General features: G+C 34.9%; 6 protein-coding genes across 6 annotated transcripts; 4 read left to right on the top strand and 2 right to left on the bottom strand.

Moving 5' to 3' along the window:
• Positions 1 to 9,534: 9,534 nt before the first annotated feature.
• LOC131652471 (transcription factor MYB26-like) lies at positions 9,535 to 11,521 on the top strand. Its single transcript, XM_058922326.1, has 3 exons — positions 9,535 to 9,780; positions 9,880 to 10,009; positions 10,556 to 11,521. The coding sequence occupies exons 1-3, from the start codon at positions 9,648 to 9,650 to the stop codon at positions 11,289 to 11,291; spliced, it is 999 nt and encodes a 332-aa protein (XP_058778309.1). The 5' UTR covers positions 9,535 to 9,647; the 3' UTR covers positions 11,292 to 11,521.
• Positions 11,522 to 38,708: 27,187 nt separating this feature from the next.
• LOC131652472 (small ribosomal subunit protein eS10z-like) lies at positions 38,709 to 40,576 on the top strand. The gene is made up of 5 exons (XM_058922327.1): positions 38,709 to 38,817; positions 38,931 to 38,979; positions 39,070 to 39,349; positions 39,430 to 39,559; positions 40,355 to 40,576. The coding sequence occupies exons 1-5, from the start codon at positions 38,815 to 38,817 to the stop codon at positions 40,427 to 40,429; spliced, it is 537 nt and encodes a 178-aa protein (XP_058778310.1). The 5' UTR covers positions 38,709 to 38,814; the 3' UTR covers positions 40,430 to 40,576.
• Positions 40,577 to 41,613: 1,037 nt separating this feature from the next.
• LOC131652470 (mitogen-activated protein kinase 4-like) lies at positions 41,614 to 43,581 on the top strand. Its single transcript, XM_058922325.1, has 6 exons — positions 41,614 to 42,010; positions 42,108 to 42,237; positions 42,319 to 42,456; positions 42,531 to 42,863; positions 42,971 to 43,154; positions 43,236 to 43,581. Exons 1-6 carry the CDS (start codon positions 41,844 to 41,846, stop codon positions 43,409 to 43,411), a joined length of 1,128 nt encoding a protein of 375 aa, XP_058778308.1. The 5' UTR covers positions 41,614 to 41,843; the 3' UTR covers positions 43,412 to 43,581.
• A 7,918-nt stretch (positions 43,582 to 51,499) lies between these two features.
• On the top strand, positions 51,500 to 53,953 carry LOC131650336 (uncharacterized). The gene is made up of 2 exons (XM_058920049.1): positions 51,500 to 52,404; positions 52,489 to 53,953. The coding sequence occupies exons 1-2, from the start codon at positions 51,500 to 51,502 to the stop codon at positions 53,951 to 53,953; spliced, it is 2,370 nt and encodes a 789-aa protein (XP_058776032.1).
• A 1,198-nt stretch (positions 53,954 to 55,151) lies between these two features.
• Positions 55,152 to 57,022, bottom strand: LOC131652469 (uncharacterized). The gene is made up of 6 exons (XM_058922324.1): positions 56,499 to 57,022; positions 56,281 to 56,395; positions 56,094 to 56,175; positions 55,955 to 56,006; positions 55,783 to 55,837; positions 55,152 to 55,704 (listed from the first exon to the last, which is right to left on the bottom strand). Exons 1-6 carry the CDS (start codon positions 56,874 to 56,876, stop codon positions 55,526 to 55,528), a joined length of 861 nt encoding a protein of 286 aa, XP_058778307.1. The 5' UTR covers positions 56,877 to 57,022; the 3' UTR covers positions 55,152 to 55,525.
• A 9,715-nt stretch (positions 57,023 to 66,737) lies between these two features.
• On the bottom strand, positions 66,738 to 68,712 carry LOC131647064 (2-hydroxyisoflavanone synthase-like). The gene is made up of 2 exons (XM_058916980.1): positions 67,721 to 68,712; positions 66,738 to 67,641 (listed from the first exon to the last, which is right to left on the bottom strand). The coding sequence occupies exons 1-2, from the start codon at positions 68,609 to 68,611 to the stop codon at positions 66,958 to 66,960; spliced, it is 1,575 nt and encodes a 524-aa protein (XP_058772963.1). The 5' UTR covers positions 68,612 to 68,712; the 3' UTR covers positions 66,738 to 66,957.
• Between the last annotated feature and the right edge of the window lie 3,061 nt (positions 68,713 to 71,773).

Below are 71,773 nucleotides of genomic sequence, written 5' to 3'. Positions count from 1 at the left end.
TCTTCAAACATCTTGGATGTGTATTCGCCACCTCCACCTGTTCGCAGAACTTTGATCTTCTTCTCACTTTGGTTTTCGACAAGTATCTTGAATCTCTTAAAGATATCAAATAATTCGTCCTTTATCTTGATCACATAGATCCACAACTTTTGACTATACTCATCGAGAAACAAAACAAAATATTTGTTTCCACCAATGGTATATTCTTCAAATGTACCACATACATTTGAGTGTACCACTTCGAGTATACCGGAGGATCTCATTGGCATAGTCGAAGCGAAAGAATTTTTGGATTGCTTTCCAACTAAACAACCTTCACAGAATTTGTCAGGCATCTCAAGACTTGGAATACCAGAAACCATATCTTCAGTAACCAGTTGATTGAGTGATCAAAAATTCAAATGTCCAAACCTCAAATGTCACAACCAACTATCCTTATGGTCGACAATAGTTTTTAGACATTGTACTTCATTCGAAATAATCATGGTCTTAAATGTCCTATTCTTTGACTGAGGAGATTTCAATACCAAATTGTTCTGGGTGTGGAACAATTTCAAAGCTCCATCTTTCATGACAGCTAAGAAACCTTTCTCGACTAGTTGTCCAACACTTAACAGGTTGTACTTTATTCCAGGTACATAGAGCACATCTTTAATCATAGCTCTCCATCCATTACTCATTTGAAAAACTATGCTGCTAGTGCCTTCTTATTGCAACGAACTATTATATGCAATTTTTACCTTGCTCTTCTTCGACTCGTCAAAACCTGCCAACCACACCTTTTAACCAGTCATGTGATTCTTGTAGCCTGAGTTGAGAATCTAGATCTTGGATTCGATGTGGTTATCTGCCACTGCATCCATAACCACCATACCTTCAGAATCATCTGAACCTTGGCGTGCAAGGTTCGCTCCTTCGTCCTTACCTTTTGTCAATCCATTGTCTTTCCTGTACCAACAATGTTTAGACAAGTGACCCCACTTCTCACAGTTATAGCACTGCACACCTTTCTTATCATCTTTGTCCTTTCGATAGTTTCCTCCTCATTTTTTCGAGGATTCAGAAGTTCTATCTTCGACATGCTGCTTGTGAGAGTTCGACCAAGGCTTTTTGCCCTGAGTCTTGTCGAATTTGCCTTTGAATTAGTTTGAAACACCATTCTTTTTCCATGAGTGAGCCTGCAAATCTTGTATCAAATCTTGAACTCCTTTCCTTTCGAGAATCCTAATCTCATGTGCCTCCAACGAACCAACCAAATCTTCCAATTTTAAGGTTTCAAGTTGATTGGATTCTTGAATAGCTACGATAACATGATCAAAGTGAGAGGTAAACATGCGCATTACCTTCTTAACTATCATCTTATCAGTTAGGGTTTCACCATTACCCTTCATGCGATGGACGAGTTTCTACACCTTCGACACATACTTTGCAACCTTTTCGTCTTCTCCCATCGACAACAATTCATATTGTCGATGCAAGGTCTACAACTTGACAACCTTGACTTTCTCACCTCTTTCAGAATACTTGACAAGAATATCTCATGCCTCTTTTGTTGATTAGTACCATTCATCTTTACAACGATTGATTTATGTTCCCTGAAAACAGGACCACTAGCGTGAAGTTCTTGAAAACACGATCAAGAATAGTAACCGGAAGCTCTGGATACCAATTAATATGAGATTCTTAGAATTCGTTATTCTAAGTGCTGAAAGGTCTTTGGAGTATTTAAGGGGGTTGAAAAATACTTCTAAACACATAGTGTTTAGAATTTATATGATTCATATAAAGATTGAGAAATATTTGGACAAGAGAAATTCTTTTAAACTTGAAAGACTATTTTCTTATAATTTATTTTATAATATATTATAATAACTTTTAAAGTATATTGGATCAGATAACATCTCTCTTCGTCAAAATAAATCGGTTTAATTAAATTAAGCAAATAAATAAACTATGTATGTATTGTACTTATCATTTATTTTTCCTCTTATTATGCTTGACAAATTAATTTTATTTAAGGTTGCTTAGTTAGTTTTTTTTTGTGTAAGCAAGAATTTCATATAAGGGAGAACTAAGGGTTCTCCAACCTTGATACACAAGAGCGGAACTAGTTCGACAAAAAACGATATTACAAACTAATTCCTATTACGACATAAAAGACAAAGGGTCTTTGCAAAAATCGTAAAAGTTGCAATTGGAATAAGCAATGTTGCCAAAAGAAGACCACCTTCACACCAAAATCTTGATGTTCCAAACAATATTGTTAATGTTCCAAATGTCATTCCTAAAACAAAAGTCGTTTCTTGTCAACCAAATAATCCAACAAGTAGCAAGCCAAAACACCCCCAATTTACCAACTTTAATTCCTTTGCTCCGACCGTTAAAATACCATTCCATAAAAGGTGGCATACACTCCTCCTCTTTTCGGTTCGGATAATCCACCCACACACCAATTTCCCTCCAAACAACCTTAATCACATCGCATTTCAAGAAAGTATGGTCTTTTTCTTCCAAATGCATGTTACAAAAAATACAATTAATACTAGAATTAGTAGAAGGAAAAGAAATACCTCTATACACTAAAAGATCTTTAGTGGGGAGCCTATTCACAAAAAGCCTCCAAGCAAAAGCTTTGATCTTAAAAGGAATCTCCATTTTCCAAACTATTTCCAAAGCCTCCTCATTCCTTTTAATAGGGCCGAAAGGTGTTCGAAGCGAAGCATACCATTTATAACACGAAGCTACCGTAAAAACTTTTTCCGGACCAAGTAACCAACTCACGGAATCTTTATCTTCCTTCAATCCCCCAAAATTCTCTAAAAGGGACCTTAACACCATTAACTTTGAATCCAAACCCGTTTGCTCGGCCTCCACCTCCGAAATTCCTAAATCTCCTCAAATCCATTCCTCTTCTCTCCATCCTCCCATAGCCGCTACGGACATTTTTTTAAGAGAAGAAATCTCAAAAAGTTCCGGAAAATCCTCCCTCAAAATATTATTATTTAACCACGCCACTTCCCAAAAGGGTGTAGTAAACCCATTACCCACCACAAAACAACAATTCGAAGAGAAAGGTTCGTTATTGATCGGAGGAGAAAAACCAACCTTTAATAAGTCACGCCACCAAAATGAAGAAGAAGAAAGCTTAAAAGAATCACCACCGGTAAAAGCAAGCATACACACATCTCCATAACGCGCCTTCAAGACCTCGTGCCACAAAGATCTTCCTCCTTGAGCTATCCTCCATTTCCACTTGTTCAAAAGAGCAAAATTGAAATCTTTTATGTCTTTGATGTCTAATCCTCCTTTGGAGTAAGGTAAAGTCACATCACTCCAACTAACCCAATGAATGCTTCTTTTTTCCTCCACACCCCCCATAAGAAATTTGCTTGTAACTTTGTGAATTCTTTAACCACTTTTGCCGGCATCTTATAAAAAGACATGGTAAAAATAGTTAGAGAACTCAAAATAGATTTCAAGAGGGTAATCCTTCCACCAAGATTAAGAAAACGATGACTCCACCCTTTTAAACGCTTTCTCATCTTTTCCATAAGAGGTAGCCAATTAGCCTCCTTCCTTGGATTAAAACCAATTGGTATCCCAAGAAAAATAAAGTTTCTATCTTCAATCTTGCAAGAAAGATACAAAGAAGCGGCCTCCAAGAATTGAGTCGAAATATTAATCCCTATCAACTTGCTTTTGTGGAAATTAATGCCTAGCCCCGAAACAAGCTCAAAAGCTCTCAACACAATTTTTAAAGCCTTTATATGTTTCCAAGACCCTTGACCTAGCAATAAAGTATCATCCGCAAATTGTAGAATGTCCACGGCACACCTTCTTTTTAATAATAAACCCTCATATTCTCCAATTTCTATAGATTTCCTAACCAATCTAGAAAGGGCCTCCGCCACAAGAACAAAAAGAAAAGGAGATAATGGGTCGCCTTGTCTTAAACCTCTTTTAACCTCAAACTCGACAGTAGGACTCCCGTTAACCACTACCGACATATCGCTTTTAAAAACCAACAATTCCATCCATTTTCTCCATTTATCTCAAAATCCCATCTTTACCAACATACCACGCAAAAACTCCCAAGAGACTTTGTCGTAAGCCTTTTCAAAATCAACCTTAAAAAGAAAACAAGACATACCTTCCTTTCTAGCAAAATCCACCACTTCATTAGCCACCAAAACACCATCTAGCAATTGCCTACCCGGAACGAAAGCACTTTGACAATGCGAAACTATATAGTTCAACACTTGTTTCAATATTCCCGCCAAAATCTTAGCCATAATTTTATACATACAACCTACCATACAAATCGTTCTATAATTATCCAAGGATATATGATTAGAAGATTTCGGGACCAAAGCCAAAAAAGAAGAGGTCACCGCCTTAGATACTTCCCCTCCCACAAAAAAATGATCAAAATACCTCAAAAAGTCTTCTTTTAAAAAAGGCCAACATCTTCTAATGAACATGAAAGAAAACCCATCCGGCCCCGGACTTTTAGCTCCACCACAACCCTTTAACGCCTCATTTATTTCTTCCTCTTGAAAAGGTCTTTCAAGCCAAATCCTATCCACCTCGCTAATTTTGTCGAAACAAATACCATCTAACGTTGGAACCACTCTATCCTCCTCTTAAAACTTCTTAGAAAAATGGTGAGCAACAAAGTCTTTAATATCCTTAACCGATTCAACCAAACCTTCCGGAGTACTAAAAGGCCCGATGTGATTAAATCTTCTCTTCTCCTTCATCACTTTGTGAAAGAAACCACTATTAGGATCACCTTCCTTCAACCACTTTAAGTTAGCTTTTTGCACTAACATGTTTTCTTTAATTCTCAACTTCATCCAAGACCGACTTGTAGCTTCCTTCCTATTGAATAAAATATCCGGGTTTATATCCTCCTCTTCCACTTCTAATAAAGCATCCCCGACATTAATAACTCGAACTTCGTCTTGAATATCTAAATCCAACCTACCGAAAACCTCTTTATTCCACCTTTTAAGGCTACCTTTAAGTAAAAAAAGCTTTTGTTTCAATACAAAATCCCCTCTTCCAACAACTCTAAAGCTCCTCCATTCCTTTTCCACAAACACGTAGAAAGAGTCGCAAGAAAACCATTCGTTGTTGAATTTAAACGGTTTAGGACCCCAATTGTTCTTGTCCACTTCCAACCAAATTGGACAATGATCTGAAATATATATATTAAAAAGTTGAATTATTTCCAGCGACAATAATAATTGTTGCGATAAGTCACTTTTCTCAGCGATAATATGATTGTTGAGAAAAAGAGTAACTTATTATTACGACTCAAATTTGTTGTTGCTATATGCATGATATTGTCAGCAAATTGAAAGTCGTTGCAAAAAAGTCGCTGCCAAATATCTAATTTCTTGTAGTGCGAGAAACCTATCGATTCTACTCATCGATCTACCATCACCGTTATACCAAGTAAACTTTTTGCCTTTACAAGGTACATCTATCAATCTAGACTCTTCTATGAAATCCGCAAAACCATTGATATCTTGACTATTGGAAGCAACCCCTCTTCCCTTCCTCTCTTTCCTCTCCTTAATGGCATTGAAATCTCCTCCAATAATCCATTCTCCATCGTTCTAAACTTCTTTCAAATCCAAAATCTTCCGCCATAGCATTCTTTTTTTCGTAGCATCACATGACGAATACACATTAAGCAAGTAAAAAAGTTGTTATCCTTGCAAAATTTAATGCCAAGATATCCCTCCCCTTTGAAACTAAAAATAACCTCGAGAGCTTGCTCCTTCCATAACGTCAAAATTCCCCCCGACCTTCCCAAGGAATTAGAAAAAGAAAACCCTAAATTGTCACTACACCAAAAACTTTTCGCCATAAAGCCTTGTAACTCACTAATCTTTGTCTCTTGAATCGGAAAAACATCCGCCTTGCTCTTTAAGATCAAAGAATTAATTCTCCTCTTTTTCAGAGCATTGCCACCCCCTCTAATATTCAAGGTTCCGATTATCATGGAGCAATAGATTTATGTCCCATCAAAACACCCTTTCTTAACGCCGCTTTATTATCCAATGTCTCAATTCTTTTTACCATCTTGGAATCCCCCCCTTATATTTCACCCCCAAAAATTCCATCGCCTTCCACGCCTTAGAACTCTCTTTTCCCATTAATTCATTCCATTGTCTACGGTTATTTCTCTCCATGTCACTACACCCACTAAAGTTGCCATGAAAACAGCCCCTGTCCAAACGATTAAAATCCTGTTCAGTACACAAATAAGGAAGACTTACAGTTCCACCTCCTAAAGCGTGTCCTTCACTGCCATTTAAAGAAGACACGGTCCGCTGCCCAGCCAGCTTCTTCACACCTGGAAGCAGCTATTTTCCTTTGCTTATGTTAACCTTCCTTAAAGATCTGTGATGGAGAGAACCCGTTAACTCCGCCAAATTCTTGTAAGCCAATTTCTTGAACCTACGCTTCTTTCTTTCATTAATCTCCGTAACGGCCTTATCAAACGATCCAAGCTTGGTATCACTAACCAAAACAGCGTCGCGTACCGATAGTACCCGTCTCACAGCAATTTGTTCTTCTTCTATCAGATTCGCAACCATGGAGCAAACTGGGCTAGCAGCGCTGTCCGGTACCCAAGTGCTGGACATAACAGTCCCAGTCAAATCAATATTATCCCCGACTACATCTACAGGGCCCTCCTCCTCCACCGGTGAACGACGTGAAACCTGTCCCACCCGAGCAACAGATTGCTCTGGAACCAAAAGAACATCTACAGGGCCCTCCTCCTCCACCGATGAGCGACGCAAAACCTGTCCCACCCGAGCAACAGATTGCTCCCAAAAGATCCAAGAAGGCAGCCTCCTCTGATTTCGACGCAGTCGCTACACTCGCACCACTAGCCACCGAAGCTACATTCCCCCCCCCCCCCCCCCCGGAAACCTCGTCCTTCCAGTTGCTAGAAAATTCTTGTATCTCGTCTTCTACTTCAACCAGATATTCTGCCAAAGCTTCCTCCGAAGAAGAAGATGAAACAGATACTAAATTCGATGGATTTACGTTAACAGGACTAGAGAAAACACTACCCGTCTCCTCTCTTAAGGCCAACGAGAACACCTTATTATCAACCTTGATAGTCAAACACTCTTGCAGCATAAAACCCAAAGGCACCGACATACGAATCCTCGCTACATCACAACAATCACCTGAAGCTGTTTTGTCATCCATAGCCAAGAAAGTTCCTAACGAATTCGCCAAACCAATGAAGAAGTCAGCCTTCCAAGCTTGAATAGGCACCCCATAAATCCTAACCCACACCGTCCTAACAACTTCAACCGCCTCCTCCATCCAAGCGAAAACTTTTTCGAAACAATTCCTCCACCAAGACTCCCCCTCCTTAATAAAATTGTCAATGGTCCCCAAGACATATTCTTCTAATAAGCACATCGAGCCACCTAGAGGAGTAATTTTAACATTGTAATAGCCCTCCATATCGAACTTAGTCTGCATATTGAATGTTGACCCTGGAATTGTCACCTTTCCCACATACTCCTTGTGAAGCCTGCCCAGAACGTCTTCCGAAGAGGCGTAACAAAACTGAGCCCTCTCAACCAACGGTAGTCCACCAATCGCAGAGTTATTGATCACCGCTTCCGCAAACGTTCTAGTCCCAACCCCGTTCCGGTTTCTGCCCGCATAACCAGAGTTGAAAACTGGGGGACGGGACTCACCATAATGCTCAACTTTCTTCAACACATTGCCCATAAAACCCCTTCTTCCGCCCCCACCATTTACTGCTAACGGTGTCCTTCTATCAAACCTTGGTACGTTTGCGTGAATCTTCCTTCCGCCTATTTGAACATTGTCTAACCTGATAGCCAACGCACGCGGTTCCTCTACATCCACGAACCTCGCGAACCCGAACCGTTTCCCCACCTTGTTCCTCCTAGGAGCTATCGAGACCTCTATCACTTTGCCTATGCAACCGAACAGACCGAACAAGTCATTTTCCTTTGTTGAATCCGGAAACTCAGATATGTAAAACGAAACTACTTTCCCCAATCCAGTCCTATCCAGAGCTTTAAAAGGAAAAGAGTCCCACGACGCAGACCAATTCCTAAACGTCTTCTTCCTAGCATCCGTCCACATAACCCCCTCTCACAAAAAACCCCAGACAAATCCACACAAAAGCTCAGATCCACACAAAAGTTGGGAAACAAAATCCAAACAGAAAACAGGAAAACAAAAAGCAGCTCTCCAACACTCCACACCAGCACAGAAAAACCCCAACAAAAAGAGCTGAACAACAGCCAAAAAACAGAGAACAAGAGCCAATACCGAAAACTATGGCACAAGTATCAAAAGCCCCAAAACAACTCCTCTACCAAGGTCCCTGATCCTTAAACCAGAAATTTAAACCGAAGATAGAGAAGAAGAAATGAGGAAACCCTAAATATCTTAGCCCAGACGACCGATGGAGAAGCCTTAAATCGGGGCTGCCACCGCGAGAATCATCGACGTAAGAAGCATCAGCTAAGTTTGTTGAAAAAGGGAATGAAAACTGTTTATCTTAGACATTGTTGCTTAGTTAGTTGTCACGGTTTTTTTTCTCAAACATTGTGTTTAAACCTTTTCAATTTCACAACAATATAAAATAAAGATAAAATTTGAAATGAAATTAGTGGCAAATTTAACATTGCAAGTCACATGACAAATTAGTAATTTTGTTTTCCAATGATACTTATATATCTTATATTTTCCAAGGCATATTCAAAGTGTATGCGTCCAATTAACTCTACACCAAACATTTTCTAATTTTTAAGTTATAAAAAAATGAATTTGATTAGTGGGAAACATAGACATTGTTGAAAGTGTAATTAAAATTTTGGCTCGTGTCGGGAAAAAATAGGGTGGATTTTAGCCTAAAAATAATAAAATTTTATATTAACTCAAATAAAAATGAGCTGAGACAAAACAAATATATTAAAAGATGCAAATTTAAAACTTTATTTCACTTTACAAGAAAATAGAGACAAAACAGACATGTTCGACGCACATACCTGTTTTGCGAGATAGATAAAAGGCGGTAATTTACTAAATTTGTAGATAAATTAAAAATTAATCTTTCCTATCCCTTTCACACATAGCTAGTAAATATATCCACTCATGATGTATAATGACGTTGTTGAATATATAGTTTGCAGACAGGAAACAACCAACAACAATACTCCATCTTTTTTATTCTTTCTTTTTTTCATCTCCTCTCGTTATGTATATTATGTCACTTTGTAGGGTCTTGTTGTGGTAATAAAACTGAAGAAGCTCAATTTTTGTTACGTAATATACTACTACTACACATGTACGTAGAAAATGGTAACACTATATAGCTAGAATAAAGTTGATAGAACGTCACTTTAGGGTTAGATGAAGATATAGGTCCCACATGCAGGTTGTAAATGTCGACTTCAGTTCCCTCAGTAGTTTTAAAAGAGAGAGAAAGAGAGAGGTAAGGTAACTATTGTATTGCAATTGCAATTTGCACTTGCACACACTCATGATATTGAGGTAATAAATATATATATTATAAGGGTGCTGAATGATCCAAGGTACAATTTAGTAAAGAAAAAAGAAGAAGAAAAATGGGTCATCATTCATGCTGCAATCAACAGAAGGTTAAGAGAGGGCTTTGGTCTCCTGAGGAAGATGAGAAACTCATTAGATACATTACTACTCATGGATATGGATGCTGGAGTGAAGTTCCAGAAAAAGCTGGTCTCTGCACTGCACCCTCTTATTATCCTTATATTAATTCTTGCTTTGTGTTTTGGGAATGAAATTTTTTTTGATCATCTTTTGTTTATGATTTTGCAGGGCTTCAAAGATGTGGTAAGAGTTGTCGATTGCGATGGATAAATTATTTGAGGCCTGATATTAGAAGAGGAAGATTTACACCTGAGGAAGAGAAGTTAATTATAAGTCTTCATGGAGTTGTTGGCAACAGGTTTGAATCACATTACTATTCACACTACCTTTACCAATTAAGCATTTTTTTGAATCATGATCAGCTTCTTGCTTTTTATATCTGTCCAATGTTCTGTACTTTTCCTAGTTGAAGCTGCCAAAATACTGTTGGGCTGAGTTGAGTTTTATATATTATTATCAACACCGTACTTGAAATTCGGAAGAATTTGATTAAGAAGTATCAATATTAGGTTACACCTGATCTCCGAGGGTTGATCAGGAATTGACCTGTTGGCGAAGGCTTGAGACCCGTACTTTAGATTTGTTAATATATACTAACTCAATATTGAATAAAAACAAAACATGAGAATAGGAGCAATCAACCTCAAAGCTATTGTTTTGAGGAAGTTAAGGTGGCAATTTTGTCAGTTGAAATTTACTATTCAATTTTTAGTGTTTGCATATATCTCAGCCTACCAAATTCTAACCATGTTTTTCTCTAGTATGCTTGCAAATTAAGATTTCATTTTTATGCTTGCAGAAAACTTAATTCATACTTAAGTGATTATTACTTACATTAATGCAGATGGGCTCACATTGCAAGCCACTTACCTGGTAGAACAGACAATGAAATAAAAAACTATTGGAATTCATGGATCAAGAAGAAAATTAGAAAATCTTCTTCATCTTCTTCTGCTCCTAATTTATCATTTAATACACCACAAACCATTGATCATCATCCTCAGTACAATTACAGTTCCAATCAACTGGAGAATTACTTTACCAACCAAGAAAATGTAACAACAAAAGAAACCTTGTTTTCTTCAACATGTCCTTTATTTATGTTTGACACAACAACAGCAACAACAACAACAGATCATACAAATGTAATAAGACCAGAAGTGTTCTTCCATGATAACATGAGTTTGAGCTCAGAAACATGGAACTTGAATCATCATCATAACCATCATCAAGTTCAGGCACTTCCTCCTCCTCCTCATCCAGCAGCAACAGCTTTTACAACCATTCATGATACTACTAGTAGTAATTATAATCTGCCACCATTGATAGATAATAATGTGGAAAACATGGTTCCAATTGATCAAGTGCAGTCTTGCAACATGGATGAGGAAGGAGAGATATTAACATTGGAGTCATTACAGTTGCAGAGACATGAGCTGAATGAATGGGTGGAAAATCAACAGCAACAACAATGTTCTAGCTTTCTTTTCTGGGAGAGTGTTGAAGAACCAAACTCATCAAATATTATGGGAACAAGTGCAACAAATTCACTTTCTCCTTTTCCTTCTTCATTATTATGAGATGATAATTTATTAATTAAGAAGACTAATTATCTTCTGATTAATTATATCTCAACCCTAACTAGGAAGAGTTTGCTTGCTCCTTCTCCTATTGATTTTCTACATTTTTTTGATTGCTGATTGGAAAGATTTGAGTGTAATGTATGTTATGTATATGTATAACAAGGCTTGAAGTGTTTATTTGAGTGTTTTGACATGGAAGAGGAAAAATAAAGTTATTTGATATTGAAGATGTTGAAGATACTTGAAAAGCTATGTACTCGATTTGGTATTTGACTGTACAAAGTGGTGGGTTTTTTTCTTGAATGATAATAATGGGTTTGCCTTTTCAACTTTCAACATTTGTGTCTCTTTTGTACAACAACCACAGGCCTGCAGTCGTACACAAAAAGCATTTTGACTCATCAGTCACCACATGCACACGTTTAAAACAAACAATCACAACTTGTAATTATGTTTTACATTAATAATTTTGTATTGTGATGTGATCTTTTTTAAATGAATATTATGTTTCTGCAGTCATATACCATAGAAGTTTCACATGAATAAAATTCTTCTAGACATAGTGAAACTTCTCTTGATTCTCATATACATGGCTTCAAAAAGGAGGTGAGCAGAGTGGATTCTTTGCATGAACTTAAGTCTTTATTTGGTGAAGAGATGGATTTTAGATTCAAAGCTATTGTAGATATGTTTGTCTATGCTTAGAGTTAAAGATTCTCAATTGTTTCAAAGTTCTAGATTTTAAAGATTCTCAATTGTTTCAAATATCTAGATTTAAAGGTTGGAGAGGTTTGGATTGAAAGAGTGTCTAAAATTAGACAAAAGGTAGTGAATCATTTTACCGAAATTTTTAAAGAACCAAAAGTTGATAAACCTCATATGGATGATACAGTTTTCCGCTTTGTCGACTCCCTTTAATCTCTAATAGTTAGATTGTGTTGTGTCTTAGTATGATGGTAACAAAAGCCCAGGTCCGGATGATTTTAATTCTTCCTTCTTGAAAGGATTCTAAAACCTATTTAGAATTGACATTGATCAATTTCATCGTTTCGCATCGCTACCCCGTAGTTTTGCATCATATTTTTTGATTTTGATCCCTAGGATTGATTCCCCTTCTCATTTGGGAGATTTTAAGCCTATTTTTTTGTGGGGTCATTGTACAAGTTGGTGGCTTTGTTAGAACATAGTTTGGTTCTACATCTAATTCATAGTTTTGATGATAACAAATACATAATAATTCTGAAAAACAATTATGTATTATAACCGTTTGACTAAGTGTGCAAAAAAGTGTTAGAAGTTCTGAACTAAACAGAGAAGATAACAACGCCAATAGTCAGATGTAAAGTTCGGATAAGAACATGCAAATGAGAAGCTCGTAAGCAAAACTGAAAGTTAACACGCTATAAAGAAGTTCTAATGATGGGCACTGAAACATCTAAAGCACCAATGAACAGCTGTCAGAAACACTCTGATAAGAAAGTTTCGAAAGAACAATGAATCAAAGAACGTGATCATCAATTAAAGTTATGAAGCTACTCAACGTACAAATGATCTGAAAAATCCAACATCAAATTAAAGATAATTATTACAAGATCAAGAAAGGAACGTTTGAAAACATTATGACTCAGATTGCATATCAATATTTTTAGAAAGGAAATTACTCTCAAATCATCAACCTTCCAAAACAAGCCAATATGTCTCCAATGAATCTCTGAATTAAACACCTATAAAAAGGGGACTATGAAGACGAATCAAGATACGATCTCACGCATACAAACAAGAGTGCTCCAAATTTTTCAAAGATCAAAATTCTTTTAATATGTTTTGTGCTAAAATTTGGGTAAACATCACAATTATGATATAGATTTTAGAAGCATTTGTAAACACAATTTGTATACTCGTTATAATGTTGTAATTCCTTGAGAAACCAAGTCGTGGTTTGATCTCAAGAAGATGTAGACAGTTAGTCTTCGTGTTTGTTTAATTAATTTTGATTAGTGGATTAAGATCTCGATTGAGAGAGGCGAAATCACCTTTGTTTATAAGCGAACCAGGATAACCAACTTGTTTTAAAGTTTTATTTTTTAAAACCCCAATTCAAACCCCAATTTTCTTTTGTTTGTCTACCCTTCAAGCTAAAGTGTTGGCCATTAAACTTGAGTCGGTGATGGATAAACTTATATCCCCTAATGAATCAACTTTTCTTAAGGGGAAATGTTGGTTTGTGGAACGGTGGTTGTCAATGACGTGGTGGAATTGGCCAAGAAATCTCAAAGAGTTTGCATAATTCTTAAGGTGGATTTTGAGAAAGCGTATGATTTAGTAAGTTGGAACTACCTAGATTATATGATTATCATATTCAACTTTAGTGAGAAGCAGAGGTCTCGAAAGAGAGATTGTGTTTTTACTTGTATTCTTATAAGGATGATGGATTGGTGTCCTACTCAAGATATCAGCATCCAATGAGTTTAAAACAAAGGGATCCTCTAACTCCATTTTTTCCTTCTTGTGGCTGGGGGATTAATGCTCTAGTCGTCAAGGCTGAGGAGATTGGTCCTTACTTTGGGTTCAGGGTGGACACATTCGGGTTGGTGGTGTCTCATATTTAGGTGATTGACCCATACTCTGGATAATTTGTGGAGCATTAAGACTATTGATAAAGGTTTCGACCTGGTTTCGGGGCTTCAAGTGAATTTCTTCAATATTAGTATTATAGAGATCAATAAGGATTTTCTCTTTCTGTTTTTCGCAGGAGATTTCCTCCACTGTGATATTGATTCTCTGTCTTTCAAGTATCTTGATTTTCTAATGGGGGTGGGTCCTCGCATTGAAACTACTTAGGATCCTTTAGTTAATTTGCTGAACAAGAGACTCAATTCTCTAAAGTATAGATTTGTCAGTTTGGGTGGTAGAGAGGTTTTTCTTAATTTAATGCATAAGGATATCCTCATCTTCTCCTTGTCTTTTTTGAAGATGCGTGTAACACTTTGGAAGAAGCTTCTCAATTTTCAAAGAAATGTCCTTAGGGGGCGGTGAAAGGTGCTTCAAGGATATCATGGATTACGTGGGAAGATGTTTGTAAACCGAAGAATAAAAGAGGGGGTTAGGAGTGAGGGATTTTCCTCTGGTTAATGTTGCTCTTTTGGAAAAATGGAGATGAAGGCTGCTTACAAACGATCCAAGTATTTATAGGGATCTTAGGTGGTAGTGACCACTTTTTCTATGAGAGCTACCTGATGTTAAGAAGCTTTTATCTTTGCTTTAAGATGTCACTATTTCCATGGATATAAATATGTGGATTTGGAAGCATGCTAGAGAAAACACTTTCTCAATGGCCTCTACTTACCTTGCTCACATGATTAGTTTATTCTCTTCTTTGAATCCTCTTACGGTATAATGTTGAATCCTCCCCTTATATGGATAAGTTAGGATTCTTATTAGATCTTAGTTTTCTCTTGACAAATTTTGCAAGATAGTCTCCTGTCTAGAGAAAACCTATCTAAGAGAGGGTTGATTTTTTATCCCTGTATGATCTCTTATCCCTTGTGTGGGTATTTGGTTGAGACGATTTCTTATCTTTTTACTTGAGCTAGTCCAATTTGTATGGTATAGAATCTTTAAGTGGTTGAGGTGACAAGTATCATATCCTAAATTTTATCCTAACTTTTTCTTTTCATTGAATCATTTGAATTAAATCAATTGTCACATTTTTCTTTGTGAATCATACCATTTCAATATATCATGCTACCATATGTTTATATTATTGCATCACTAGTTCAACTTTTGTTTCGTTAAAAAAACTTAATTTAATGCATTCATCGTATGCCTTTGCAAAGGGAAGTCAATATAAAGTTATCGCGACGCAAAAAATACTTGAGCGTAAGGAACACTCGAAATACAACAAAGTCATCACCGAAGTTTATTTATTCCAAAAGGAAAGGGAAAATATCGATAAAACCCTTAAAAGAAAAGAAAATGGTCGTCGCAACCAAATTCAGGAGTCACTTATCCAAGGGGAAGGTATTAACACGCCTCACATTCTTTGTACTCAATAGGACCATTAAATTAGTTTTGCAAAAAAGTGTTAGCGTGATTTCATTTGCTTCCTTCTAATTAACATGCGTTAGCAAAAGAGAAATAAGGATTAAAAAATAAGTTTTTTATTATAGTTTCTGACGAGACGTTGAATCTTGTTCCTACGTATCCTCTGGTATGATGAGGAAATCAAGACTATGTAGTTCTTAGTATAACAGAACTGTGTGTTGGTTGATTTTAGTGAACGATGTTAAGACGCATTCTAGTTGTTAAATGTTGCTTGTATGCTCACGCGTGGAAGGCTTAAGCATTTGTTTGTATTGTTGTAGAATGGATAAAACACGCCCGTTTATGAAAGGGGATTTTGGTCGCGCTGAGGCATATTAAGAGAATAACTTGATTGGTAGTGATTGATTTTAAGTGGAAGACAAGTAACTGTTTGAACAAGGTGTGCCCCTTGCGCTCGATTACTCAAGGTTTCAAAAAGATGTGCTTCCAATATTCTAAAAGATTTTTCTGCAGATTTGTTGCAACTCTCCGCTTATGGATTGAGTAAAGTTTTTTGAAGTCCATGGATTGCTGAAGACTATTTAAAGATATCCCTAGAACTAATGTAATTAAGTCTTTCACAATTGTAAAATTAGGAGAAGGTTATAAGTCTTAGGTTTTGAGAGTATCTTGTGTTTCAAGTCATCCACGTGTCCTTTGATACTGTGTGGTAGACTATTTGTTGCTTGACTATTTGTCAAGTTGGTGTTCTCACTCTTTAAGCTTTTAAGCATTGAGTTGAGTATTGTTTTTGGTTGAAGCTTTTAAGCAACACTAAGTATTTTGTATTTGAAGTGTAATCTTCTTAATTGAGTTGTTCTTGATACAGTCATTGGGATTAGGACTGTTAGATATCAACGAGGTGATTTAGGAAGTGGGATGGTGATTTCCCATGTCTAGATGTCGATTTCTAGGTAGAAGTTGTACCGGGTAGTGATTAAGTGAGAAATTGTAAACTGGGTCTGTTTAGCTTTGAATTGATGCTACTGATAGTGTATTTCCTTCCTAGCTTGGTAGCCCCCAGATTAGATGTTGTTGCACTGAACTTGGTTAACACTTTTTTGTGTGTTTATCATTTTCCAATTTTAATTAAGTATCAATTTTAGTCTGATGTGTCTGGTCTGTTTCTAGATGTCGTAACATTTGTCTTTACATCATGTGAGACAACTGTGTTAGCATGTGTTGTGCCTGTACCGAAAATTTCAACTGGCATTAGAGCAGGCACCCTGTGTGTTTATTGGGTGAGCTTTAGAGAGATATTTTTCTGGTACTATTCGTCTTTGGGAAATCTAGAAGTGATAACATTCTGGAAATCAATGGCTAGTAGAATTTTGAAGTTGTCAGGTTTGAAGAATCCTGGGGTTAAGAAGACAAAAGGGAAGAGTCTGAAGTGGGTCTCTCTAACCTTAAAGTTTTTTTTCCAAACCCTTTATCACTTGTATTGTGGCCAATGATACTTTGGAATCTCTAAAGTCCACTCATAAAGGCACATCTAAGTGTGTTTGGAAGAAAATAGTTCATAAGTGAGGCTGATCAAGAAGAAGTACTCTGGTCTCTAATCAAAAGGTTTGACATGAAAGTGACAAGCCATTGAAGAAAAACAAGAGCATTATTATTTTTGTTTCCAACTCTGTAGGAGCTTGTGTTCTGATTTATAATAAAGGGCTTCTTTTAGTTATTATGTTTCTTGGAAGGAAATCCGACCAGTCCTGTTTTTTAGGAGAATGTACTGAATGTCTAGACAAATGTCTTGAACATCTGTTTTGACATCAATATTCCTATAATACTCAAGATGAAGTCGGAGCTGGAGGTAAAATTCAATTAATGTCAAAACATTCAATAAAGTGAGTTTGAAGACCTTAGATTCTTTGTGGAGCAGAATGCCCTGCCTATCTCAAAGAACAAATGTATGGTTTGTTTATTTCTTGGCCTAAATGAGGGATGTGTTCCTGAATTTATATCTACCAAGGATGCTACTGATCTGACTGGAGGATGGACTTCTAATAAGGATTCCTGTATTTAAGATTTCTCTCTTGACAAGATAACTCTTCATTCAAAGATCTATGCATATAAAATGAAAAGGTTGTCAACCATGAAGAAGACAGGAGGTGACTAATTCTTATCTTATGGTTTAAGAGAAGGAAGGTCTGTCAACCATCTATATTTTACAGGATGAGGCAACTCTATCAACTTTCATACTTGGTATCTTAATCAACCCTGTAAGAATAGTTCATCTCAGTCGAAGGAAGTTTCTCAAGTGGAGAGATTATTGGAAGCCTAGAAGGAAGTGTGTTTTCCAGCTATTATTAGCAAAGAAAAACTCAAGTGACAAAAGATTGTTTTCTTCAAAGGCAAGTTGAGTTAAGAGTGTTGACTAAATGTCTTAACATTGTGCTAAACATCAGGTTACTCAAGCTATAAGCAGATACTTGCACTAAAGATATTTCTTCTATGGTAAGTTGAGTTTAACATGTTCTTTTGTTAATCTTTTCTTTGACTTTTCTAAGGTCAAAATTAGCATTGATTAACCAAGCAGTGGTTAAAACTCAAGGAAGTAATAATTGCCCGATTTCTCATACCTATCTTAGATCTTCAACTAAGATAATTGGTATTTTGACTCTGACTGCTCCAGACACTTGACTGCAGTAAGAGTGTTAACTGGTGGTTTGTTTAGTCGCATTCTATCAACTGTTATTTGTGTTAGGGATACTAAAAGGGGAATTAAGGACATTGGATGACTGAATATTATTGAATGAAGTATCTAAGTCTTAGTAATGATCTTCTTACTGAAGTACTGATGACTATTGTGATAAACATAAGTTAGTTATGTGAATAAAGTCTGAAGGTATTGTCATCAAGAAAATGATGATTTATCTCTAATGAGATGTATGAAGTTCTTATGAGGATTTAAAAACAATTGATATTTGTGGCCACCACAAGTATTTAATTGCTTATTCTCTTACTTGGTGTTCAAGGAAGATGAAGTCAAGATGTCACAATAGAAGGTGCAACATCAGATAGTTACAAAAGCTGTAGAATCTATTCTAATGGATCTGACCGGTTTAATGCAAGGTGAATATCTTGGTGGATAGAAACATGTATATGTTTTTTTGTGTGATATATGACAAAAGAAAATTTATTATCTGAGAAGTCTTCAAAGATTCTTATCTTTTCCTAAAAGGAGAAAAAAGAATGCTTCTGAGTTATTCTTCAGTGAAAAGTATCTTAAGTGATGTTCAACCGAATGTAGAAGCATCATCTCATCGAGTAGTCACTCCAAAAATTATGAAAAAGGATAACAGGCACTGAGTAAGAAGGCTCCCAGCTAAACAAGTTTTTTGTCAAAAAGGGAGTTCATTATTTGGAGTTTATTTTAGTATGAATCATCAGTAATTTCAGAGAGGTAATAAATAATGATTGAGAGTATTGGAGTAAAAGGATATTGCCCAAATCTGAAGAAAATTATATTATTGGAGGATATTTTGGTCACTTGGATTCGAATTAATTGAATCCATGTATATCTTTTAGATTGGGTATATTGCTGAAGAAAGATGAGTTTTACAACTGGGTTGGTGACTATAAGTGTATAATGTCAAATTGAATGTCATGACATTGTTGTGTGACAAGCTACTGCAATCAAGGTACTCAAGGATTTTATCCTATCTACAGAAACAAGTTTTGGTTTAAAGTCACCATTGTGTCAAGAGTCTTGCTACAAGCAAATATTGACACTTCTAAGATTGGTTTGTCTGAGAAGCTGTAGGAAGTATTTTCATCATAACTCGAGGTGCAAGTTACATTGAGAACATGAAGGGTAATTTTGGAATTGCACTGCTGAAGAATTATAGCAGTAACTGTCAGGTCGGTTTGCCAACTATATGCCTTCATCTTGTGATACGTGTGTCATACCCCAAATTTGTCCTACCCTTTAACTTCCAACTGGCTTTAGCTTTGCATTTCATCTGCATACCTCCACTAGGTCATTTAACGCATCATGCATCATTAATCAATAACTCTACATGGGATCAAGATCGTGATTGACAGGTCCTTTGAAAGACACTTGATCATATAATTCATATCTATATGGATTTCTTGACCTAGGGTTTATTGTCCCTAGGCATATGGTGGTCATGGACCTCAAAGGATTATGGTTCCTTGCTATTGAGGATTCGGTCAGGGTTTCGTGTTAAGGCTATCTGGGTTATACTTCTTCCATAAGTTTTGTATTCCTCTCGAAGAGTCCTCGAATGTGTTCATTACTTTTGATACAGGGCTATTAGGGTCACAACATTAACGCAGATTATGGCAGGGTATCCATTCAAGTTTCCTAAGGTGTTCAAATGACATAAAAGGTTTAAGCTCAAAAGTCTGAAGCAAAGGCGTCAAATTCATTTCACCATTAATTTAACATTTTCCACATTCATCCAAAATTTAAATACACTCAAATGCTATCGTCATTCAAAGTTCACCATTCAATCACAAGTTATTAGTACAAGAGCCAAACATTCAAAGGTCAAGATTCATATGAGAAGTCAAACCGCTCAAATTCCATTACCAAAAGCCTTTACATTCTTCATTCTATTTCCAAGTGTACGTTGCAATATTCCCACCAAGATAGTAAAAAAAAAAGAAGAATCAATTACATTTTACAAGAGTTGACTTTCTGGTCAACAGTTGACTTTTGGTCAACTGTTGACCACTGACCCTGTTGACAGAACCATGATCAGTTGACATTCTGACTTCTAGGTCACCTATATCTAAACTTCTCTACTTGAACTTGCTTTTCAAGATTTCTCCATTTCAGCTTCTGTTTGTGCACTTCCATGACCAAGCAGATAAGTTGTTATATATATATACATCCAAGAAAGAAAGAAAAACTTGCTGCCCGGACCAAGACTAAACACTTGAAAACCTGCATAATTTACTATCGAATCAGAGTTCTGCAATAAGAAGGAAAAGAATTCGAAGTTCAAATCATGCCATCCACCAACCTGCAATACAAAGAAATACCCCTGCTACAACACAACACAATCAGACAAAAGACGGCATCTGGAAACCGAAAGCAAAAGGCATCAATTCAAAGAAAAAAGAACATTATTCATACTTGAAACAGTCAAGCAGCAGAGCTGTACAAACAGAATTGAAACCATGCTACTTCAGCCACCAATTGTACAATTTCAGCCCTGCATCCAAAAGCCAAAACAGTCCAGTGCTTGTTAATTTATCATGATAAAAAAGGAGGGAGATTCAAGATATTCAGACTAATATTGCTCATCTAACATCCCCTGTTTCAGTTCTAATACCAGCAACACCACACTTCAAGATAAAAACCAAGTTCACAATGCTAACTATAAATCAAGACAGCCCTGCATTCGAATTTCAAAATAGTCCCAAACTCACTAGTACTCACTAACAGTTTCACTTCACTTTCTACCAACCCTTACCATAACATTTTCTAACTAACCAAAAACAGAATTTTGTAACTAACTTCCTCTCCCTCTAAACTAACAACCTACAAAACCTATAACAGAATTGCTAACTAACCTCCAGCTCATCATAACAGACTAACAGAATCAAAACCATTTAACAGAAAAACAAGAACAGAGTTCTATAACCAATTGAAACTAACTATAACCATTCAGTTAACAAGAAAAGAGAATGCAGGGAATAGATTTTTACCTCTGAAACAGATTCAATCCTCTCCATCTATTGTGTAACAAACCTACTCAATCAAGGGCTGAGATCTCTTCACTCTGTAACTAACTTCTCTTCCCTCCATAAACCTATATATTCAACAGCTCCACCATTCTCCTCCATCTTCATCTTCATCAACCTCACGCCATCTTCACCACTTCACTCATCATCATCTTCTTCTCATCTTCTCCAATTCTTCACTTCACATTCCTCTTCTCCACCATTTCTTCACCAATCTGCAACCAATCTTCAATCTTCTTCACTCACCAACAGAGAAAAAACCTTCATCCTCTCCAAACTTCAAGACCTTTAACCACCTTTCTCCTTCTATCCTTCATCGTTCAAATGAGAAAACCAGAAAAAGCACCATAATCTTCATCATCTTCGTAACAATATCACACCTTCAACACTGCACATTCATCAGCTATCGCACCTCACTCTAGTCTCTGCACACGTCCACAACACCACATTGCATAGAATATTAGACGAAGAGGATCGTATAGAAAAACGAAAAAGCGGAAGAGGATTGAGTTGAAAGTACCTGAAAAATCTCAGACACCTTATCTTCTTCATCTGAGATTCGATGCTTGAGTCGAATCAGGTTTGAGGCAGAAAACTGAGCGAGAGGTTTGAATCGGAGGAACGTGAAGGTGGAAGTCGGGGACGGGATTTTGAACGGAGGTCGAAAGGCAACTTGAGCCGTTGCGCCGTCATCATTCATGAGTAAGAAGAGGGAGTGTAGCTGAGAGACGAGGTCGCTTCGTTTATGTGGTTCACGGCGGCTAATCGGAGGAGTTCATCGCTGGTGGTTGCTCGAAGAGGCTAACGGCGCCGTTCGCGCGTACGCAAGAGAAGAAGAACGTGGAAGCTCAGGAATCACACAGGTTGAGGCGTTTGCTTCCGATCACGACGGCGAACTGAAATATTTCGCCGAAGCAGGTTGATCTTCGCCGCCGTCGCATTTCGTGAGAGAGGGAAAGGGATGAACTTCGTTCAGCTCAAAGGTCACACTCTAACCCTAAATCCCTATTTCAATTTTTTTAATTAATTTGGTTTAATATTATTAATATAAAGTTTAAATTAAGTTTATAGAGTAATGTGGATTAGCATGAGATTAATGTGATCAAATCTGAATTAAGCTGATTAATTAAGTCTGATATTAACATTAGGATAATTTGCAACATTTGAATCAATGTGTTGTATTGGCTATGGATCAAGCGCAATAAGCTTATGGGCCTTCACCGAATTACTGCATTCTCACCCCATAGAGGCCCACGCACCACCATTTTTGGACATAAGAGAAATTTGAACAAAAAGCAATTGCTGGGCTAACACCCTGGGCCCAGCGCCTTTGCTATTCACCACCATATAACTCAATTCACACCCTCCCTGTTTCTACTTTTTTAATTACTAGAATTTAGATTTAATTAGATTTCTTCTATTTTCTCTTAGGCAATAAAAATGCTATTTTTCTCCTATTAGTTTTAGAATTTAATCAAATTTTGTACATATAAAAATGTTCATAAAAAAATATTAGTTTTTAGGCTATTTGTTTTTTTAGTCTTTTTACTTGAGTTGTAACTCAATTTCTCTCATAAAAATCAATATAAAAAATAGTAGTATTTTTAATTCATTTTGTACTATGTTTTTGACTTGCTACTTCATGCTTGTGTATAACTTTGTACCATTGTAGCACTCTTCATTTTCACTTCTAATTGTGATCTTTATTTTCATATTCTTTTACTCCTAACCTTAGGTAACAATCATTAGATAACTCTAGGCTTAGAAATTAGGCTAGTCTCCCCCATTTTCATTCTTTTCTTTTACAACATCAAAACATCTAATAAATATCAAAATAAAATCCCTTTAAAAAATACAAAGAAAATACTTAAAACATTAATAAAAAAGTGAAAATCTTAAAAAGGGAATGGAAGCTTGAACGTCCCTTGCTTAAGGGAATGTTCGAGTGCTTGGATCTCCCTTGCTTAAGGGTCCCATTCAGGCGTAAGTTCCCAACTTCTAAAAAAACACCAACCAAAGAGTAACTCGAGTTTCCCTTGCTTAAGGGATTTCCTCGAAACACTCAAACTCTCTCTCTTTCTCTCTTTTCTTAAGGGCATTGTTATCTCCGCTCTATTGCATCCTAGGTCGATCCCTTATGCAAGAGCGCGAGCGTTAACGCCGCCCAACTAAAAAACACAAAAACAAACAAAACTATGGAGCCGAACCACGGCGCTCTGATTCCTGAAAAGGATACGTAGGCATCAAGTCGCGGGGCTTGAACGAGCACACTTGTAAATAAATCCTTCTTTTCCCCGTATGTCTTTTGCATTCATTCGCATGTAGACATAGACATAGTACACACCCTTTAGATAGAAACAAACATAGGTGGATACCATCGAGTACGATGGGCGCGAGGGGTGCTAATACCTTCCCCTTGCGTAACCGACTCCCGTACCTTGATTCTCTGGTCGCAAGACCCTGTTCCTTACTTTGTTAGGTTTTCTGATATTCCTTTCCCTTATGGGATAAATATATTGGTGGCGACTCTGTTCATTTTTCGCGAGCGTGCGACAGCTGGTGACTCTGCTGGGGATGTTGCTAGACCTATTGCGGGTCCATTCTTAGGGAGTCGATCCTAGCCTGCGTTTGTTTGTTTATTTACTGGGTGTTTACTTGTTTTATGTCTATACCTTGTATATATGTTTGCATGCTTATTCTTTGCCTGCATATCATGTTTATTTCTGTTTGCACATCATGCATATGGATTATATTCTGTGTTCCCTGGGGTCTTCTGTTCTGTTTTGCAGGTGGGGGGTATTGTGAGGTAAAAGGCCCACTACCCAGGCCAAGTGACACATAGGATTAGCGTGGATGCTCATGTTGACTCCCGTGGCCCTTGCTACGATCGAGTTCAACATGGGGTACCACAACTGGGCGAGGTTCTTTCATGGAACACTGTGTCTGGCACGCTTGTTGCCTCAAACACTTTGTACCCCATGGGAACTGTAGACCATTAGGGACCACTTGTCCGTGTCTAGACTACATACCCGTGAGATTGGGGTGGGACAGGAAACCTTGACTCCTACATACCTTTGGCCCTTCATATTTGAGGTCGGACCTTTATTTGGTCTGTTCTCATGGTGCTTGATATTCTGGTATTCAAAAAGGCGTCGAACCTTTGATCCTGTGACATTTGGCCTGCAAGGAGGTTTTATATCAGTTATCCAGAGATTGCACAGATGCTACTAAGATTATATGGACCTTGATCCCATGCTTTTGCATTGCATAACATCATTGCTTTATCCACTTCATTTATGGGGATCCTAAAGTCTATTTCCAAAAAAAAAAAAGAGAAAAATAGAAAATCAGAAAAAAAGAAAAGAAAAGATATCCTATACAAAATGAAGCTTTGATTCAAAAAAAAAGAAAAAACAAAAGTGTGTGGAAAGCTTTAGGATCTCTCATAAATGAAACATGCATTCATACTATCATGCATCTCATGGTTCTATCAGAAGCTTGTGGGGGCCTTTTCTACTCAAATTCCGACTCCAACAACAAAATTGACTTCTCACCGCTATGTGCTTAAAAGTTAACAATGGAACAACTCCGTGGGGTTTTGACTGAGATAAGAACATGAATGGAGACTGAAGTGAATCAGTGTATGGAGGTTATTCAAGCCTTTTCTCTTTGACAAGAAGAATTGAGACGAGTTCCTCCTAGGCCGAATGCAAATGTTGATCTCACCCATGAGAAGGTCTTATGTATCAGAATGTTTGAAGTAATGTCGAGATTCCTCTTCTTGATAAAGAGAATTCACATCATTGAAGTCTGCAAGTTCCCAATTGACCAAAGGTTCCACCTCTTGGAGAAAAGATTGAAAGCCATAAAAGGTCCTGACGCCACTGATTCAGATGCTGTTGGTTTGTGCCTAATGCCTGATATCAAGAAATGCAAGGATCGTCCACTCTCACTCCTAATGATGGATATTGAAGCTAAATTGGTAATCATCTCCTGTATATGTGTGGAAGTTGCTTGGGGCTCCCGATCGAGGGATAAGCAAGACGCACTCTTATCTTGAGCATTGCATCATTCGCATTGCTCGAATCCCTAAAGCATTACAAATTCCTGGGTGACTTCGTCAGAATCTTCTTCCATGTGGTAATCAAAAGTGTTCTACACAACGCTTCTCTTTCTCAAGGTTTTGCTTCATACCCCAGTTGCCTCTTCTCAGAATTTCCTTCTCAGTGGCCTTGCTAGCTAACAGAGACAAGAAGAATATGAGAAACAAATTGATGTGATTCTATTGCCTTGTGCTCATTCGTTTCCTTGTTTGTTGGAATCACAATTGGTTAAGATTCTAGTATTGGGACTTCTTCACCACAAGTAGCTCTCTTGAGTTGATGATCATACAAGATTCTTCCCATTTATGATGGCGATTACTACTCTAGCAACTATGCTTGGGGCTCCCGCACGAGGGATAAGCAAGACGTACTCTTATCTTGAGCATTGCATCACTCGCATTGCTCGAATCCCTAAAGCAAGGCAAAAGTTTACGACTCATGGGTGACTTCGTTGGAGTTCTCTTTTGGAGTAATCTGAAGTGTTTGGAAAGAACTGCAAAAATTATTCAAGATCAATAAGTCCAGACGGAGTCAAGTCTCCTCAACAATGGCATTCATTTAGTTTCTTTATTGCATTCTCATTTGTAACATTTCATTGTTTGTTTAAGCATTTCTAGCATGTAAAAACTTGTTAATTTCTCAATGAAAATAAAATACATTGTTTATGTTTGTCTTGAAGAAACCCATTCGTTTTCACTCATAAAATGTTTTTGGCATTACGATACCAACTTTACTAATCGCTTGCTTAGGCAAAGAGCGGAGGGAGAATGATGAAAAATAAAAATGCAAAATCTCTAATTGTGTGCTTTTGAATAAAACCCTACTGAGGATGTACATGCATTATTTCAAATCCCCAAACACCGGAGATATAAGGGAGATAGACCCTTGTCAGCCCCTTTGAGCCTTGAAGTAGGAGTTCTTTTCTAAATCATTAAAACCCTTATTTTGACCTTGGGGCAGGGTAGTGTTCATTTGACTTGATCGAGTGTTCAAAACTCACCAGAAGGGCATGCATCTAAGGATACAACAATGGTTATCCTCCAAAAGGTTGAGGAAAGTCAAGACCGTAATGATTATCCTTATTTCATCAAGAGATCAAGAGATGACGATGCCACAATGGTAATCCTTCATCAAATTAAAGGAGTGAGGCGGTCGCAATCACCTCCAACGAATCAAAGATAATGCGAGGTCACACGACTTGTTCAAAAAAAAAAGAGAGCAAAAAAAAATGGCGAAAAAATAATGAAAATAAAAAAAAAAGATGAAAAGAAAATGGCAAAAAAAAAAAAAGAAGACGATAAAATTGCCAAGCAAGAACAAAGTCGTGTGACAATGAATCAGAAGAAGAATAAATGTGAGCAACCGCCATGTCCAAAGAACCTCATTGATTCCTCAACCATTTCAAATTCCTTGTGAGGGATGAACACTCGTGTCGAGTTAACTGAACATAGGACTGGAGAACATCACGAAGGGGGTGGGTACAAATAATTTTGAGCCTAAATATCCTTTGTTTCTTTAAACCGTGAATCCGACCAAGTTACAACCCTTAAAAGTCCTAATTGAAGTAGGGTTTATCTTGAAAGCGCACCCCGAAGAGATAGCGTTTAACTGACTCCCAATGAAGAGAGACACATATCCATGTTGGTATCGTACGCTTGCTTTATCTTCCATATGCAAAAAATCGAGGTTGTGTCAACTAGTGATTCGGTCACAAGAGGTCGCAACCTCATTTCACCAAAAAAAAAAAAGGTTTTACAACTTCAAGACTAACATAGGCTTTGCATTAGAATCATCATTCTTAGAATTAACATTCTTTTGCATACAAATATGTGCTTAACGTCAAGGAAATTACCATAGTGAGAATCAGTGAGTAACTTGACTATGTCAAAGTTCAAGAGACTTGAGAACTCCGAGGAGGAAAAGCTAATCATCTCAAATGTTGACCATCAAGGGGCAGGTTCTCTAAAAGAACTCCGTTGGGCATGAACAGTTGATGCTTTCTTTGATTACCTTGAGGGGAAGAGTTTAAAGACTCCGTCGAGCGTGGTAAAGTTGTTCCCATGTTTGTTTGGCATCAAAACAAGGAAAGCTTGAGGATTCTAGTCAGACGTACCTAATCAGGGGCAATTAAATCGAGGTTTGACTTCTCAAATTCAGCATATCTGGGGCAATCATGTCGATAAATCTCTTCGAGCCTTGATCAATCTGGGGCAATCAAGTCGAGGAATCTCTCTTGAGTTCAACCAATCTGGGGCAATTAGGTCGAGATTCGACAAATCTCTCCAAGGATCCACTGGGGCAATTTCCTTCATGGGTCACAAAGCTTGGAGCACAATCTTTTGAGTCATATCGACTCTCCCCGACCATAGGAGTTTATTTCTCCTGGAACCTTGGTCTCTCCCCAAGCATGGAGTTTATTTCCCCCGAGAGTTTGTTCCATTCCTCAAGCATAGGAGTTTATTTCTCCTAGGAGTTGTCCTACTTCCCTAACCAAGGCTCGTTACCTGGGTTTCTCATCCCCTACATGGTGAATCGAGGGAATCTCCTCAAGCTGAAAATCCTCCAAGCAGTGGCACATGGTGAGAAGTCAGAAATTATGCTTCAAGTCAAAGAAGGTGTATCTTACAAGTCAAAGTCCAATATCTATTGGCACCACCACATGGTCCTTAACACTAAAGGGATTCTCCCTGATGTCTACCTCACTAATGCCTTTATTTGGCATCCTGCATATAGTGTTCACTGCATATAACATTGCATCCTCAAAAGCGTGGCATATCCGTCAAAGCGGATCATTACGCCATAGAAAAACTCAAACATGCATACAGATCATAAGCCAGATAATACAAATCAACACTCAATCGAGGCGGCGATACTTCCCCAAATAAAATATTGTCCTTACAAACTCCAATTGATATCTGCTACTACATTACAAATCTCCTTATGCCACGGTGCCGATACCTGGTGTCCTCAACCCCAAAAGAAATCTCCCCAATATGGATCGGATGCAATGTCTTTCTTCGTCAGAATCGTTGTCTCTGAGGTTATTTCCCGTGTGCCGCGTGAAGATTAGAGTGCGAATGAGGATGGGCATTCAACCCATTTCATTTTTCAATCGTTTGAATAATCATACTTGGTGTGTGGCGATTCGAACGATTGCCACTCTTGAAGAGTTACACCCCGCCTTTGGCCTGAGGGATTAATGTAATTCTTATGCTTCGTAAGCATCAATATCCCCGTAATCCCCCGTGGTTACTGTCATCTTATTGCCGAGCCTAGTCGTCCCTAGTCTCCGTGATTCCTTCCCTCGTACGGGAAAATTTTTCAGATCCAACCCCCGTGTTGCGTATCCTTTGCCTTCCTGGCAAATCATTTCAAGACTAAATCCCAATCCCCAGTAAGTCCATCTACCAAGCTTCTCAAACACTCGTCTGTGTCATTCTTTCGATACTCGTCTGTATCTCCTTTTGATGCTCGTATGTGTCATTCTTTCGATACTCGTCTGTATCTCCTTTTGATGCTCGTATGTGTCATTCTTTCGATACTCGTCTGTATCTCCTTTTGATGCTCGTATGTGTCATTCTTTCGATACTCGTCTGTATTTCCTGTTGATGCTCGTATGTGTCATTCTTTCGATACTCGTCTGTATCTCCCTTTTGATGCTCGTATGTGTCATTCTTTCGATACTCGTCTGTATCTCCTTTTGATGCTCGTATGTGTCATTCTTTCGATACTCGTCTGTATCTCCTTTTGATGCTCGTATGTGTCATTCCTTCGATACTCGTCTGTATCTCCTTTTGATGCTCGTATGTGTCATTCTTTCGATACTCGTCTGTATCTCCTTTTGATGCTCGTATGTGTCATTCTTTCGATACTCGTCTGTATTTCCTGTTGATGCTCGTATGTGTCATTCTTTCGATACTCGTCTGTATCTCCCTATTGATGCTCGTATGTGTCATTCTTTCGATACTCGTCTGTATCTCCTTTTGATGCTCGTATGTGTCATTCTTTCGATACTCGTCTGTATCTCCTTTTGATGCTCGTATGTGTCATTCTTTCGATACTCGTCTGTATCTCCTTTTGATGCTCGTATGTGTCATTCTTTCGATACTCATCTGTATCTCCTCTTGATGCTCGTCTGTGTCATTCTTTCGATACTCGTCTATATCTTCTTGTGATGCTCGTCTGTGTCATTCTTTCGATACTCGTCTGTATCTTCTTTTTGATGCTCGTATGTGTCATTCTTTCGATACTCGTCTATATCTCCTCTTGATGCTCGTCTGTGTCATTCTTTCGATACTCGTCTGTATCTCCTTTTGATGCTCGTCTGTGTCATTCTTTCGATACTCGTCCGTATCTCCTTTTGATGCTCGTATGTGTCATTCTTTCGATACTCGTCTGTATCTCCTTTTGATGCTCGTATGTGTCATTCTTTCGATACTCGTCTGTATCTCCTTTTGATGCTCGTATGTGTCATTTTGTCGATACTCGTCTGTATCTCCTTTTAAAAACACTTGTCTATCTTACCTTCCCACCAGACATGCTTCCGCTCCGACCACTTCCATGTAGTAAACATTTCCTTTGAGAACCTTGTATTGGCACCTTGGGCTACGTTACAAGCTCTCACCATTCATCCAATGACTCACTGTAAATATTTCCATCAAAAAACAAAAATTCTCTTTCCCCAGCAGATATCAAAACAAAAATAAAAGAATAAAGACCACTCCATCTCCTCGGGACAAATTTCAGGTCTTCGGTATTTAATCTTCTTTTACTTCGAATGGTCGAAAGGCTGGAGCCAATCTCACCTTCGAGTATAAGACGATTAAATAGGGGCAGCTGTCATACCCCAAATTTGTCCTACCCTTTAACTTCCAACTGGCTTTAGCTTTGCATTTCATCTGCATACCTCCACTAGGTCATTTAACGCATCATGCATCATTAATCAATAACTCTACATGGGATCAAGATCGTGATTGACAGGTCCTTTGAAAGACACTTGATCATATAATTCATATCTATATGGATTTCTTGACCTAGGGTTTATTGTCCCTAGGCATATGGTGGTCATGGACCTCAAAGGATTGTGGTTCCTTGCTATTGAGGATTCGGTCAGGGTTTCGTGTTAAGGCTATCTGGGTTATACTTCTTCCATAAGTTTTGTATTCCTCTCGAAGAGTCCTCGAATGTGTTCATTACTTTTGATACAGGGCTATTAGGGTCACAACATTAACGCAGATTATGGCAGGGTATCCATTCAAGTTTCCTAAGGTGTTCAAATGACATAAAAGGTTTAAGCTCAAAAGTCTGAAGCAAAGGCGTCAAATTCATTTCACCATTAATTTAACATTTTCCACATTCATCCAAAATTTAAATACACTCAAATGCTATCGTCATTCAAAGTTCACCATTCAATCACAAGTTATTAGTACAAGAGCCAAACATTCAAAGGTCAAGATTCATATGAGAAGTCAAACCGCTCAAATTCCATTACCAAAAGCCTTTACATTCTTCATTCTATTTCCAAGTGTACGTTGCAATATTCCCACCAAGATAGTAAAAAAAAAAAGAAGAATCAATTACATTTTACAAGAGTTGACTTTCTGGTCAACAGTTGACTTTTGGTCAACTGTTGACCACTGACCCTGTTGACAGAACCATGATCAGTTGACATTCTGACTTCTAGGTCACCTATATCTAAACTTCTCTACTTGAACTTGCTTTTCAAGATTTCTCCATTTCAGCTTCTATTTGTGCACTTCCATGACCAAGCAGATAAGTTGTTATATATATATACATCCAAGAAAGAAAGAAAAACTTGCTGCCCGGACCAAGACTAAACACTTGAAAACCTGCATAATTTACTATCGAATCAGAGTTCTGCAATAAGAAGGAAAAGAATTCGAAGTTCAAATCATGCCATCCACCAACCTGCAATACAAAGAAATACCCCTGCTACAACACAACACAATCAGACAAAAGACGGCATCTGGAAACCGAAAGCAAAAGGCATCAATTCAAAGAAAAAAGAACATTATTCATACTTGAAACAGTCAAGCAGCAGAGCTGTACAAACAGAATTGAAACCATGCTACTTCAGCCACCAATTGTACAATTTCAGCCCTGCATCCAAAAGCCAAAACAGTCCAGTGCTTGTTAATTTATCATGATAAAAAAGGAGGGAGATTCAAGATATTCAGACTAATATTGCTCATCTAACATCCCCTGTTTCAGTTCTAATACCAGCAACACCACACTTCAAGATAAAAACCAAGTTCACAATGCTAACTATAAATCAAGACAGCCCTGCATTCGAATTTCAAAATAGTCCCAAACTCACTAGTACTCACTAACAGTTTCACTTCACTTTCTACCAACCCTTACCATAACATTTTCTAACTAACTTCAAACTAACCAAAAACAGAATTTTGTAACTAACTTCCTCTCCCTCTAAACTAACAACCTACAAAACCTATAACAGAATTGCTAACTAACCTCCAGCTCATCATAACAGACTAACAGAATCAAAACCATTTAACAGAAAAACAAGAACAGAGTTCTATAACCAATTGAAACTAACTATAACCATTCAGTTAACAAGAAAAGAGAATGCAGGGAATAGATTTTTACCTCTGAAACAGATTCAATCCTCTCCATCTATTGTGTAACAAACCTACTCAATCAAGGGCTGAGATCTCTTCACTCTGTAACTAACTTCTCTTCCCTCCATCAACCTATATATTCAACAGCTCCACCATTCTCCTTCATCTTCATCTTCATCAACCTCACGCCATCTTCACCACTTCACTCATTATCATCTTCTTCTCATCTTCTCCAATTCTTCACTTCACATTCCTCTTCTCCACCATTTCTTCACCAATCTGCAACCAATCTTCAATCTTCTTCACTCACCAACAGAGAAAAAACCTTCATCCTCTCCAAACTTTAAGACCTTTAACCACCTTTCTCCTTCTATCCTTCATCGTTCAAATGAGAAAACCAGAAAAAGCACCATAATCTTCATCATCTTCGTAACAATATCACACCTTCAACACTGCACATTCATCAGCTATCGCACCTCACTCTAGTCTCTGCACACGTCCACAACACCACATTGCATAGAATATTAGACGAAGAGGATCGTATAGAAAAACGAAAAAGCGGAAGAGGATTGAGTTGAAAGTACCTGAAAAATCTCAGACACCTTATCTTCTTCATCTGAGATTCGATGCTTGAGTCGAATCAGGTTTGAGGCAGAAAACTGAGCGAGAGGTTTGAATCGGAGGAACGTGAAGGTGGAAGTCGGGGACGGGATTTTGAACGGAGGTCGAAAGGCAACTTGAGCCGTTGCGCCGTCATCATTCATGAGTAAGAAGAGGGAGTGTAGCTGAGAGACGAGGTCGCTTCGTTTATGTGGTTCACGGCGGCTAATCGGAGGAGTTCATCGCTGGTGGTTGCTCGAAGAGGCTAACGGCGCCGTTCGCGTGTACGCAAGAGAAGAAGAACGTGGAAGCTCAGGAATCACACAGGTTGAGGCGTTTGCTTCCGATCACGACGGCGAACTGAAATATTTCGCCGAAGCAGGTTGATCTTCGCCGCCGTCGCATTTCGTGAGAGAGGGAAAGGGATGAACTTCGTTCAGCTCAAAGGTCACACTCTAACCCTAAATCCCTATTTCAATTTTTTTAATTAATTTGGTTTAATATTATTAATATAAAGTTTAAATTAAGTTTATAGAGTAATGTGGATTAGCATGAGATTAATGTGATCAAATCTGAATTAAGCTGATTAATTAAGTCTGATATTAACATTAGGATAATTTGCAACATTTGAATCAATGTGTTGTATTGGCTATGGATCAAGCGTAATAAGCTTATGGGCCTTCACCGAATTACTGCTTTCTCACCCCATAGAGGCCCACGCACCACCATTTTTGGACATAAGAGAAATTTGAACAAAAAGCAATTGCTGGGCTAACACCCTGGGCCCAGCGCCTTTGCTATTCACCACCATATAACTCAATTCACACCCTCCCTGTTTCTACTTTTTTAATTACTAGAATTTAGATTTAATTAGATTTCTTCTATTTTCTCTTAGGCAATAAAAATGCTATTTTTCTCCTATTAGTTTTAGAATTTAATCAAATTTTGTACATATAAAAATGTTCATAAAAAAATATTAGTTTTTAGGCTATTTGTTTTTTTAGTCTTTTTACTTGAGTTGTAACTCAATTTCTCTCATAAAAATCAATATAAAAAATAGTAGTATTTTTAATTCATTTTGTACTATGTTTTTGACTTGCTACTTCATGCTTGTGTATAACTTTGTACCATTGTAGCACTCTTCATTTTCACTTCTAATTGTGATCTTTATTTTCATATTCTTTTACTCCTAACCTTAGGTAACAATCATTAGATAACTCTAGGCTTAGAAATTAGGCTAGTCTCCCCCATTTTCATTCTTTTCTTTTACAACATCAAAACATCTAATAAATATCAAAATAAAATCCCTTTAAAAAATACAAAGAAAATACTTAAAACATTAATAAAAAAGTGAAAATCTTAAAAAGGGAATGGAAGCTTGAACGTCCCTTGCTTAAGGGAATGTTCGAGTGCTTGGATCTCCCTTGCTTAAGGGTCCCATTCAGGCGTAAGTTCCCAACTTCTAAAAAAACACCAACCAAAGAGTAACTCGAGTTTCCCTTGCTTAAGGGATTTCCTCGAAACACTCAAACTCTCTCTCTTTCTCTCTTTTCTTAAGGGCATTGTTATCTCCGCTCTATTGCATCCTAGGTCGATCCCTTATGCAAGAGCGCGAGCGTTAATGCCGCCCAACTAAAAAACACAAAAACAAACAAAACTATGGAGCCGAACTACGGCGCTCTGATTCCTGAAAAGGATACGTAGGCATCAAGTCGCGGGGCTTGAACGAGCACACTTGTAAATAAATCCTTCTTTTCCCCGTATGTCTTTTGCATTCATTCGCATGTAGACATAGACATAGTACACACCCTTTAGATAGAAACAAACATAGGTGGATACCATCGAGTACGATGGGCGCGATGGGTGCTAATACCTTCCCCTTGCGTAACCGACTCCCGTACCTTGATTCTCTGGTCGCAAGACCCTGTTCCTTACTTTGTTAGGTTTTCTGATATTCCTTTCCCTTATGGGATAAATATATTGGGGGCGACTCTGTTCATTTTTCGCGAGCGTGCGACAACGTGCAATCTGGAATGTCATTTCAAATGTTGTAACATCTTCCAACAGTCAAAGTTTGGAAAGAGAGAAAAAGCTAATAAGAAACGTGTATCTCTCCTATAGTGAATGGTGCACTGTTACTAAGATTGATTTTATCTTCTTCTAAAAACACTCTCATTGACTGGACAATCGTAACAAGCAAGGTTTTCGTTATAATCTATGTAACCCTCCTTGTATTTAAAGACTTTAAAACCTCACCATCCTCACAAATTGCAACAATGAGCAAATCTTCCAAAGATTCTGGTGCTAAGGAGGTTCATCTGCTAAAGTCCAAAGAAGGTTGGTTTCAACATTGCAATTGATGTTGGAACATCTAGTGGCGCATCCATGACATGGAAATCATCTGTGATAAAGATGAAATCTCTGAAGAAGAATTAGGTTCGTCTACATGATTCAGACTCAGATGTTGATGAAGACTGGGTTAATTTCATTAACTCAGGAGGGAGACATGGATAGTTGTTATATGCTATATGTTAAAAATATAATACAAAAAAAAGAAGAAGAAAAAAATATAAAAGGGTTTGTTTTTCTCATGATTTTTCCTGTTTAGACTCTTTTATTTCCCTTGTTAGTTTTTGTCTCTCTGGGTCAAGTCTGTTTTTCTGTTTCCTTTTTCTTTTTTCATCATTTTGTGTTTTTGCCCGTCCAGGTTGGGTGAGTCCATTTTGTTGAGTCATTTGGGTCAAGCATCTAGTTATCGAGTCTTTCTGTCAGTTTCTTTCTACTCACTTTTTTTTCAAGTTTTGGCTAAAAAGGGGGAGAAAATGTCATTGAGTCTAGTCCCTAAATCAAAGAATGCAACAATTTAAGAGGAATGAGTCTTGAGTCTATCTTTGGTTGTTTAGTTTGTTTGTGTTTGCTTATGCTGCTGCTACTTTTGTTGTGGTTGTGTTGCACAATGTCTTGTTGGATGTTTAAACATCATGTTTGTGTCTTGTGGTCTGAGTTATGAGCATAGTTGTGTCTTGTGCTCTAAGTTATGTGAACTTTCACCCAGAAAGTTCACGGTGGTAAATTGGAACTATGTCTGAGGGGGACTATCTCTTATCTTCTTCCTCATGTACAATGTACTTGAGGAGGAGTATCGCTCTTATCTTTTTTCTAATGTACAAAGTTTACATGTTTAGCATGTAATTTCTGTTTGTGTAACTGCATTTGAATTGACATATATTTGTGGAGTTTGGTCTTTGGTTGTTTTAGCCAAAATTTATCAAAGAGGAGTGCTAGTAACACACTCTCCAACACTCACTCTTTTATTGGATAAAACACATGTGGACCCCTCACTTTGGAAATGGATCCCACATAAAGTGGTAGGACCCACATGTGTTTCAACCAATAAAAAGCAAGTGGTAGAGAGGGTGTTGAAAAGAGAATGTTGCTAGCAATTCTCTTTGCCAAAAGGGGAGATTGTTAGATCCATGATTTTGGGATTGATAGAATTTTGCTGAAACATGGTGCTTGAAAGATGTTAAGCAAGATGTCATAACATATTGTCTTGATACAATTGAGTATGAGCCTACATTGAAAAACCAGATGTCCTAATTGATATCGTGACATTCTGAACCAGAACATCAACACTGACTGTTTGGAATCTTGACAGATTTGATTTTATTTAAATTGATTCTATGATATTTCTTTTGGATATATCTTAATAATTTACGCAGGTCAAGAAGATTTAATATGGAACAAGAGAATCAAATATCCAATAGAATTAATGTTTCTAAAATTGGATGATTGAGATAATATTTGTTTCAAGATTCTAAAAGATTTCTTTGTAGATTTATTGCAACTCTCAGATTATGGATCAAGTAAAGATTTTCGAAGCCCATGGATTGTTGAAGACTATTTAATGAGATCCCTAGACCTAATGTAATCAATTCTTTCACAATTGTAAAATTAGGGTAAGGTTAAAAGTCTTAGGTTTTGATAGTTTTTTTTGTTTCAAGTCACCCACGTATCTTTTGATACTGTATGGTGGATTGTTTGTTGTTTGAATATTTGTCAAGTTGTTGCTCTCAGTCTTAAAGCTTTTAAGCATTGAGTTGAGTATTGTTGTTGGTTGAAGCTTTTAAGAAATACTAACTAATTTGTGTTTGAAGTGTAATATTCTAAATTGGGTTGTTCTTGATACAATCACGGGGATTGAGACTGTTAGATATCACGGAAGTGACTTAGGAAGTGGGATGGTGATTTCCAATGTCTATATGTAATTTCTAGGTAAAAGTTACACTAGGTAGTGATTAATTGATAAGTTGTAAACTGAGTCTGTTTAACTTTAAATTGATACTACTGATAGTGGATTTCCTTTTTGGCTTGGTAGCCCTAGAGTAGGTGTTGTTGCACTGAATTAGGTTAACACTTTTAGTAAATACAAAAAAAAAGCGCAAAAAAAAGAGCTATTACCACAGTTAATAAGACGACCGTTGTAATATGGTGTTACAAAAGGTCTATTTTGTAGTAGTCAAAAAACCCTAGAAAATTATGCTATATAAGGACCTCATAGCCTGCATGGGAAGTTAAGCATTCCCATTAAAGATCTTAGAGTGATAAATTTTGTGTCTTGTATTCCACGCTAATGCGCTTATAGGATTAACGTAGAATATTTATGTACACCTCTATGTTTAGGTAGCTTAACATAAAAGGTTTGTCTGGTTGAGTTATACAATTCAACATCATTCATCTTCTTGATTAAAGTTGATCACTATGGTTTAGTGGTTGTAATCACCTATCACGAGTTGTGTGATAGAGGAAGAAAGTGAGTAGGTTCTTAGATTTAAGGGGAGATTCTAAATAGAAAGTTATTGGGTAGTGTTAGGAAAAGGCATTGGACAACATGGACTTGTTGTTACTTGTAAGTCTAAATGTACTAAACTGCTAATAGTGAATTTCCTTTCTTGGATTTTGGACTGAACCCTTCATACGTAGGTGTGGTTTCACCAAACTGAGTTACCAATTCTCTGTGTTATTTATCGTTTTCCAGCTCCATCAACTTGCACCACTCATACTGTTATAATTATGCTAGTTCTGGTTTATCTTGTCAAACCTGTTATCGAAACATTGTGTTCGACATCTGTCCCCCGAGGTACAAAATTTCAAGATAAATTAAGGCTCAAATAAGGAACCAGTTGGACTTAAGAGAAGTTGTTGCAGAACAAACACTTGGAGTAGAATTATTGAATTAGGAAGGTCTTGCAAGATCAATTTGAAACATTGTATACATTCAAAGAGAAATTCAAATCGAAGATTGTTTAATTTTCAACATTATCTTGAATCTTGTAATTGAATTAAAAGACTCTGTAAAAATGATTAAATCATAGTGAAATACTACACATTTTTAATGGAAAACTATTGAAGTGTAGATTAAGCACAAAACAAGAAAAAACGTACTGAACCGTTATAAATACGACGCACTTTCTGTCTTTCATTATATCTTTTATATTTTGTTTAGAACCATATGTTTTTGTTTTATTGTTTTCTTAGAAATTATATGTTGTTAGCTTTTACCTCATTCATAGCAAATTTTTGTGTAAAAATTAAGTATGTGTTAGATCAAAATTCAGAAGAGTCTATTCACACCATTTTTAAACCATTCAAGTTTATATTCTCTTCCAACACAAATATGAGATAGAGTGAGTGTTAAGATAGTCATTTCCACTTATTTTAGTAGGTAATATTACACATGTCAGTGCCTATACTTATTTAGCAATTTTTCATTCTATTTGTTATGAATATTTTTTATAAGTATCAAATGAGCATGAGCCAAATTTCTATCCTTACATTCACTCAACCTAATTACATTTTAATGTTTTTCTTCAATTTGAATCAACATAATTGATTGAATTATCTAAACATATCCAACCCTAATTTATTCTATATGATAATATATACTACTACATATAAACTATATACTAATTTAGAATATCAATTGAGTTTGTCAACACGTTAAGCTTATAAAGGATGACGCATAGGCACTCCAAACCTGATTATTCAGATAATTTTTTTTAAAAGGTGGTTTTTTTGGTATTGTTTTTTTAAAAGTTGGTTATTTGAATTTTTTTCTTTTTTAATTTCACAAAAAAGTGTTGAAAAGAGTAACATTTTATTCCACACGAAAAATAAATCTGTTTTCTATATTATAGTATACGAAATATTGAGTAATGAAGAGCTTGAACGGATCAAAAAACATTCCAACTTAAAATGAAAATTGGGCCATTTATAAATGTGGCCCAAATAGAAAGGTCCATTATAAATCAAAGAAACATAAATTAGGGTTTTGAGTTCAGATTGCAGCAGCTAAGTGATAGAGAGGATTGGAAGTTGTTGCTGCTGAACTGTCTCCTGTGCCGCCTCCACTTTGCAACCATGGTACCTGATTTTCTCCTCTCAATTCCTTTGTAAAACCTAATTGAAATTTTCTCATGTTGTTACAATTGATTTAGGCTAAGCTATTTTTACATTTCTATGTTTAATTTTCCCAGATCATATCCGAGAAAAACCGTAGAGAGATCTCCAAATACCTCTTCCAAGGTTCGTTTTTATTGTTCAGTGTTTTAGGGTTTCGTTTTGTTGTGATTTTGTTTTGCTTTTGTGTTTGAATTGGATGAGTTGTTTTTTCAGAGGGAGTTTGCTATGCAAAGAAGGATTTCAATTTGGCGAAGCACCCAGAGATTGATGTTCCAAATCTGCAAGTGATTAAGCTGATGCAGAGCTTCAAATCTAAGGAATATGTGAGGGAGACTTTTGCTTGGATGCATTATTACTGGTTTTTGACTAATGATGGAATTGAGTTCCTCAGGACTTATCTCAATCTTCCATCTGAGATTGTGCCTGCTACTTTGAAGAAGCAGGCTAAGCCAGCTGGTAGACCATTCGGTGGTCCTCCTGGTGATCGCCCTAGGTAATTTTGCGGTGTTGTTTTTCGGAAGGTTGATTTGATTGTTCTTTTTTTTTTTGTTTAATTTGTTTGTCTTTGAACAGAGGTCCACCTCGATTTGAGGGAGAGAGGAGATTCGGTGGTGACCGTGATGGGTACCGTGGTGGTCCAGGTCGTGGTGAGTTTGGTGGAGACAAGGGTGGAGCTCCAGCTGACTACAGACCTTCTTTCGGGGTAATCTTATTGCATCTGTATTTGATTTGAATGAACTTTGAATGTTGTGTTTCTATTGATTTGTCTAATCATTTATTTTCAAAGATCATTATTCTGTTTATTTCATTTTATTATGTGGTTATGGGTGGGTTAATTTTGATTGCTTTTTCTCTACTTCAGTATTGTATTTGACCCCTGTGGTTTTGGCTGCTCCTCTGGCTGTTTATATTGCTTTTTGTTTAGTTTTAAGTTTTAACCCTGCTGACTCGATATAGATTAACTTCCCAATCTAATAAATTAAATTTGGTTGTGTTAGCAATTAGTTAAAACCATATTTCAGGTTTCTCAAGCTATACTTATTTCTTAACTTCTCCATAAACCTTAAATCTTGGTTGTGATCCTTGTGATAAAATCAAGTTAGCCTGTACTTGCTAGATTTCTTATGTGATACATTATGTCTTGTCTTGTATGTTCTTCTAATTTCAAATGACGATGAACAAGGTTAGTGGTATACCAGTGCAACATTAAGATCTTTTGTTGCGTTTTTTTTTTTTTTGACTTGGCTAATTGAAGTTGTGTAGGCTCATTGTTTACTACATGTTTTTCCCCTTATGTATATTGGTAACAAAATGAATTTGTTTTGCACTATTTTGTTATACCTTCCTACTTCTACATATTGAGTATTGTTTTGTATTTTTAGTGGAATTTTGTTATATCTTTCAATTCTTGTAATTCAAATGCTATTCCTTCTTTCCTAAGTTATTGAATTCTATAATCATACGGTCCTGATCTATTTTATTTTTCCCATTATTGTAGGGTCCTGGTGGAAGACCTGGCTTTGGTCGCGGTTCTGGTGGCTTTGGAGCACCAACCAGTTCTAATGATGCTTAGATGCTATGATTCCTGCTCCAGTTCTTGCAGTTTTGGCTGTCTTAGATCCTATAGTATTTCCCCCCTCCTCAGTTGTTTAATCCCTGACATTTTATTTTAATTCATAGTTATTCATGCAATGAAGATTTTGAACCGTGTTTTTGCTTAGTAATATGATAATTTGTTTATGCTTGGATGATAGAACATGGATCATATTGGAAAACATGGATGTTCTATAAATGGAGGTTTGCGAGTCAGGATTGAAAAGATTGTTTTATATAAATCTCCTAAATGAGCTAACTATCATTATGTTTTAAATAAAAAATGTTGTCTGTTTATCTGCTTTGGCAATTGCTTCACTATGATATTAATATAGTGGATGACTTGTTTTCTGGTTAGACATGTTTTAGTAGACAAAAGTTGAAACACGTATGAGGAATAATGGTTAGACATAAGTAAACAAAAGTTCAAACATTTCTGAGGCAGCAATAATGGTTTCTAAAGCCGGATTTTAGTTTAAAATATACTCCAATATTATCTACGAACTAAAAGCAAGTTATTTGACAAATGTTCTAATTTGATACTTGGAACTCAATTGTTCAAAGATGGCCATTTCAATGGAGCGAAATTGCGAATCCTTGTGTTTAGAGTTTTGAACGTGGTTAACTCTTTACTGTAAAAAGATGAACCTCCTTCAAAGAGTCAGTTTTTTCATGGCAAGTACTAAATCTAACATTTGTTAGCCATGGTAAACTAGGAACTACAAAATATTAATAGATGTTATTTTGTCGTTAGTTAAAAGTATTAGATCTTATTGTTGTCATTAGTTAAAATTGGATGGAACATAATGAAACAGTGAAATTTAGTAATATGGATTTTATTCCACCACTTCTCACCATATTTCTTACAATGAATTTACTAACCCTCCCGTTCCTTAAGATATTAAAAAAATATTTTAGTAGATGGACATTTCTTACAATGAATTTACTAACCCTCCTGTTCCTTAAGATATTAAAAAAAATATTTTAGTAGATGGACATCATCAATAAATTCTATCAATACGGTGGTTTTCAATTCATCAATAAATTCAGCCGCTACTTGTCAAGTAGTAGCTACCTACCCAACCTAAAATAGAATCCATTCAAGCATATAATGAGATTCACTGAATAAGCAATGAGATATCAAGTAATTTAGATGACCAGGTCTTAAAAATCCGTTGACGTGTTAACTTAGTAATCATAATTAATTATATCCAACTGGCTGTTAACCCTTTCAGATAAGCTAACTTTTAATTTTCTTCTATACTATCACGTCAATATGATCAAATAGCATAAGCATTAAGCAGCAGGTGGTAATGGACGATTATTACAATACAAAATTAAAAGTCGTCTTATAGAGAAGAATTCAAGATAACAGAATTGAACAAAATCCAAAAATGGATAGCAAAAGCAAAGATAATAATGATACAGATTCAATCAAGAAGGTTTTCACTCACAAAGGTCGTTACGTCCAATACAGTTTGTATGGAAACTTGTTTGAAGTCTCTTCCAAATATGTTCCTCCCCTTCGCCCTATTGGTAGAGGTGCCTATGGCATCGTCTGGTTAGTTTCGTTTATTTATCATTTAATTAAGTTGTTCATCCGAACGGGACTAGATCAGAAATACAAACGTGACATACTTTTTTTGTTTTCTTTTCAGTGCTGCTGTTAATTCTGATACACGCGAGGAAGTTGCCATCAAGAAGATTGCAAATACATTTGATAACATTACTGATGCTAAAAGGACTTTGAGGGAAATTAAGCTTCTTCGTCACATGGATCATGAAAATGTATTCTAACTTCAGAAATTTTATTTTCTGCTCATAATTATTATTATGCTATAATGTCTTGATGATGAAATTTGGTTACAGATTATTGCTATTAAGGATATTATAAGACCTCCACAAAAAGATGCTTTTAAGGATGTTTACATTGTTTATGAATTGATGGATACGGATCTTCATCAGATTATTCGTTCGAATCAACCTCTTAATCTTGATCATTGTCAAGTAAGCTTTTCCATTATTCATGTTATTGAATTTGAAGTACTTACTTTTGCTAAGATGTTTCTTGAATTCTGCAGTACTTTCTATATCAGCTGTTAAGGGGACTGAAATATGTGCATTCCGCGAATGTCTTGCATCGTGATCTTAAACCGAGTAATTTACTTTTGAATGGAAACTGTGACCTTAAAATTGCCGATTTTGGTTTGGCGAGGACGACATCTGAAACAGATTTTATGACGGAATACGTCGTTACTAGATGGTACCGAGCCCCAGAGTTGCTCCTTAATTGCTCAGAGTACACATCCGCAATCGATGTTTGGTCTGTTGGTTGCATATTTGCTGAAATTATGACCAGACAACCTTTGTTTCCAGGGAAAGATTATGTTCATCAACTAAGGCTTATAACTGAGGTTAGTGTTTGGTGCTTCCATTTGAACTTTGAAGTATTCTAGGTAATGTATTACATTGCCTATTACATGTTGTGATATGCATTTTGTTTTCCTTTTGCTCAAAAAAGTTAATTGGTTCTCCTGATGATTCGAGCCTTGGATTTCTCCGAAGTGAAAATGCGAAAAGGTATCTTAGACAGCTTCCACAGTTCGGGAAGCAAAATCTTTCGGCGAAATTTCCTCTTATGTCGGCCGAGCCTCTGGACTTACTAGAGAAAATGCTTATCTTTGATCCCGACAAACGAATTACCGGTATAATAACTCACTCCTCATTGAACAATACAATTTCTATTATCTTTTCATATTTATATAGTATTTTTCATTGATTTGTAGTTGATGAGGCACTATGTCACCCTTATCTATCATCACTTCATGACATCAATGATGAGCCAGTTACTCCCATGCCATTCAGTTTTGAGTTTGAGCAGCCATCATGCAGCGTTGAGCACATTAAGGAACTCATCTGGAGGGAATCAGTGAAGTTCAATCCGAATCCGCTGTCACAATAGTTCTTTCTTATTTGTGTAGCATTTCATAATCATTATTCCCCGTATATATACACTGTGTGTTATTGTAATTACAGAAAATTCCCTTCCTTTTAGTCTAGTTCTAAACCATTGAAGGCACTGTGTAAAATGGTTAATTATTAGTAATAAATTGAATATTGCAAATTACAAAAGTTGCTGTGTTGATTATACTAAATAATTATTTTGATATCCTTCGTCCGAAAAAAAAAGACGACTAGCAAGTAGTTACTTTAGAGTGTATGATTAGCAATTTTGTTGTGCGTAGAACTGTTAAAACACAATTAATCCATTATCTTTGTTTAAGGCCTTAGTTATATTGCTATCGTCATAATTAGGTAGTGTTTTTTTTCTAAAACTAACTCACACATTTTCTTGGTAATTTGTATATATAGGGTCTAATATCATTGTAATGTAAAAGTTGGATAATATAATACAATACAACAACAAGTTTCATCGGACTAAATGAAGTCGACTATATGAATCAACTTTTGCCATAATATTATCAAAGATCATCATTGTAATGTAAAGTTGGATAATATAATATTGAGTTAAATATTTTTGTGGTCCTTCTAAATATATAAAGATTTTTCTTCCATGAATGAACTTTCTAATATTTTTCATTCACATTTTTAGTCTCTCAGTTAAGTTAAAGTGTCTCTAACAGAAGTTGACATTCAATGATAATTGACTAACTTTTGACAGTGTAAGTGATGACCAAAGTCAATTTTATTAAATTAAATTAGTTTACCGTAAGGAATCTGAATATTAATACATATTTGGAATAGTTATTAAAAACTCATCTTCCCTAAATCGTTTACCCTAACTCACCCTTTCTTCCTCAAATTTTATTCCACTTTGCACGCAGAAATGCAGAAACCCAACAAGATATTTGTTTCAATGTCATCTTCCAAGACAAACCGAACCAAATCTGTTTATATCTCTTCCTCATCTAAAAAAATTCGAGCTGAACATTTATGTTGGTGTCATGCTTGTAATATATCCTACCAATTTGATATGGACAAATTCGAACCGCCCAATTGAAATCAACCGATCCATTTTCTTTTTTGTGCAAATAGATTAGATTGGGTCGGGTGTCGGGTTGCTTGAGTTGCTTAATTTGGATACCATAGGGTTCCTTCGATCGAGCTCGAATAATTATTTTGGACCTGTCGGAAACTAAATATGACCGAATACACCTAATATATTTTTATTTATTTTTATCATTATAGGATTGACCTATTATAAAAATCGGGTTCATAACATTGTTAGGTTATTATCATTTTTATAATCTAATGGTAGCATTATGTACTCACAAGAATACATGACATGCAATATAAACATTTTGAGTGTTATTAAATTTGCGGTATAAAGGAAAGTTTTTTTAGAGATGTCTATTTTGGCAGAATGATGATACATGTGATTTGTTCATATGAGATAAAGATATGAGAGAAAAAGTTGTTTGTGATGTTGAAAATAAAGATGAGAGCAATATGAATGAGTTGGAAGCTGTGATGTATTTGAAGGAGTTGTATGAAGTTTTAAAGAAGAAGAAAAAGAAATTGCAGAAGAAATTAATTTCAGAGACATTTGTTGGAAATTAAAAATATTATGTTTTGTAATATCTTTTATGTTTAATGTCTACTTTGTAATGAAATATAAATGTTAAGGAGTCTATGAGTTAGATTGTCAATTCGTGAAGAATGTTGTTGATGAGTGTAAAACTGCGCATCATTCAAGTCAATGTAAAGACACTTATTTTTAATGGAATGCTGGTTATGATTAGACAATTTTTATGGTTAGATAAATTTTGACAAAAGTATGCATAAATGATAGTCAATATGTTGTCTTATTTTGACTTAAATTTGTCATAGTTTGGCCTAATATGGGACTGATATTTGCCTTTTATTGACTTAAATTTTCCATTGTAACACTTTAATTTGAGGCACATTCTAGCCTTATTTTGGCTTAATCATTTGATAACTTGGACAATACCGCGACAATACAAAGTAGTATTTTGTGATAGCGTCATTTCAAAATCATGACAACAAAAAACTTTTACATTAAACATGTGACATTATAAACCAATTTTTTTTGCAACAATTCAAGATAACATTGATGATTAACTCTTACAATATATATAGCATTAGGTTGTTATATTAAAAAATAAAAGTTGTTTTCATGACAAAAAATGGATTGTTTGATTCTAGGTCATACAACCATATACAAAAGAGATACACGATCTTACATAATCATCACATTACATAATTCACGATGATATAAATTCCTAGAAGTACAAACTGAGTAAAAAAAGTACATAATTCATGACAAAAATCATTGAGACAAACCCTTGAAATTTTCATCCCAACTTTTCATTCTCCTAGCACTGCCACCAACTTTGTCTTCTTCTTCTTCTTCTTCTTCTTCAGGAATCAAAGCTGAATCTTCAGTATGTTTCTAGATCCCATTATGTTCTCGTGTTTTGAGCGGTTCAAGTCTACCACTTTCTTTTTTAAAGTGGAATATCACTGACTGTAGGAATCATAAACCATGCCTTTCTATTGATTTTCCAATAATGTATATACAATGTTAATTTCCATATGTGTTGGCTATACAATAAAGACTATTCTATAAATAAAGTTGTCTACTATAATATTTTAATAATAATAATAATAGTTTAATAATAACAATAATATATTCTAATACACCCCCGTAGTCGAAACGAGAGGCTAACGAATATTGAGACTATCACGAAAATCATCAAAGAGTTGTAACGAAAGTCCTTTTGTTAAGATGTCAACGATTTGTAAACGTGAAGGGACATCTAAGACCCGTAATTGGCGACATGCAATTTTTTCACGCACACAATATTTATCCATCTCGATGTGTTTGGTGGAGTGATGTTGAATTGGGTTGCCGGATAGATAAACATCACTTACATTGTCGCAATAGATTAAAGTGGCTGTTGTGAATGGGCAATGTAGTTCCAATAGTAAGTTTATAATTTAACAAAATTCTAATACTATATTAGCGACTCCATGGTACTCAGCTTCTGCCCTAGACCGAGAGAGGGTGTACTGGCATTTCGAAAACTATGAGATTAAATTGTCACCTAGATAGAAACAGTAAGCATAGGTGGTTCGCTTAGTGTCTAGGAAACATGCCCAATTTGCATCAGTGTAAGAAACTAATTTTTTGACAGAGGAGGGATACATGTGAAGGAGAAAATTAATAGTGTCGTGAATATACCAAATTATACACTTCAGTGCTGACATATGTTACGTTTTAGGGTCATTCATGGATATGCATACCTGTTGTAATACATAAGCGATATCGAGACCTATGGAAGTTAAATATTGCAATTCTCTTGCAAGACTCCGATATTCAGTTGGGTCATGATATAGATTCCCAAAAGACACACTGAGTTTTTCCCCTTGGTGTCATATGGGGTGGGTGATGGCTTGCAATAGGACATGCCTGCTCGTTGTATAATTTCCTCTTTATATATCCTTTGAGACAAGAAAAAACCACTTATATGTTTAATGAGAGATATTCCCAGAAAATAATTCAGAAGACCCAAATCCTTCATGGAGAATTCAAATCTAAGTTTATACATAATAGAGTCACGAAGAGCATCAGGGGGAGTAGTGAGAATTATATCATCCAGATATATAAGGATATAAGCAGTATCAATACCTAATGAATAAAGAGTGGTTAGAGATGCTGTGAGAGAAATCCAATGTCTTATTTTCATTAGCATTAGCATTAGAGGGATGAAGAACTAATTCCCACGTCTTATTTTCAATAAGAGCATCATATTCGTCTTTCATGTTCATTTTCCAATTATGATCATTTAATGCATCAATTAGATTTGTAGGTAAATAAGAGATAAATTGGTGGGTGGATGTATGTAGGTTGAAAAGTTTATGGGGTTTGAGAATTTTGTGTTGTGCTCATGTTGTCATTTGAGGTGAATGAGGTGCAGAAGGGGAAATAGGTGGTTGAATAGGTGGAGATGAGGTGGTCAGTGTTGTTTCTATTGATGAGTTCGTTGTTTGGAAGGGAGAAGGTGTTTGAGCCATGTGTGTAGGTTTTTGCGCTGAGGGGGTTGTTGAGGGGGTAAATTTTGTTTGGTTTATGGTTTGAGAGGGAGGAGTATGTTGGGCTGTAGGTGATGGTGGTTGGGTGACTTTTATGTTGGAGAGGAAATTCGTGGAGGTGTGGTGTACACTTGTGAGGTTATAAGTTGGATTATGTCGTTATCTAAGAAGTTATAGTTAGTCATTATAGGAGCATTCATGGTGGAAAAAGGAAACATATTTTCCTAAAAAACAACATGTTGAAAGAGAATGATTTTGCGACTTGACAATTCGTAACACTTATAACCTCTTTAATTAGACAGATATCCTAGAAAGACACATGGTGTAGATCGAGGCTTGAGTTTATTCCTAGTGGTGGAAGGAATTAAGGGATAACAAAGACATTCAAATAATCGAAGGAGTGAATAGGCCGTGTCTTTTTGTGGGTGATTGGAGAGTGAATTTCTTATTTGAAAGTATGTTGTGTAGGTAAGCGGACATTTGTAGGGCATGGTGCAAAAAAATGGTGGAATGGACGCATGAGCAAGGAGGGTTCGAATGACGTTATTGATTGTACGAGTTTTTCTTTCGACTTTTCCATTTTGAGAGGAGGTGTGAGGACAAGAAAAATTTAAAAGATATTTCATTTAGTTCACAAGAATTTTGAAAGAGAGAGTTATCATATCCTTTGTCATTGTCACATTGAAAATATTTTATTTCACGTTCAAATTGTGTTTTAATGTAAACATGAAATTATAAAAAATGGAATGTACTTGTGATTAGTTTGAGATAGAAAAAGTCCATAAATAGTTTGTAAAATAATCAAGGAATAATACATAATAACGATGCCCTCCGGAGCTTAATACCAGCGAAGTCCAAAGATCTCTATGAACAATGTCAAAAGGCATGAAGTAAATGATAAAGAATTATGAAAATGCATTTTTATTTGTTTCCCAAGTGGGCAAGAGTGACAAAAGAAATCATTTTGAAACTTATTACACAACAAAAGTTTGTTTCGATGAAGAGAATTTAAAATATGAACTCCTGGATGTATTAAAGACTTTGCCATAACTCGGTAGATAAAGTGACAAAAGCAGATTGTGGTGGGTAAAGGTCATTGGAACTATTACATCTCATTAAAAGTGTTCCTGTCTGAAAATCCTTCACAGAAAAATTGAAAGGGTCAAATTCAACTAAGACATCATTATCAATTGTAAATTTTTTGGCAAAAACAAGATTTTTTACTAGTTTCGGTGCATGTAAGATAATGTTTAATGTTAGGGAATTAGGTAAAGATGTCCACAACCTATTACAGGAATATGAAGACCATTTCCAAGAGTAATATTAATACTCATATTAAAATAAGACATGAGGTTACCCCCATTTTCCACCATAGGAGAAGTCGCTCCGCTGTCCATATACCATTGAAAATCAAGAGGAGAGATAGAGAAAGTGTGCATATCATCCTGGATGTTTATTGGAGAATAGTATTATGGTGCTTGTTGATTGGTGGAAGTCGATAGAGTAATGTCTATACGGGCTTGGTGAGGCCTAGGACCAAGTGTGCCATATTGTTTCTGTGACGCACCTGTTTTCGGATAGAGACATGATGGAGTTGCCCATGGTTGCCATAAATATGCCCATGACTGTTGCTGATAGAAAGATGGAAACCACTATTGCTATTGCGGCTGTGAGCGACTTCCACTTCGATCATTGTGTGTTCCTCTACCACGATCACCGCGATCATTGTGCCGGCCACCACAAACACTATTGTTGTGTCCGGTGTAATTGTTGTTGCAGTTATGACCTATTGAGGCTGAAACATCATCTTGGGAGGATAAGAAAGTAGAGTTCTCAACTGAGCTCACTTCCTTCTCTGGCTTGGCTATTTTTTCTAGGATAATCATGGAATGAGATTTGTAAAAAGGGGGAAAGAAAATATCTGTGACATATCTGCGATCCGACTGTGGCGTACGCATTAGTGAGGCCATAAATGAGTTGAAGTATGAGCCTTTCATCCGACATGGAACACTGATATTAGAGAGTTGATTTAATAGTGATTTTAGATTTTAACAGTAGGTGGAGACAACATGAAATTCCTCTACTCACCCACCACTTTTAGAAGCCTCATAGGAAAGCTGCTATATTTGATACACAGTAGACCGGATATAAGATTCTTTGTTTACAGGTTGAGCCAATTTCGGTCAAATACTACTGATGTCCATCTTCAGGCTGCTTTTCGTATTATCAAATACATCAAAACAACTCTTTCATAAGGATTAATATTCAAAACAAACTCCTCATATACACTAAAAAAGGTTTCATTGATTCAAATTGGAGTCTTGTAATGACACCAGACATTCCACCACTGACTTATGTATCTACTTAGGCAACTTTCTCTTGTCGGAAAAGTAAAAAGCACAATATTGTGTCAAGATCATCTTCAAAGAGGCGGATTATGGTGCTATAGCAAACGCCATTTGTGAAGCCCAATGTTGTTACATCTCCTCCAAAATCTTAGAATCACCCACAACAAACCAGTAACAATTTTCTGTGATAACAAGTTGGCTAAACACATTGCCAACAACATGATATTCCATGAATAAATGAAGCACATCAAAATGGATTGTCATGTGGTATGCGACAAGTTCAACCCAAAATAATATACTTGATACCAATCCATACAACACAACAAGTCACAAATATCTTCATCAAAACGCTTTAACATGGGCCATTTACCACTCTAGCCAAACTTGAATGCACATCATCCACTCCCGTTTGAAGGAGGGCAAAATTATTTTATTATAATTTTTTAAAGATTTTTTTTAAGAGAAAATTTAAGTGAGTTGGACTATGAGGACTCACCAGAATCAGGGTTAACTTCAAGGTTCAAGAACACTTATAGAGGCAAAGTTTAGGAGAGCTGGACTTCGAGGATTCACCATAATCAATACAGACTTCAAGGTTCAAGAACACTTATAAACGTACTTATGGATCACCCATTAAATAGATTCTCAAATCCACTGGCGGATCTAGGGCCCGGCCAGGCTGGGCACTTGCCCAGGCTCTGGCCCAATTTTTTTTATTAGAGATAAAAATAGGTAAACATTAAATAAAAAAGGGCAAAAAAATATTAAAAAAAGAGTGGAAGAAGAAAAACAGTAACACAAAGGAAGAAAGAAAAGGATTGAGAACGCGAAACGTCGAAAGAATAAACCGCGCCCAGTCCCACCACCTCCATACGTGAATCTCCACTCGACAACCTCCGACGAAACTTCGGTATTCTTCTCTTGCTTTTCCTTTTCTTGTTTCTTGACTATCCTTGTTCTTCTATTCTTCTTTTGGGTTTGTTGTTTGTTGGAAAATAGAAATCTTTTTTGATTGTTAATTGTTAATTTGAAGAAGAAAAACTATGCTGCTTGAGCCTTGAGTAAAGTTATTTTGCAGAGAGAAAGAGAGATTTGAGATGAAGAAAAACTATGCTGTTTGTGGTGGGTTTGTGGCTTTATGGAGATATGTGACACCGACAAATAGTACTAATTTTTTATAGAAAACTTGTTTTGTTTTTTGTAACATTTATTCATTTTTTTGTGACTTTGTGGTTTGCTGAGAGAGATATGTGAGTTGTGGCTAGTGGCTGGCAGTGAACATATTTTAACTTTTATTGTAAACATTTATATCTTTTTGTTTGATAACGTAACTTTGTAAGCTTTATGTACTTGGAATTTACACCTTTTAATAATCTATATTGATTTAGTGGTACTACTAATTTTTAAGTGATATTTGTTGTGTTAAAATTATACTACAATGAAACTCAATATAAATTTGTAGTTTAAAATTATACAATATTATTTTTAAGAATAAATGTGTTTCAGCATTACTTGGATTTTTAAGTGATTATTGTTGTGTTAAAATTATATAATGAGATTGAATATAAATTTTTAATTTGTTGTTTTTGATTGTTTGATTTGTCTCATTTAATTTAATTTCAGAGATGAGGAGATTTTTGGTTGATAGAGCAAGTATTGAGAATGTGAACATTGTGCAACCGGAAGCCGAATTAGAAGCACCGCCTAATATAATTAATGAGTTTAACCCAAATGAAATTGTGCGTGATCCAGGTTGTAGGAAGCAAATTAATGAGTATGCTCCGGATATTCAAGACCAAGTGAGGAGGGCATATAAATTGAAAGGTCCAATGCAACCAGATTTGTCAAGCTTTCCTCGTACTCAATTTGGAAGTGTTAAAAGAGCATTTAGTAAATCATGGTATAAGAATTATACATGGTTAGAATACAGTGAGATCAAGGATGCAGCTTATTGTTTTTATTGCTTTCTCTTTAAGAAACCCGGAAGGGCCGAGCACTTTGGTTTTGAAGTCTTCACTAAAAGCGGATATAAAGATTGGAAGCATGCATCTCAAGGATTGAAAGATCACGTTGGTAGTTATAATAGTTTGCACAACTCATGTGTCAAGCACTATGATGATTATAATAATCAAAGACAAAGTGTGGCAAGTAACTTTGCTAAAGCAACCAAGGAATCAGAAGAATTGTATAAGATTCGTTTGACTTGTTCTGTGGATTGTTCAAGGTATCTCATTGCACAAGGCATGGCTTTCCGTGGCCATGATGAATCCTCTATTTCTCTAAATAAGGGCAATTTTAGAGAGATGGTAGATTGGGTAAAATCTAAAAATGAACAAGTGAGAGATGCTTTCGACCGTGGTGGAAAAAATTGCACAATGACTTCCGCTGACATTCAAAAGGAGCTTGCTATGTGTTGTGCACATGAAGTTACCAAGGTGATTATGGAAGAGCTTGGTGATAGAAAGTTCTCAGTGCTTATTGATGAGTCACGTGATATATCCGTCAAAGAGAAAATGGCAGTGATGTTGAGGTTAGTAGTTGTATTTTCCAATTTCTAATTTTCATTACCTATTCTTCTCTATGCCGCCATGTAAACTTGTCGAATTTTTTTTAGGTTTTTGAACGACAAAGGGAATGTTGTGGAACGATTTATTTCTCTACACCATGTCAAAGATACAACATCTGAGTCATTAAAGGATGCTCTTTATGGTATTCTTGAAAAGTACACATTATCTATTTCAAGGATACGTGGGCAAGGATATGATGGAGCTTCGAATATGAGAGGTGAATTTAATGGTTTGCAAAGAAAGATTCTAGATGAAAACCCTTATGCTTTCTATGTCCATTGCTATGCTCACCGTTTACAATTGGTTGTTGTGTCTGTTGCTAGTAGTTGCTCATCTATTCATGATTTCTTTGAGTACATCTCCTTGATTGTGACCACAACAAGTGCATCTTGTAAGAGGAGAGATGCTTTGACAGAGGCACAACATCAAGATATTTTGATTAAACTTGAGAGTGATGAGATATCTAGAGGAAGGGGCTTGCACGAATCATCTAGTCTCACTAGACCTGGGGATACTAGATGGGGTTCACATCATACTACATTGCTTCGTTTGGATCAAATGTGGTCCTCCGTGTTAAATGTGCTTAGTATGGTTGATGAAGATGGACGTGGACCATCTCAAGCAGCAGGTTTGATAGAAAAAATGGAGAGCTTTAAATTTGCTTTTATTTTGAAGTTAATGTTAAAGTTGTTTGGTATCACAAACGAGCTTTCAAATGTCTTGCAAAGAAAAGATCTTAATATTATGATTGCCATGGAATTAGTTGATGTTGTCAAAGCTCGGTTGGCCACAATGAGAGATAGTGGTTGGGATAATTTATTTGCCAATGTCCAAGAATTTTGTGTTGCTAAATGTATTCCCGTGCCAAATATGGATGACGAAATACCGGTTCGAGGTCGTTCAAGGGTAGAAGGGAGGACTATCACTAATCTTCATCATTACCGTGCAGAGATATTTTATGTTGCTATTGACAAAATATGTATGGAGATGGATCATCGCTTTAGTGAAGGAAGTAACATTATTCTTGATTGCTTCTCATGTCTTGATCCTAAAAACTCTTTCTCCAAGTTTGATGTTGATAAGCTTGCTCGTTTTGCTGATATTTATGATGCAGACTTTTCTGATGATGATCGTGGAACAATAAGAGATCAACTTGAAACTTATGTTCTTCAAGTAAAAAGAAATGCTTCGTTTTCCACTTGCGAAGATGTTCAAAGTTTGGCTATGAAGATGGTTCAAACTGAGAAACATTTGGCATTTCCATTGGTTTACAAACTTATTGAGTTAGCTTTGATATTGCCGGTATCGACAGCATCCGTTGAAAGAGCATTTTCAGCAATGAAGATTATCAAGTCTAAATTGCGCAATAAGATCAACGATATGTGGTTCAATGACTTGATGGTATGTTACACCGAGCGAGAGATATTCAAGTCACTTGATGATATTGATATTATTCGAACATTCACCAGAAAGAAGTCTCGGAAAGGACATTTGCCTCGTAATTTTATATAACACGCCATTGTAAGGTTATGTTTCATCTTTTTTATTTTAAACTATACTTTTGTTGACAAAATAAAAAATCTGTTTTATTTTGCCCAGACTTTATAATTTTTCTAGCTTCGCCACTGCTCAAATCAACACAGAAATTAAACCCACAATCCACCTTATCTAAATTTTTAAAAATTTAGTTGGCTGGAGTTTTCAGTTTAAAAAACGTTTATTTTGAAGTTCCAGTTACTAACTTCCATAGTTTTACGTTATAATGTTATTGGGATGTGGTTTTTATGTTGCAAACGTTTTGCCGGAGTCCATTAGTTATGTTATTATTGTCATGATTATTGATTAGTTAGTTAGTTTTACTAACTAATTCACTCTATCTATTTTTATGGTATTCCGTTATGACCCTAATTTGTGTATATATAGGATCTAATACACCATTGTTATTTTTACCATCTTCAATTTTTCTTGTTTGCATTATGAAAATATTGCACTTATTAGGTTGTGCAATGGACATATACTAGCAAGAACTTTTGTAGCAGTCTAGTGCAATTAATGAAATCAATCAAAACCCAACTTGCACCTGGATTCTGACATCTGTCATACACGTGGCAGGTAGGAAACTTCGTGAATCATCGAATTTCCATTGCCGCTTCTTTATTCAGACTCTGTTTTCGTTGGCTCTCTCGAGTTCTGATCTCTGCTTGTTTGTTCTTCCTACGGTTCACCTTTTTTCCCATCCAGACTTGATTTTTTTTTTTTTTTTGTAAGTCTTCATGTTTAAATTCAAATTCATTAATCATTTTTAGTTTCCCTTTTCTGCAAAATTCTTCAGTACTGTCATCAATTGCTTATTTAAAATTTTGCTATCTAAAAATCAAACCCTAGATACATTAATAAAAATTTAAAGTATTGTTGTGATATGCTAGTTTTGTCTATTAATTTCATAAAGCTAAGGCTTTCTTTCTTTCAACTGCAGGAGAGTAAATTTATAGCTATATATAAAGTTCATGAGTCTACTGCTGCATGCCAAAAACAGGTTTAAGCCAATGTACCTGGTAAATGGATCACGGGGTATGTGTAATCTCTACGATTCTTATTCCCATATACTAACACCCTAAAGGTCGTATGGATTGGGACCGACTTGATTAGATAACAGTTAGATAAGAAGCTTTTTTTCTTCTTTCTCTTCTTAAGAGCATTTTTAATCCACTTATTAACTTATTACATCATTCTATTAGAAGGAAATTGCAGTTGGTAGTTACTTGTTGGCAGAGAGAACTTGCAAATATAAGAAAATTATAGAAACACAATTTTGTACTTAAAACAATGTTTTGTAATGAGATCATATCTTGTATTGATATAGGTATATTGGCGACAACAACACCTAAAAAACAAGAGAAGAAAGAATCCTGCGAAATGGGGCTAGCAGCAAAAGAGATGATTGACCCAATAGTTGCTTACAGCCGGCCTCCGCCACTTCCTCCTGTTATAGGACCTTTGGTTGCTCTCTCATTGTTGGATACATGGTGGAACCGCAAAGCCGATGATGACGGCTAGTGATGTGAGATATCAATATCATACCCTCTACTTTAATATATTTTTAGAAATAAACATAGCAACACTGAATGCATAGCTAATCAATCGTATCATGACGCCCCATAGCTTTATGTAGCCATCTAGTATTGGATTAATGAAAGGTGCTACAAATATATTGTAAATTTTCAACATCCATATTAGTATTGAATGAGGTCTTCTTAAAAACCCTACAAGAACATGTACATATGTTAATGAATATTAGTATTGAATTGAAGTTAATGTAAAATCTATGAATTCTGACTCACATTCTGTTGCTTTTGGAAAGTCATCAAACAATGAGGTCACAGTCTTCAACATAGTCTGCAATTTCAAAAGGCAACACAAATTGAATCAGTCCAAAAGGCAATAGAAATCCAATAGGATATTAAGTATAAGAATTAGAATACTTGAAAGAGTCGGTTTCTAGTTTGAAGTTACCAAAACTATGCTTCCAGGTTTGACTAGTGATTCGATAAATATCTCAGCTCTCCTGAAATCAATTATATAGTGAGTATAGATATGTATATGTTTTACCGAAAAGAAAACTGCTGATTCAATTATTTGTTTTGCTACTTACTTTATTGTCATGTTTTCTTCTACTTTTGCTAACTGAAAGAAGCTGCAGCCTCTGGTGAATGGGATTTGTTCCTCCTTCCATTCTACCAAACCAAAAAGATTATCATCAAGCTTATATCATTTATATATTGCGAAAAAATAAATAGCGAGTAGAAAAGTAGTAAATTAGTCTAGGATAGGAGTATGACCCAAGTGCCATTTTGCTGCAACAGTTAAATCGTCTCCCTCGCATATGTTTCTCATTCTGAATTTCACATTCTGGCCCATACCAGCAGTAAGTTGATGTAAGAAATGCATCACTTCCTGCAATGTTATTTCTAGATTATCTAGTGTAACTATTTACTCAATTCAACTAGGAGTGTGTTTTTGTGTAATTAGAACTATGGTTGATAATTGAGATACAAACCTTCTTTCCTTGAAATGGATTGATGAAGGTATAGTCATAAAAGCAGGCATCTTTATATATGCATTCATCCAATTGTTGCAGCTCTTTCTCATTGATACATGTGTAGAAGTGATCTACTATCTCTGCTGGAGACATTGAATTTCGCCCGGATTTGGGTCCTTTCTTTGGTAATATGGCTGAAATTCTAGTGCTGTCCCAATTTTTGTTTTGGACATTCTTCTTGAAACTTAAACTTCTTTGTTGTATCTCCATCTTTTTGTGCAAGTTGAATGTTCTTTTGCCCGGAGAAAACCCGAGGGTGAGTCTCCTTTTGGTGTCCGAGTTTATTCCCGGATAATGGTACAAAGCTCGGGTTGGAAATTTGTGTATAACATCCATTTTAATTTTTCTTGAGAAATATTGCTATGAACATTTGCAACCAATATATTGTTGCCTATGTGATCTATTGGAGGAAATGAAGAAAGAGGTTTCTCTAGCATTGGGCCAAAGAATCAATGCTTAGATTGTTTAACTTCTCCATTTGCTTTACTTCCTCTTCCTTGACATGAAATCCAAGAATATTACCTCATTTCATGGTCAAGTATTGATAATGATAATTTAAGAATTAAAATGATGATTTATTCATTATAAAAAACAAACTACTAGTCCATGTTCTTGTGTGTAGCCATAAAGGAGGCAGTACTGAATCTTCAGGATATTATATAATTGAGTCAGAAACAATGAGGAAGCAAGAAAAGTGGGAGAGACAAACTATTTTTATCTACCACATTTATATTCTACTTAATATATAAACAAAACAAGTTTCATGTTACATGTGACTCCACATTATTAACAATGACCTGCAGGCACTATATAAAGAATAAACCTTTGATTCCATGATTCCCACCTAATTGGCATGCCAAACATTAACAAAATATATACTCCTTTTGTGACTAAAACTTGTTACCAGACACAAGACAGGACAGCTTCAGGATACCACGTTGACCTGCACGTGTTCATCCTTAGCAATAGCAAAGGTTGAAAACAACAATATTGTATCTTTGAAGCTATATAAGCCTATGATTAGTTTTTGGATCACTCAAAACAAACCTATAGATTAGAGGTTCCACTTGTTCTGTGTTGAGCTGAAAAGAATCTTGTAAATTAATGAAATTAGCTGGCATGTTCCCTAACCTCCACTACTGAGACAGAACTGTCAACACCCTTCTTCTTCCGATTTTGATTTCTAATAACCTTATTCAGGGTTCTATTACTATATAAACTCTCTGTCTTTCACCATTTTCATAACAACACAACACTTCCTACTTTCATAACATATCATCTTGTTTAGGCCTTTATTATAAGAGAATAATGAATAACAGAATGGGTCGTGTTGCATCTGCTGAAGTTGCTAACAACAGGAACAGGTTCAGAAGCAAAAGGCCACTTCCAAAAAGAGGACAAATAAAATCAAAGTTAGCAGCTAATGCTTTTCATTCAATTGTTTCTGTAATTTCAAGGGCCTCTTCTTCATCTGGTTTATACTCTCCAAGAAAAAACTAGTCACTTCAAGCAGAAAAAACTAGTCTCTTTCAAGCAGGGTTGATGTGTATCAATATAGTATCAGAACATTTTTGTTTGTATATTGTATCTAGTTTTTCATGCTCTCCTCTATAATGATAGCTTGTATTCGGTTTACACAAGTGTTTGCTCCATTCTTTTCATATTAAGCTCAATCCACTCAATTAGATTACTCATAAAGAAAACACCTCTAACTTATTCTCACTACATTTAGCTAATGAACAATCACACAAAACATGATAATAAAATAGTGGCAAAAGGCTTTCCAAGGTGAAACTTAAATAAAATATTTGATCCTCTTAGGCAACCTCAATTTCCGCGATTGAATTCAAGTGTGAATGGTTACGCTTCACATCAATCAGAAATGGTAAAAATGTTAAATTTATAAGAGATAAAACTCATATCCGCCCATAGACATAAATCACGATTTGAACAATTAGGTCGGTGAAGAGTGGATTAGAATCATATATATATATATATATATATATATATATATATATATATATATATATATATATATATATATATATATATATATATATATATATATATTTCCCAAGACTTTTTGTGACGCAGCAACGGAAGGCCTTTTAGAAAACTAGGTCGGGTTCTCATCTCGGCGTCGCTGTTTGGAGAAATGTAAGAGGTTTGATAGCCGTCGTGAGTAACCTAGGGAAATGTGCATTAAGTGCTAGTCTTATTATTGAAATGTTTTACATGATCTTCTTGACATCTGGCCATAGGTTTCTAGAGTATGATCTTATTGATAACCTAAGAGCATTTTTAATGGGAGAAATTTTTTGGTTGCTTGTGTCATATTTTGTGGGTTCAAATTGCCACATTGCATTTAAGTATTTAAGCAATTTCAAATACTATTACTCCAATAGTAATTATAAATAAGCAACATATATTTGACCCAACTAATTTATATTATTTTATTCGTACTACAATTTAATAACTATTTTTCAATTGAATTGGTTAAAAAATAATAATATTTAATATTAAGTTCTCCACTTTTGAGATTTTTTCATGAAGCGCCATATCTTAAATTTAAGCAATAAATATTGCCACATGAGCATATTTTAATGGTAATAAAAAAAAGCAATATAACTTAAGTGTTAAGGAATCAATAAGTTCTTATTGGAGATTGTCTAAGTGCACTCAAATATCGTTGTAATTTTGAGGTGAAATAACACCGCTATTTTTTTCGTCTCCCTATTTTCTTTCATTTTGAGCCATTTATTAGCATATCTTATTCCCCTATATAAAAGTCGCTTAGTGTTTTAAATTCTCTTTTCACTCTTTGAGTAAGCCGTAAGTTTTTTTTCTCTAGAAACTTTGATCTTTCCTCTATGAGTTTCAATGAAACCCATTTTACCAGTCTTTTTTTCTTCTCTGGACTCTATATTTTTTTGGTTCATCTCAACCTCTAAGTCACTCTTCTTTAATTATTACCTTTGTTTTCAATCTCTTGAGGTACCATTTCTTCCTTTCTTGTTTATGATTTATTACTTTTCTTTCATAGTTTTAGCCTTTTGGCCATGGCTAACATAGGAGATTCACATACAAATATAATTTATATATTCAGTGTCAATGATGTTTCTTCTGCTACTAGGATAGTGAATTAAGAAATGTCAAACATTGATCTTTTAGAGGTTAACCGACCCATCGCAAATCTTATCGAGCTTAGTGATATTTCTGGGTCTAGTGAGGGTTCCATTGAATATGGCAGTGAACCTTCAAGTTTTCATCTTGTCGGTAGTAGATACTATTTCTCTAAAGGAGACGAAATGATGAACTATGGTAGCCCTATTGTTAGGGGTATGAATATCAATTCCTCTTCTCAGCAACACTGTTTGTTTGGAAGGCGACCTATGTAGACATAAGACCGTCTTCTGACTGGTGGATCTCCCACATTGATTCTTCCAAGTGAATTTGAAACTTCTTCGATGGGTGGTCGATCCCATTTTATGAATGCTTGTTTTTCAGGTTGAAGTTTAGGTTGCCTTTCAACGATTTTGAGAAGGGGGTATTGAAGCATCAAAGAATTTCCCCGTCTCAATTACACCCGATAGCTTGGGTCTTCATCAAAATGTTCCAATAATGGTGCAAGTACTGAAAAAATCCATCTCTATCAATTTTTCAACATTTTCACCATGACATATACCTTTGCTACCGGGGGCATGAATTACTCGCACTTCATCAGTCAGTCAAGGTGTTCGATGTTTACTTTGAGATTGAAAATTTCTAGGATTATTTTTTTTTAGTGACCCCTCCGACCCTAGAGGCTTAATTTGTCTTCTATAAAGTTTCAGAAGGCGATGTGCAAGGACATGATATAGAGATGTTGTGTCTGCACCATTTTAACCGGGAATTCAAGACTTTCGCATTCTCATATAACTCTCTGACTCTGGAGAAGGATTCGTTGAAGTAGCCTTTTGGGGGATAATGGGCTACGAAAAGGAAGTCGACCCTTCAGATCTGTTGTCCACCAAACAGAAGAGATAATTTATTAACACACAAGTGGTTGTGAACACAAACACTACTCTTGAGAGGAAAATATCTTTGGTAATGAGAGAAACTTTGGCGATTGTTTTTGTCATTCTCATAATATTATGTTGACTATTCTTTGTTTTGTTTGGCAGATAACATATCCCTCAAGAATCTCTTCAAGAGAAGGAAGGACCTGGATGTGAATGAACACTCACATCACACTCTCCAAATCCCACTTCGGTTCCAACAAAAGTGGCCAATGAAACAACTCAGGTGGGAAAGAGAGGCTCCACTCGGGGGGGGGGGGGGAGTAAATATGTTGGAACAAGGGCTCCCATTCTCCGAGACCTGGAGTAAGAAATTGAACGACTGATCTTCTTTTGTTGCCAGGAAGAGTACACAAAGAGAACGGGGAAAGAACCATACTCAAGAAGGACCCCTTATCAAAAAGCCCAAAACATCAGGATCTACTCGTGGGGGAATTGTTCTAGGAAAAAATGAAATAACTCATCGTCCTTTCAAGTTTCCCTAAGTCTTTTTATCTTGAGGGTCTCCCCCTTCCTAGGAGTTACGCTCTTGCATCTCCGAGGATGATTATGTCTACACCTAGAGACAACCTACCATATCTATCAAGACGCTTCCCTAATGTATTTGGCGGCAACCGGTCGTGGTGAGGTAATGGCTCATGGCAACCATTCGAAGGAGAAAAAGAATTGGAAGGGTCAATACGGCCCCGTTTCCTATGAGTGAAATCAACTCTTGGAAAAGTTAGCTAGCTTCCAGAAGGACATTGAGACTTATGATGCTTCATTTGAGTCAACTTCATAGGTTATTTCTTTGAAGACATCTCTGGTTGAGAAGGACAAGGCCCTCGAAGATGCGAAGAATTCCCTGACTAACTCCAAAGCGGCCTGAAAAGCGCTAACCTCTCAGATAGCAAAAATTGAGAATGTTATAAAGGGAGAGAATGAAAAGGTAAGTGTCCGTGAGGACAATTTAGCAGAAGTGAAGAGAGAGTTTAAAGACTATGTTGATAAAAACATCCCCAAGTCGCCTTTGAAGCCTTCCAAAGCGCTGTCAACTAACACAGCGGAAAACAAAAATTTCCCTTAACTGATCCTTACGAGTAAGCATGATTAGTGATAAATTGGTTATCTTTTATGGTGATTAACTATCGATGTAGAATCAAAAGAATGATCACGAGAGCTAAACAACAACGTCTCTACTAAGTCCACACGAACATAATGTCTTCAATCTCTGTGCTAATTCCTACACATGAAGAATTTGAGAAAGAAAGATAGAAATTACGATTAGGGTTTCACAAACAAAATTTCATCAAATAAGAAAACTGCAGCATAAAGGTTCTTTTTTATAGAACCGCTTGTATGGATTGCAAGCTAAATAAGCTCACTTAAGTGCACTGTATCTTACGGTGCACTATATTCCACTTAAATGCATGGTATCTAACGGCGTTTCATATTTCAATTAAGTGCACCGTATCTGACGGTGTTCTGTATTCCACTTAAACACACCGTATATTACAATATTATGTATTCCCACCTAAGCTCACCGTAATTCGCTTAAGCTTACCGTTTTTCTAATTATGCAAAATCAAGTTTTATTACATGTGACTCCAAATTATTATCTGTACATAAGAAAGGAGAATATTAATATTTCCTTGACCTGAAGACACTATATAAAGAATCAACCTTTGCTTCCCTGAATCCCACCTAATTGGCATGCCAAACATTAACAAAATATATGCTCCTTTTGTGACTAAAACTTATTACCAGACAGAAAACAAGACAGCTTCATGATACCGTGTTGACCCGCACGTATTCATCTTTAGCAATATCAAATGTTGAAAACAACAATATTGTATCTTTGAAGCTATATATGCCTGTGATTAGTTTTTGGATCACTCAAAACAAACTTTAGATTAGAGTTCAACTTGTTCTGCGTTGAGTTGAAAGGAATCTTATAAATTAATGAAAATTAGCTGGCATGTTCCCTAACCCACACTTCTGAGACAGAACTGTTACACCCTTCTTCTTCCAATATCAATTTCTAATAACCGTATTCAGGGTTTTATTACTATATAAACTCTCTGTCTTTCACCATTTTCATAACAACAAACAACACTACATGCTTTCATAAGATATCATAAGAGAACAATGAATAACAGAATGGGTCGTGTTGCATCTGCTGAAGTTACTACCAACAGGAACAGGTTCAGAAGCAAAAGACCACTTCCGAAAAGAGGACAGATAAAATCAAAGATAGCTGCCAATGCTTTTCATTCAATTGTTTCTGTAATTTCAAGGGCTTCTTCTTCATCTGGTTTATACTCTCCAAGAAAAAACTAGTAGCTTCAAGCAGGGTTGATGTGTATTATTATAGTAAAAGGGCATTTTTGTTTGTATATTGTACCTAGTTTTTCATGCTTTCTTCTATAATGATAGCTTGTATTCGGTTTACACAAGTGTTTGCTCCATTCTTCGTATTAAGCTCAATCCATAAAGAATACACCTCTAACTTATACTCACTACATTCATCCATTAGCTTTTATCTGATCAACAATCACTCAAAACATGGAATGGAGTACATGCTCAATTTCCACAACGATAAACAATCAATCCCTGTAAATTAATCAGTAAAACGACGGAATACGGATGCAACATCATACTATAGACATTTACTCATGATTATCGTCTCCCGATTTTAAATGCATGAGTCCGAGATCATAATTATCGTCTCCCAACTTTACTCATGCAAATCACCATATTAATCATAATGAAAAATCTGAATTTTGTCTGTGCGTCACCGAATCTTAAAACCCAAAAAAACATTTGTTTTCGTAGTGAAAATTAAGTTTCAAAATCTATTATAAAGCAAATTAAATATATGTTCTATATATATATATATATATATATATATATATATATATATATATATATATATATATATATATATATATATATATATATATATATATATATATATAAAATAAAATTATTTTTAAAATATTATTTATTCATATTTTTGAAAATTTTAATAGTAGTTTCATTTTTAATAATTTTTTGTTCAATTTTTCGAATTCCTTTTTATTTTATTTATATCATATTAAATTTTTTTCTTCTAAAAAAATTATTAATTTTCTTTCTTATTTTATTCTATTGATTATTTTAATTCAGTTCAAATTCATAAAAAATATTTTAATTAAAGAAATTGAATATGAAAATTTTAGAGAATCTCTAACTTCATTCCTTGGGTCCCTCATGCACCATGTGCATTGTCAAAAATGTCCTTTACTTCTGTAGATGTATTTTGGAAAGTATATTTTATTTTCAAAGTTGTTTTGTTTCGTAGGTGCATCTATGAAAGACTTTCATATATGTATCTACGGAAGAATTTGATGTTAAACTGGCGCCAGAATCTTCTCCTCTCTCATTCTTCACTTTTCATCTTCTCAAACTCCCAATCTCTCTCGACTCAAAAATTAAACTTCCACCAAAGTTGTTTTTTTTCTCTCGAGTTCGGCCGTTAACGTCAACAACAACGATCAACACATTCCAACAACTTCAAAACTCAATTTAATCGGCAAGCTTTTGAATTTTGGAGTTATTTTAGAGTATTTTCCGTAATAAAGTTTAAGTAAATTTTTAGGTGTTGAAATCATTAGTTACTTTTAGAAACATACTTTAGAGACAATGTAGGTATTGTTTCATGTGTAAAACGGATGATCACGGGTGAAACTTGATTTTTCCAACTATGTGAATGGTTACTTACGTCATTTTTGCGTTTTTGAAGTTGTAGAACGTTCCGTAGTTGCATCTACAGAATATATGAAACGTTTGGTCGTTCCGTAGATGCACATACATAACAAATCCAATTATTTGAAATGTTAGTTAGTTCTGTAGATACATCTACGGAAGATTTGTGTATGTGCATTTACGGAGGTAAATTTATTTTTTTCTTTTCTTTTTAATTACCAAACTGTATCTAACTCGTTTTTATTTGTAATACAATGCAGACATTATGACCGGCCATGCAAACCGCATTATATCTAGGAGGACTGCACAACATGCCTCTGCCCGACGTGCACATAATATATATGGTTTCCTGTGTGAACCAAACTCATGATAGGATAAGTCTTATCATGTCTGTATCATATCCTATCCTTATCCTGTTCGATATTTTATCATGTCTCTATCATATACTGTGCATCAAACGGGCCATTATTATTAAAAAAATTCTATATAAGGAAATTCTTACCAAAAATAAATTTATTGTGATTGTTACTCATTAAGGATATTATCATAAAATACACTTCGATTATATTTTTTTATTTAAAATTAAAATTATCTAAACTAAAAGAAAAAATTTAAAATAAAACTTTTGAAAAGTAATATTAGAATTAAAATAATCATAAATATAAATTATTTACTCATCTTCCTAATATTAAAATTTTTATTATATAAAATTATGTCATATAGTTTAAAAAAATCAATCTTAAAAAATTAAATTATTATTCAAAGAGTGATATTTTTAAAAAAGAATACATAACTTAATTTTATTTTAGAAACATCAATCTTTAAATATTAATTTATTTTTTAAAAACACCACTCTTTGAATCATATTAATTGAATAAACTACTTTAACATTGTATTTCGTATTTTATAGAATTATATTTCTTCACAATTTATTTTGATAAATTACTTTTTCTAAACTTACTATAAAAACTAAATAAAACTCATAACATATTGATAACAATTTAATTACTGCAATAAATTGTTATTAAAATAATAAGAATTTTATTTGGTTTTAAAATTAAGTCTAAAATAATTTATTTATGAAAATAAATTCTACATAAAATATGATTCTATAAAATACGAGATACAACGTTAAAATAGTTTTTTTTATTAAATTAAGATTGATTTTTTTCCAAAACTATATGACATAATTTTATATAAAAAGAATTTTAATACTAGAAAGATGAATAAAAAAAGTGTATTTTTTTATTATTTAAAAGCTAATATTGTTATTAAGAAGTTTTATTTTGAATTTTTCTTTTAGTTTTAAAAAATACCTATAGTTTAAATATAAATAAAAAATACCTATAGTTTAAATAAAAATAAAAAATACATTTGAAATATATTTTATGATAATATCGTAAATAAATATTAATTATATTTATAACAAATAATAATCACAGTAAAATTATTTTTGGGGTTTTATCTATTCTATTCGGGAGCTATAAATATTTTACCAAAAATTATTTGTGGGTTTTAATTAAATTAATTTTTTAAGATTGAATTTTTTAAACTATATGACATAATTTTATATAAAAATAATTTTAACATGAGGAAGATGAGTAAATAATTTATATTTATGATTATTTTAAACCTAATATTATTTTTCAAAAGTTTTATTTTAATTTTGTTCTTCTAGTTTAAATAAAATTAAAAAAATACTATAATTGAAGTGTTTTTTATGGTAATATCCTAAATAAATATCAAGTATATTTATAACAATAATAATCACAATAAATATATTTTTGGTAAGAATCTCTTTTTATAGAATTTTTAAATAATAATTGTATTAGAAATAATCCGTAAGATAAAAATATTAGAACACGTGTATTGAGTATTTAACAAAATAACATAATCCCTAATGTTCTTGTTATTGTCTTAGCCATATAAAACTCACAAGAATACATAAAACCTAGAAATTTTTAAATTGAGAATAAATTTTTGACTTTTAGTACGTTGTAGAAAACATTTAAGTCTTTTTATTATCAATCAATATATTTATTTATTAATTATTTACTAATTAAAGATTTCTAAATTAGTAAATAATGAAAATAATGTATCAACACATATGAAAACAATCTGAATTAGAAAGAATTGTAAATCACAAAAAGTTTACCCAATTACAAAAAAGTTAGGTAGTGTAATTTTAATCAATTGTAAGATTCCATTTAATTTTAACATATTTAATTAATTGTAAAATAATACAATTATTTGTTATTTTCAAGACATTTTACATTGAAGGTAACTTTACTCAAATTTTTGAGTTGGATAGATAAGAATTCATCAAATATTAATCTAAAACTAATAGACACGATGCAAAATTTAAATATAAAAATAAATCAAACTTAAGACATTTAAACAAAGAATCCAATCCTAATGATTATTCTCATATCAAGTCGTTGTTCATGGCCACAAAAGCTTTTGTCCTAGAGTTTGCAGTGCATCAGAGATTCAGAATTAGGCAAATACACTATTGGTAGTAGAATTGAATATTGCAGAAGAAGTAAAATTGTCATGCTGTAGGAGTGAAATCGACACCGAAATAGACTCTCTTATTATCATTGATACTAGAATCTTATTGAAAATATCATCATTTATATGTTGTAAGAGGAAAGCAATTTAGCTGCTAAACCAGGTCTTGCAAGGGGAACACATACGAGATTATGTGCTCTTGGAACCGTGAGACCGGCTCTCTCTTTCATGCTAACCTTAGCATCATCACCTTTCAATATTTCTCCATGAAGGCCTGGTACTTGTAAATCAAAGCATTGGATAATAGATGCAAGCAGTGTTGCCATTCCTGCAGTAGCCAAATTGACCGCAGGACACATCCTCCTTCCAGACCCAAATGGTAAAAGTTGGAAATTCTGACCCCTCACATCAACTGAAGCTGCTTCACCTTCACCAACAACATTCTCTAAGAACCTCTCAGGACGGAATTCTAATGGTCTGTTCCAATATTTTGGGTCTCTTGCCACTGCCCATACGTTGAGAAGTATCAATGCTCCTTCAGGGATCACATATCCATTGATCTCACATTCTTCCGTACATTTTCTCTTTACCACAGGTACTGGTGGGTGCATGCGGAGTGCCTCCTTCACTATGGCTCTTATGTATGGAAGATTCTGAACATCCGACTCTTCAACAAGTCTATCTTTTCCCACAACTAAATCAATCTCCTCTCGAGCTTTCTTCAACACCCTCGGATTGTTGATGAGCTCTGCCAAACTCCATTCTGTTGACACAACTGTGGAATCTGTCCCAGCAGAGAAGAAATCCTGCATATAATACAGACAAACACAATCTAAGTTTCTTATCTAAAATATAATTAATATATATAATAACAAAGAAACTCACCACAACAAAACCCATGATTTGTTCCTTTGTAATTTTGATCTCCATTGTCTCATCTTGAGCAAATTCAAGCAAAGTATCAAGAAAAACTACACTTTGCTCACCTTCTTGGATATCTCCATTTTTTCCTTTTCTTTTGTTGACAATCTCTTGTCGTTTCTTGATAATTTTTTCAATGATAGGATCATATTTATTGAAAATGTCCTCAATTTTCTTCTCATAGTTCCTAAGCTTAAACATGTTCAAAGGCCAAATGAAATTGGTGAAACTGTATTCCCCAAAGATCTTATCAACATCATGAGCAATATCTCTAACCTCTTCAGCCTCACCCAACATTATCATAGATATTGTGTTGTTTGTCCACTTGAGAAGTTCCTCAGTGATATTAAGTGGCTCTTGAGTTTCAGCGCTATGAGCCATAACCTTAAGAACCTTGCGGATTTCTCTAGTCCTCAAGGGTCTCAACTTGTTGATGGAGGTGGCGTTAAATAGATCATTCATGATGAGCTTTCTAATGAACTTCCCGTCAGGCCCAGAGGGAACCATAGCAACGGATTTACCATAACTTAACCGTCTTTGGAACCTTGCGTTGAAGGAAGTGGCTTCATGAGTTTGAAAGAAGAGTTTGAAGAGATCGGGAGTTGATACAACAACGGTGGGCATGGAGCCGAAGTAAAGAGAGTATAAAGGGCCATAAATTTGTCCTAAACGGATGAGAGAGTGATGAAAAAGAGAATTATCTAAAAGATGAAGATGACCAATGAAAGGAAGACGAGGTTTAGGACTTGGTGGATTAGGAAGATGGCGAAGTGCCTTTGATTTAGCAGTGGGTGTTGGACGCAAGTATATAAAGAAAGCTATCGCTAATAAAGCAAGTGCAAGTTCAACCAACATGGTTGCAGCTTCTTGTTGATATAACAAAATTCAATGAACAACAGTGATGTTTGTAAGGTGAGGATATGGGATATGTATTGTGTTTGCCTGAGAAATACCTCTGTAACACTCCCTTTTTATAGCCCAACAATCGATGGCTTCTTTCAACATTCTATTAGTCTTTACCATGCAACTTTCTTTAGCACGCAGTTTTCTTTAATTTTGTTTTACATTACTATTTATCTAATATAAGAAAAATTGTTGGTATGAAAATCACCAAAATATATTTTTTTTTTATCTTAGTCTAAATTAATAATTTAGGGGCAAATAATGTTTTTTTGTTGATTTTTTTCAACTCACTTTTTACTTTTCAACCCATTTTTCACTTTTTACTTTTTTATTTTTCACTTTCCAACTCACTTTTCATTTTTCACTTTTTTGCTTTTCACTTTTTATTACTTTATTATTATTATTATTTTTAATAAATAATTAATCAAGATATTCCAATAAATTATTTTTTAATAAAAACATTATTATGATCATATTAAATGATTATTAATTTACATTTAAAATAATATTTAATTTTTAAAAATTAACTTTAATAATTGAATATTAATAACGAAGAAATATATTTTTGTAAATGATACATAAACAAAAATAATATATGTAAATGGAAAAAATTTATTATTGATCTAAATATTTTTATATATGAAAAATTGTATTTATGATCCAAAATATTTTTTATTCAAAAAGGTATACAGAATAAAGTACTATTATTGATCTAAATATTTTTATGTAAACAATTCTAAACATAAATAATATTTGTATATGGGAAAAGTCTATTAATGATTTAATATTTTTATATATGAAAAATGGTATTTATGATCCAATTTTTTTCTTTCAAAAAAGGTATACGGGAAAAAAACTATTATTGATCTAAATATTTTTATATACGAAAATGATATTTATAATACAAAAATCTTTTATTGATCTAAATATTTTTATATGTGAAAAATGGTATTTATGATCCAAAAAAAAATTATTCAAAAAAGGTATACGAGAAAACATTATTATTGATCTAAATATTTTTATATACGAAAATTTACAATTGATTTAGATATTTTTGTAAACGATACCTAAACATAAATAATATCTGTATATGGGAAAAATTTATTAATGATCTAAATATTCTTATGTTTGAAAATTGGTATTTGTGATCCAAAAAATTTTGATTCAAAAATGGTAATATGGAGAAAAAAATATACTTTTATATACGAAAATTTATTATTGATCCAGATTTTTTTCTAAATGATACTTAAACATAAATAATATTTGTTTACGGGAAAAAATCTCTTATTGATGTAAATATTTTTATATACGAAAAATGATATATATATATATATATATATATATATATATATATATATATATATATATATATATGATCCAAAAATTTTAATTTTGATTTAAAATAAATATATTATGTAAACAAATGTGCGTACCAAACCAGAACCCGTGCGTATGCACATGTTTGTTACTAACTTTTTAAATCAAAGTATGCATGCATATCTACTAGTGCAGACAGTTTGTGTATTTATTTTTTAAATTAAAGTGTCACAAAGATGACAATGGAAATTAATAAAGCTTGTCTTTTATGTTAATAGCAATTTATTAGTATGTTATTTACAATTTAATATTGGCTGAGCCAACATTTATTTCTTCTAGAGATTTGCAATTGTACTTAAATGCTATTCTATCATATGAAATGGATATACATTGATTCTACAAATTCTTATCTTTATAAATTCTTATCTTTATTCTTTTTATTATTAGTACCTTGGGTTCCCTATACCCAGGGTCAATCCTGACTTATAAGAAGTCCAGGGCAATTTGGCAAATAATAAAAATAGACCCTAATAAAAAAATTAATTAAAATATTTAATTATAAATAATACTAATACTAATACTTTTTAGTTTATTATTATAAAATAAATTTAATAATGTATTATTTTATAAAAAAAAATCAATAATTTGAGTTAAATTTGTTTACCGCTTTCTTCTTTTCTGAGTATCAGGAGAGTGAAAGTTGTAAGTATTTAGTTGTTTTCTAACACTTTAGTTATCCATCAAAATTTATTACAATTGATGTAGTAATATGAAAATAATTAAATTAATTAAAGATTTATACATATCTTATAAATATTGTGTTAGGTTATACTAACTTAAATCAATATGTTTTAAACTTATTAATTTAATTTATTATTCATATATTTATAAGAATTAATTAAAAATTACACTAGTATACAATTTTTAAATATGTTATTATAAGATAAAATTTAACAATATATATTTTTTATAAACAAGATCAAACCACTAATAATTATATGATTATATAATATTATTTATTATAATTTAATCATATAATAAACTTTTGAATATTTAATTACAAAAATTAAATATCATCTAAAATTTATATTAAAGAAATAAAATCAGAAAACTTAATAATCTTAATACTATATAGTATATAATATTAAATAAATAAAATAAAAAAGTTAATAAATTTAATATTATATAGTATATACTTAAAAGTAGTAGTTAGCAATTCCATTGTGTAGTCGGTAATATTTTCATTTATGAAAGTACAATGCCTAGGTTCAAACCTTGCTCCATCATGTAGTTTGGCATTTTAATAATAAAAAAAGGATTTAATGGAAATGCACCGACGGTGTAAAGCATTTTTACACTGTCAATTAAATCATAACCGTTAGTTTTGTTAGAAGTTTGACTTTTTCTTTAAATCACATACAAAGTATTTGTTTTTAAGGGTTGTGATGCACTGACCGTGTAAAATATTTTACAGTGACAATGCATTACCTTTAAGCTCATAAAAAAATATTAAAAACTTAAAACCTGGGGTAAGGATCGTACACGAGGCTTCAATTTTGTTGATGCCAACTCTATTTACCGTTGCGCCATAGATACAACACATGTTGTATTTCAAAATAAAATATATATATATATATATATTACACATCATTCTTCATAAAGCCCGTATCAAAAAAATTTGAGGCCCCTCTATTTTTGAGGTCCTGGGCTATGGGTCTGTTTGCCCCGGCCCAGGGTCGGCCCTGCCTGTACCGAATTCTATTTCAAATTCATTAGAATTCCTACTAGAACCCTAGG

The sequence above is a fragment of the Vicia villosa genome, linkage group LG2 (assembly GCF_029867415.1).
Source record: "Vicia villosa cultivar HV-30 ecotype Madison, WI linkage group LG2, Vvil1.0, whole genome shotgun sequence".
Lineage (NCBI taxonomy): Eukaryota > Viridiplantae > Streptophyta > Magnoliopsida > Fabales > Fabaceae > Vicia > Vicia villosa.
This window is presented reverse-complemented; position numbering and strand designations above follow the sequence as displayed.

What these genes read in the sequence shown, in the direction of transcription:
- LOC131652471 (XM_058922326.1), top strand. Translation starts at nt 9,648, where the DNA reads ATGGGTCATCATTCATGCTGCAATCAACAGAAGGTTAAGAGAGGGCTT. An exon ending in TGAAGTTCCAGAAAAAGCTG is followed by an intron (nt 9,781 to 9,879) that starts GTCTCTGCACTG and finishes ATGATTTTGCAG; the next exon opens with GGCTTCAAAGATGTGGTAAG. An exon ending in CATGGAGTTGTTGGCAACAG is followed by an intron (nt 10,010 to 10,555) that starts GTTTGAATCACA and finishes ACATTAATGCAG; the next exon opens with ATGGGCTCACATTGCAAGCC.
- LOC131652472 (XM_058922327.1), top strand. An exon ending in CTCCAAATACCTCTTCCAAG is followed by an intron (nt 38,980 to 39,069) that starts GTTCGTTTTTAT and finishes TTGTTTTTTCAG; the next exon opens with AGGGAGTTTGCTATGCAAAG. An exon ending in CCTCCTGGTGATCGCCCTAG is followed by an intron (nt 39,350 to 39,429) that starts GTAATTTTGCGG and finishes GTCTTTGAACAG; the next exon opens with AGGTCCACCTCGATTTGAGG.
- LOC131652470 (XM_058922325.1), top strand. Translation starts at nt 41,844, where the DNA reads ATGGATAGCAAAAGCAAAGATAATAATGATACAGATTCAATCAAGAAG. An exon ending in GGTGCCTATGGCATCGTCTG is followed by an intron (nt 42,011 to 42,107) that starts GTTAGTTTCGTT and finishes TTTTCTTTTCAG; the next exon opens with TGCTGCTGTTAATTCTGATA. An exon ending in TCCCGACAAACGAATTACCG is followed by an intron (nt 43,155 to 43,235) that starts GTATAATAACTC and finishes ATTGATTTGTAG; the next exon opens with TTGATGAGGCACTATGTCAC.
- LOC131650336 (XM_058920049.1), top strand. Translation starts at nt 51,500, where the DNA reads ATGAGGAGATTTTTGGTTGATAGAGCAAGTATTGAGAATGTGAACATT. An exon ending in AAAATGGCAGTGATGTTGAG is followed by an intron (nt 52,405 to 52,488) that starts GTTAGTAGTTGT and finishes AATTTTTTTTAG; the next exon opens with GTTTTTGAACGACAAAGGGA.
- LOC131652469 (XM_058922324.1), bottom strand. Translation starts at nt 56,876, where the DNA reads ATGGATGTTATACACAAATTTCCAACCCGAGCTTTGTACCATTATCCG. An exon ending in ATCCATTTCAAGGAAAGAAG is followed by an intron (nt 56,396 to 56,498) that starts GTTTGTATCTCA and finishes ATAACATTGCAG; the next exon opens with GAAGTGATGCATTTCTTACA. An exon ending in TGCAGCAAAATGGCACTTGG is followed by an intron (nt 56,176 to 56,280) that starts GTCATACTCCTA and finishes TTGGTTTGGTAG; the next exon opens with AATGGAAGGAGGAACAAATC.
- LOC131647064 (XM_058916980.1), bottom strand. Translation starts at nt 68,611, where the DNA reads ATGTTGGTTGAACTTGCACTTGCTTTATTAGCGATAGCTTTCTTTATA. An exon ending in AAATCATGGGTTTTGTTGTG is followed by an intron (nt 67,642 to 67,720) that starts GTGAGTTTCTTT and finishes TATTATATGCAG; the next exon opens with GATTTCTTCTCTGCTGGGAC.